Source organism: Lolium perenne, chromosome 2, assembly GCF_019359855.2.
Source record: "Lolium perenne isolate Kyuss_39 chromosome 2, Kyuss_2.0, whole genome shotgun sequence".
In the NCBI taxonomy this organism is placed as follows: Eukaryota; Viridiplantae; Streptophyta; class Magnoliopsida; order Poales; family Poaceae; genus Lolium; species Lolium perenne.
This window is the reverse complement of record NC_067245.2, coordinates 23,893,656-23,963,263: the sequence shown is the minus strand read 5'-3', so window position 1 is coordinate 23,963,263 and position 69,608 is coordinate 23,893,656. Positions and strand designations below refer to the sequence as shown.

The 69,608-nt window shown below is 46.3% G+C and overlaps 6 protein-coding genes and 1 long non-coding RNA gene across 17 annotated transcripts in view; 6 read left to right on the top strand and 1 right to left on the bottom strand.

Annotated features, from left to right (window-relative positions):
* LOC127331486 (mediator of RNA polymerase II transcription subunit 33A) overlaps positions 1-8,333 on the top strand; it is a 9,418-nt gene extending 1,085 nt beyond the window's left edge. Inside the window, exons 3-12 of the mRNA XM_051357665.2 lie at positions 1-26; positions 686-1,002; positions 2,905-2,996; positions 3,088-3,415; positions 3,644-3,851; positions 4,078-4,192; positions 4,739-4,906; positions 5,709-6,384; positions 6,490-6,696; positions 6,860-8,333. The exon at positions 1-26 is cut by the window's left edge and continues 319 nt beyond it. Coding sequence (XP_051213625.1) covers positions 1-26; positions 686-1,002; positions 2,905-2,996; positions 3,088-3,415; positions 3,644-3,851; positions 4,078-4,192; positions 4,739-4,906; positions 5,709-6,384; positions 6,490-6,696; positions 6,860-7,956 — 3,234 coding nt within the window. The 3' untranslated portion in view covers positions 7,957-8,333. The remainder of the gene's footprint in view (positions 27-685; positions 1,003-2,904; positions 2,997-3,087; positions 3,416-3,643; positions 3,852-4,077; positions 4,193-4,738; positions 4,907-5,708; positions 6,385-6,489; positions 6,697-6,859) is intronic.
* A 6,776-nt stretch (positions 8,334-15,109) lies between these two features.
* LOC139835419 (uncharacterized) lies at positions 15,110-16,117 on the bottom strand. Its single transcript, XM_071825271.1, has one exon. The coding sequence runs from the start codon at positions 16,115-16,117 to the stop codon at positions 15,110-15,112; it is 1,008 nt and encodes a 335-aa protein (XP_071681372.1).
* A 9,064-nt stretch (positions 16,118-25,181) lies between these two features.
* LOC127331484 (uncharacterized) lies at positions 25,182-32,894 on the top strand. Its single transcript, XM_051357664.2, has 20 exons — positions 25,182-25,315; positions 25,418-25,530; positions 25,975-26,050; positions 26,140-26,282; positions 26,458-26,544; positions 26,851-26,934; positions 27,182-27,389; positions 27,856-27,941; positions 28,349-28,580; positions 28,672-28,792; positions 29,322-29,461; positions 29,789-29,897; positions 30,471-30,513; positions 30,619-30,778; positions 30,922-30,992; positions 31,086-31,179; positions 31,350-31,562; positions 31,641-31,847; positions 32,025-32,372; positions 32,458-32,894. Exons 1-20 carry the CDS (start codon positions 25,298-25,300, stop codon positions 32,581-32,583), a joined length of 2,679 nt encoding a protein of 892 aa, XP_051213624.1. The 5' UTR covers positions 25,182-25,297; the 3' UTR covers positions 32,584-32,894.
* Positions 32,895-39,323: 6,429 nt separating this feature from the next.
* On the top strand, positions 39,324-44,525 carry LOC127331483 (probable galacturonosyltransferase 7). 2 transcript variants are annotated; one of them, XM_051357662.1, is made up of 9 exons: positions 39,324-39,734; positions 39,923-39,954; positions 40,045-40,140; positions 40,515-40,605; positions 41,174-41,235; positions 41,637-41,929; positions 42,425-42,782; positions 42,867-43,409; positions 43,688-44,525. In XM_051357662.1, the coding sequence occupies exons 1-9, from the start codon at positions 39,623-39,625 to the stop codon at positions 43,967-43,969; spliced, it is 1,869 nt and encodes a 622-aa protein (XP_051213622.1). In that variant the 5' UTR covers positions 39,324-39,622; the 3' UTR covers positions 43,970-44,525. The 2 variants fall into 2 exon arrangements, with proteins under 2 accessions (XP_051213622.1, XP_051213621.1); XM_051357661.2 differs by having other exon boundaries at positions 43,685-44,525.
* Positions 44,526-46,542: 2,017 nt separating this feature from the next.
* Positions 46,543-48,316, top strand: LOC127331482 (putative UDP-rhamnose:rhamnosyltransferase 1). Its single transcript, XM_051357660.2, has 2 exons — positions 46,543-47,063; positions 47,134-48,316. Exons 1-2 carry the CDS (start codon positions 46,641-46,643, stop codon positions 48,145-48,147), a joined length of 1,437 nt encoding a protein of 478 aa, XP_051213620.1. The 5' UTR covers positions 46,543-46,640; the 3' UTR covers positions 48,148-48,316.
* A 10,096-nt stretch (positions 48,317-58,412) lies between these two features.
* LOC127329802 (uncharacterized) lies at positions 58,413-60,021 on the top strand. The gene is made up of 3 exons (XM_051356238.2): positions 58,413-58,675; positions 58,801-58,882; positions 58,998-60,021. Exons 1-3 carry the CDS (start codon positions 58,655-58,657, stop codon positions 59,798-59,800), a joined length of 906 nt encoding a protein of 301 aa, XP_051212198.1. The 5' UTR covers positions 58,413-58,654; the 3' UTR covers positions 59,801-60,021.
* Positions 60,022-61,714: 1,693 nt separating this feature from the next.
* Positions 61,715-69,025, top strand: LOC127331481 (uncharacterized). 10 transcript variants are annotated; one of them, XR_007869776.2, is made up of 8 exons: positions 61,715-62,278; positions 62,377-62,584; positions 63,694-64,117; positions 64,208-64,414; positions 66,295-66,845; positions 67,032-67,762; positions 67,852-68,485; positions 68,598-69,025. It is a non-coding gene; the product is annotated as an uncharacterized lncRNA (long non-coding RNA). The 10 variants fall into 10 exon arrangements; XR_007869778.2 differs by having other exon boundaries at positions 61,715-62,584; positions 63,694-63,801; positions 64,006-64,117; XR_007869779.2 differs by having other exon boundaries at positions 61,715-62,584; positions 67,852-67,974; positions 68,070-68,485.
* The last annotated feature ends 583 nt before the right edge of the window (positions 69,026-69,608 follow it).

Below are 69,608 nucleotides of genomic sequence, written 5' to 3'. Positions count from 1 at the left end.
TTTTTGCGCTTGATATGCCTTAACATGTACGTCTTCCAACAATCTTTTACACTAGTTTATGGACTATGGAGTTTATGATATAATGGACATATTTATTGCATTACTACTGTTGCTAATCCTTTACATTCAGGGTAAGATTCATGTTGCAAAATAAGCCTAACAGTTTCAAATGCAAGAGAGTTTCAAGTTGGTGCCAAGTATGGTCTGCCTTATTAGCATGACAACTTTGTAGATACAACTTTGTAGATAGTTATATCCATGGGCTATCAGTTTTGCCTGCAGCCAATCATCGTATTTTGTAACCTGTTTCCTTGTTCGGTTGCCATGCCAGGATAATTTATTCTTACTACAATCAAATGTAAAGGTAGGGAGTAGGCACAAGTATTATAATTAACAAAAGTGATGATGCCAAGTTAAAGCTGCATTTCTGTAGGCTGACTTCTTTTCCACCTTTTCACTGATAGTGACTACTCTAATGGTAACTTACTGCTCCATTAGCTGCTGTTTATAATTTATAAATAAACTTGCTACATTAACTTTTAAGAATGCAAGTATTTTCCTACATCTAAATTTGCATCACCTTGCCTAACAACTCTTAAAGAATAAATTTCCACCAATTATTCCTTGGGTGAATGAACATTACAAATGCCAAATGTGTGCTAATTAGACAATTTTTCTAGGTTAGGCCTGACAAATTCAGCGCTCTGAGCCAGAGGTTGACACTGATCGAAGCTCGCAAAATTGCACTCGAGAGACTATTGCCTACTAGACATAAAATTGATGATTTGTTGATGTATATTCGAAGAGTTAGCAATGTAGATTATCAGCCAAACAACAAGCGACTGGTGGATGTTCTTGGCAACATGAGATCCCGTGGTTCCATGCTGAGCCAGCTTACAGGAGCTGGGAGAGCTGCCTGTTGGATTATATATGATATTTACTTGGAGAACGCAATTGATGGGAAGCATCTAAGTGCTATATCTGCTATCGTGATTATAAAAGGTACGCCCACATGATAGGTTTGTATTCACTCAAATTGCTGTACCTTTTCCCCCTTATTAGTGTCTGCAAAGTTTCTTTACCTATCTGTGATGTGGTCTTGGTTTTCTAACACGGATGAAGGTGACCATTGTAACCAATAACAACAACATCAAAGCCTTTTTCCCAAGCAAGTTGGGGTAGGCTAGATATGAAACCCAACGAAAACATAAGGAGACCAAAACAAGGACAGGGAAAAAAAGCAAGCAAAGTAAGATCCCAGCACATGGATCGGTGATTTCATGCGGTCCTATTTAGAGCTAAATCTTTAGGGACATTCCAATCCCTGAAGTCTCTTTTTACCACCTCTGCCCATGTCAACTTTGGTTGTCCTCTGCCCCTCCTTGTATTTCCATACTCCTTAGAATTTCAGTGCTTCTGGAGGACTTCGTTGGATATGACCAAACCACCTTAGTCGGTGTTGGACTAGCTTCTTGTCGACCGGTGCCACCCCTAGCCTATCCCGTGTTACCTCGTTCCTAATCCGGTCCTTTCTTGTATGGCTACACATCCTCCGTAGCATGCGCATCTCCACAACACTCATCTGTTGAATGTGTTGTATTTTAGTGGGCCAACATTCTGCTATGTATAGCATCGCCGGTCTGATTACCGTCCTATAGAACTTACCTTTTACCTTTTGTGGAGCCTTCTTGTCACATAGGATACTAGATGCTTGCCGACATTTCATCCATCCTGCCTTGATCCCGTGGCAAACATCCTCATCGATATCACCATTGCTTTGCAGCATTGACCCCAAGTATTGGAAGGTGTCCCTCTTAGGCACTATTTGTCCTTCTAAACTATCATCTCCGTCTTCGCACCTAACACCACTAAATTCGCATTGCGAGTACTCTGTCTTGGTCCTACTAATTCTGAACCCCTTTGATTCCAATACTTACGCCAACCCTGGTCTCATTCACTAGCACCATATCCATGGTTTTTAAGGCGTCGCTTAGTCGCCGCCTAGGCGTCAGAGCGCCCGGCAACGTCAAGGTGTCGTCCTCCCCTTAGATTTTCGTCTAAGGCGTCCGATTTGGTGTTTTGAGGCGTCCAGGTCATCGCCAAGGCGGAGAAGGCGTCGCTCTGGTCGAATTTCGACGCCATGGACAAGGTCGAGTGGGAAAAGCAGGCGAGCGGAAACACAGAAATTAGGCGGGATGGTAGAGAAATTGGGGGCCAAAGAGAAGGAAAATATAGGGGAAAGAGAGGGGAGAACAGACCAGTCACAGAATCGAATCGATTGAGAGAGAGAGAGGAGCTCTCTCCTCAGGCGGCCAGCTCCTCCTACGCCAGATCTCGTCTCAAGTGCCCAAGCACAACAGGGAGGCGGCTGCTTCGTCGGGGACGATAGGGGCAGGTGGAAACTGGGAGGGGTCGCCGCCTGTTGGGTCACCGCCGCCGGCTGGCTGCAGGGGAGGCGGCTGCAGGCTGGTTGCAATGTTGCATCGTGGGGTTAGGCACATCTGGGCTGGGCCTTATCCTAAACTGTGTTGCTGGGTTAGGCACAACTGGGCTGGGCTGGGCCGCTCCTATAGATGGCAGTCTATGATTAAGGTGTCCCCTCGCTTCGCGCTTTGAGCGCCTAGGTGTTGAGGCCCCCCCCTCCCCCCAGTGCCTTAAACCTTCTCGACACCTTGAAAACCATGACCACATCATCAGCAAAGACCATACACCAAGGAATATCTCCTTGTATATCCTTCGTCACCTCATCCATCACTGAGGAAAACATGTATGGGCTCAAGGCTGACCCTTTGATGTAATACTAATGCTGTCAATTTGTAATCGTAATGTTTAGATCTTTCTTTCAGTTTTCTTATGTGTCAGCATGGGTTTTCATTGATTAGTAGCATGCTTTTCTTAAACCAGAAATGACCAAGACAGCCCAAGCAATTAATGAGGCAAGTTGGCAGGAAACTTTTAAAGCTCTTTGGATTGCTGCCCTTCGTCTTGTACAGCGGGTGATAAACCTTTACTTGATGTTTTATCGTTGGTGAAATCATAGTTACTCACTCTTATTGTGGCGTCCTCACACACTAATGTTGTTACTAGGCTAGAGAACCTCTTGAAGGTCCAATTCCTCATCTAGACGCGAGATTATGCATGCTATTAGCTCTTATTCCACTAGCAATTGCTGCAATTCTCAAAGAAGAAACTGATGCACATGGATCTGAAGGAAATAAAAATCTTCCACGAAGACTAGGACTTGTATCTTCTCTCCAGGATTTGGTTCAATATTCAGGACTCCTTGTAGCACCTTCATCGGTGGTAAATGCAGCGAATGCGGCAGCTTCAAAAGCGGCAATATTTAGGGCCAGTTGTAATGCTGCTGGTGGCAACCCTAGCATGATTGGCCAGGGTGACTCTTCAACGAAAGCTGGTACGGCTATGTTTTCATTATAATGTACGTGCAATTTGGTCAGTTTGTGAACTAAACTGGCTGTTGGCTGCTTATGGGGTCCTGTTGATAGACATTTTTTTTCATTCAGTTACTAGCTGCTCTTTTTGTTTAATATTTTTCATCTTCGCACTATTATGGGAAAAATACACTTATCTTCTATCTCTCGTTTCTTAGCTTTTAACCGTTTCCCCCCTATGGTTTTTTCAGTTGGAAACATGCTACATCTTATAGTTGAAGCCTGTATTTCGAGGAATTTGATTGACACAACTGCTTACTTGTGGCCTGGTTATATTGTACTATCGGGGCATTTGAAGGATACAGTTTTACCCCAGGAATCCCCTTGGTTGAACTTTATGCAAGGAGCTCCACTATCTGACCCACTTAAGACTGCTCTCATTTCTACTCCTGCTTCCAGGTATATGGTGCTATATATGCAATCAAAATAGAAATTTTACAGGCTACACATGAATCCAATATTTTGCCCTTTCACCCATTGATATAAGTTGCTGCCTACCGGGGTTCTCCAATTTTTTGAAGTTGGTCTCTTGGTTCATTGTACTTCTCAGATTACCCCTGTATCCCCTCTTCTTACTGGTGTACCGTGTTTGTTCCTTCATTCCGAGTTCTGTTTTTGTCTACAGTGTCGCAGAACTGGATAAATTGTACCACATAGCATTGAATGGTTCAGAACAGGAAAAGTCAGCTGCAGCTAAAATTCTGTGTGGCGCATCACTTGTTCGTGGCTGGAATATTCAGGTACCTTACTATATTCATCTGATATAAAGAGCTTCCAAAATGTTCAAATTGCTGTGACAAATTATAAGTTAGTAACTGTCTGAAACTCCTCAATTTTCTGTTGATAAATTTATTGATTTTTTGGTGAGTTGATCTTCATAACAATATATAATATCAATTTGAATTGTCCACATTTTCAAATCAACTATTTTATGCTGATTCACATAAATGCAGTTATGGTACAATTAAACAAATATCACAAAAAATGGTCCCAAAATTGATGGTTCTAGGAAATATTTATTACCACAGGCGCACTTGCAAAAATTAGTAGAATTTTCTTTGCTGCATGACAAAAGCAAGGCCAGACTACATTTCAGAAAACACAAACACCTTTTTGTTTTCTGTGTAGAAATATTCACAGATGCACATTTTCTAAAATCTTACATCCTTCAAGTTTTCTTAGATTGTTGCAGCTACTCTTATGTGCTAACCAAAACGGAACTGAAAAGTCTATCTGGCAACTTTTCCCTAGAAGAATGTTATTTATATTCTACATGCTTTCTGCAGGAACATGTTGTCCGCATGGTAGTCAAGTTACTGTCGCCTCCTTTGCCCTCAGATTCCTCAACACGAGGGAGCATGAGCCACTACCTTAGTCAGATGTCTACGCTTAATGCAATCTTACTCTGTGTCTCATATGTGGATGCTGTCCACATTCTTTCTTTGTATGGAATGGTAAGCAGTGCATTTTCCGGTTGACCATGTAATCTATTTTTAACAATCCATTGTTAATTAACATATGAAACTGATGGCAGACTTTGCATAATTTCTATTCAGAGTACACTGTAAAAACACATCATGTCTTTTTGTTTGTCTTGAAAGTAAAACAAAAGCGAGTTCATCACTAGTCAGAAGCGCAATTTGCTGCTGCCAAGGGAAACTGGCATCTCCATTAGTCAAGGCCTAAAAGTGCATGGCACCAATGGTCAGAAAACTAGAAAAAAATTAATCAAAATTTCAGCATCACATCTATCCCTGATATAAAATAATCAAATTAGACATGCATTGCCCTTGGTGCATTGAACAGAATTGATGTCCAGGTACAGTCTTTTGGTTCTTGTTCTACAGTGTCAGTTTTAAAGTTAACACCTGATATTCCAATTTGTCCAACTTTAAGGAACTCCTGTAGTTATGTCCCCCAGTGATAAAGTCATGTTCTTCATCATTTTCTTGGCATATCTGTTACTAATGCTTGATGGATGAACTAGCTCCGTAGGTCACAAGTTGCACTGCATATATTTGTGTCTCTGGCTTAGTTTCTTCATGTATCTTATTATGGCCACCCTATAAGCTAACTAGGTTTTGATATTGGTATGCTACTTGCGATCAGAACAATGATAACTGCATCACGCAGATGATTACTTCCACTTTTCATGTCCACCAGAATAATCTTGTCTAATGGTTGTGTTGTTTGTTAGTTCAGAATATAAGAAAAACCTTTTGTTTATTAACTGAAGAAGAACCTTTTGTCCTACAGGTTCCAGATGTTGCTGCAGCTCTAATGCCACTTTGTGAAGCTTTTGGGTCAATGCCACCCCCAGCTAACCACAGGTCTACCATTTTTGATGAAACGTCGGTTTACTCGGTCTTCTCTTGTGCGTTTCTTTGTCTTCTCCGATTATGGAAATTTTACAGACCTCCTCAAGAGCATTGTCTTGCTGGCCGTGGAGGCTCGATAAGATTGGAACTTACTCTGGACTATTTGTTGTTAATGCACAATAACCACAATGAGCTCCCAAATTCATCTGCTAGTAGTACTTACTCTAGCAGCAGTGTGGGCTCATTTGAAGAGGTTTCAACCCAACCAATTTATATTGATTCCTTCCCCAAGTTAAGGGCTTGGTACTTGCAGAATCAAGCTTGTATAGCCTCTACCCTTTCTGGTGTTTGCAACAAAAATCCTGTCCATCAAGTTGCAAACAAAATTTTGAGTATGATTTGCCGAAAAATGAACAAAAGCGGGATAGTATCTAGTAATCTTTCATCCACCTCTAGTAGCAGTGTCAGTGGTTCCTCACTAAGTACATCGGATGATTCTTACCAAAGGCCCACAGTTTCAGCATGGGAATTTCTAGAAGCAGTTCCTTTTGTTCTTGAAGCTGTTCTTACAGCATGTTCTCATGGGAGGATTTCCAGCAGAGACATGACTACAAGTGAGGAACCTCCTCCTTTTCATTTTAACGTATTGCATGGATTTCCAAGTCCTATTGGGATATTTCTTGATCTCATTCATGTGTTAATGTGCCGACATATTGCAGGTCTGAGGGATCTGGTGGATTTCTTGCCGGCTTCTCTTGCTGCAATTGTTAGCTACTTCACAGCAGAAATTACACGAGGGATATGGAAAGCTGTTCCTATGAATGGAACTGAATGGCCCAGCCCTGGTGCTGCTCTTCACTCCATTGAAGATGAAGTGAAGGAAATTCTTGCATCTGCTGGTGTTCAGATTCACAGCTGCTATCCACGTAAGACCTGCTTCCTGTTCTTATGCATAACTTTGTTGCATTGGCTCATACTATAACTGTTGATAGCCTTCAGGCTTCCAGCATCATCATTGCACAATGTTATTATATCTTTTGTCTTTATTTGTCTATGTGTTTGTAGAAAATTTACATTATACTCTTACAGGTGGTGTGCCACCAATGCTTCCTTTACCGATGGCTGCACTTGTCAGCTTGACTATTACGTTTAAGCTGGATAGGAGTCTTGAATACATTCATGGGATCATTGGCCAGGCTCTGGAGAACTGTGCAGGGGGCAGTTCCTGGCCAAGCATGCCCATCATCGGGGCCTTGTGGGCTCAGAAAGTGCGCAGATGGCATGATTTCATCGTCCTGTCATGTATGCGTTCTCCGTTTGGCAGAGACAAAGATGCAGTTGCGCAGCTCATCCAAAGTTGCTTCACATCCTTTCTGCACGCATCCTCATCCAGCGGGTCTGATATTACTGCAAGCCGTGGAGTTGGAGCTTTAATGGGAGAGTCCATCACAGGCCAAGGTCTTCAGCTTCCCATGGCCCCTGGGTTCATCTACCTGAGAACTTGTCGAACTTTCCACGATACCTACTTTGTGAGTGAGACGATACTTAAGCAAGTCATTGATTGTTCCCACAAACTTGCAAGTGGATGGTCTTCCAATGGGCCTCCGCATTTAAAATCAGGCCGAACGCCGCTATCTGGTGCTGCATCCATGGCGTATCAGGTTGCTATGCTCGGTGCAGGACTCCTCTGTATTGCTGGGGGGCCTTTCGCGGTCCAGGTGCTATATGAAGAGACATTGCCGACACTGCTGTTATCAGCTCGGGAACAGATTATGGAAAACGTTGGACCAGTGTCCAGCACACTCCAAGGTTATACCATGGCCAACATGCTCTTTTTCTGTGGTAGTCTACTTTGGGGTTCAGAGAGAACTTCTTCCATTCTGAAACTGTCATTCCTCTCAAGGAGACCAAGAGTGGTGGGCACCCACATGGATTTCATTGCTGGCGTGTTGGATGGGCACATCCTGCTGGGCTGCGAGCCAGGTACATGGAAGGCGTATGTATCATGCTTTGTATTTCTGCTGGTGAAGTTTGTCCCGTCATGGCTGCTGGACATAAAGCTAGACACACTGAAGAAGATTGCCGCTGGGCTACGAAGTTGGCATGAGCATGATCTTGCCATATCTCTACTTGAGCGAGCAGGACCACAGACGATCTCCATTGTAGTCGAGACCTTGCTGCAATGATCTCGCCTTCTGAACGTTTTGCCCCCACCTAACATATATGACTTGTTGTACTTCGAATCTAAATTCCAGTCGATAGCCGTCTGAGTTCATATGTGGATTAGTATGAGGTCATCTCGTTTGGTTTGCATGGCCTCTTTCCTAGATCCCTTGACTATGGTTTGCAAGTCCAAACTCCCAGAGTCTACGGGATGTATCCTGGGTAAAGTACCGCAGCTCTAACTTGTAATCCACAATGTAGTAATAACATGGGGCTTCTATGTCTACAGTTAATTTGGCCCAAGCAAGCGAACTTGGTAGGTCGGCTATGGTCTATGGATGCACTGAATATTTGGAATATCATTGTTTCCCCTTTGTTCAAAAGCACATTTATGATTTTAGCCATTTTTAAAGGTTTTGACACTATTAATGCACAGTTTGTATGAAAATGCCAGTACTGTTCTGCATAAAATATTGTAAAAAAAGCAATGTCACTGATATCATGGGAGCAATAGTCTGCGAAATTATACAACACGTTTTGGTATGCATCTTTTGGTATGCCATCTATTTTCCTAGAAAATTCACGTGCTAGGCCATTCGCCTGATAATGCTCGAAGGTAACACGTACAAACTCTATCAGCTGGCTTGCACGGAACACGATCCAGTAGATGCATCATGCTTTTTTTTGATCCACGACGGTGTCAGTACAATTTCCAGAAAGGCCCCTAACACAAAAAACCTGAGAGATCTTCTCTTATACAGACTGTATCATTTTACTCTCTCCTTTCATAATTCTTATCGTAATTTTGGTTCAAACGACTAGGATTACGGAAGGGCAGACAGTACCAGGACTTGTTGAACTCTACCGTGCCGTGTTTCGTCATGTCAACAAATGGGTCCCGTCACGACCAAGTGGAAGCCAAGAAAAAAAGGGGCACGCCTATACATCGCCCATTAGCGTGCGTTTATACGCATCGCCTGGAGGCGCCCGCGGGTGGACCGGCCCATTAATTTACTCGTTCGCCTTTCTCAGTTTTCCAACATGATTTAGCGTGTATCCTAGTGGTTAGGGCATCTCCAACGGGACGACCCAAACCGCGCCGCGGCGTCCGGATGGGTCCAACTGGACAAAAACACGGCCCAGCGCGTGGACCCATCCCTAAAACGGATGGCCGCGGCGTCCGGGATGACCCAAACCCGGCCTAAATCTGGGGCGAGTTTGCGTGGCCGCGGACGCCGATGGCTGGCCGCTCGCGTCCGCCCCTTGTCCGCCTATGGCCCGCATGTCATAGAAATAGATTTTTTTTTCATTAAAACGAACCCATTACATTTTTTTAGCCTACTACTTCTATCCTAATACGTACGGGGCCGGCGGCCTCGCCGACGACTCCTCGCCGGCTCGCCGTCGGGGCTGTGGATTTCACTCGACGCCGGCGGCCTGTACGCGTGAGGATTTCACTCCAGCTTACAAGCTGGGTGGCGCGGCGGAGGCCTTCATCCTCCTGCTTCCCGCCCGCGCGCTTCGGGCGCGCTCGCGCTCCGCCTCCTGCGGCGGCACCATCCGCTTCCCGCATAGCTCCAGCTCCTGCAGGGCGGCGCGTTCCACAATGGTGCGCGCTTCCAGGCGAACGCGGCCGGCGGCCTGGGCCTCGTGGTTCTCGTTCCGCCGGCGCATGCGTTTTTGTCGGCCGCGCTCCACCGACGCAGCAGCCTCCCGGGCGCGCCGCTCGGGCGAGGGCATCTGGATGAGGTGGCGGGCTGCTCGCATAGCGAGCAGCTCGTTCTTCTGGCCGAGGAGGTCGCCGAATCGGCGGCGGCCGGCCCGACAGGTGGCCTCGTGCTCCTTCGTCACGCGCGTGAGGTCGGCGAGACGCTCCTCGATGGCGGCGTTGATGTTCGCCAGCGCGAGGTCCTCCTCGTCGACGTGCTCCTCCTCCGCGGCATCGTACCAGCCGTCTGCGGTCTCGTGCCAGCCGTCCGCGGCCGCCTCCACCATCTCCGCGCCCCCTCCCTTCTTCGCCGCCGCCTCAGCAGCGACGCGGAGCGCCTCGTCATCGGCGACCCACCGCGAGTCCGCGCGCTCCTCCTCCTCCGTCCGCGGGAACCTGGCCCGGGCGGCGAGGGAGAGCTTGGCCCACGTGGCCTGCAGGGTGCGCGGCATGGCGATGGAGAGGGCGCCGGAGAAGGTGGAGGGGGAGAGGACGGCGGAGCGGGTGTGATGCGGTATGTGAGACCGCCGCCGTCTTTTATAGCCGGCGGCCTGGCGGGAAACTTGGGCGCGAGCGCGCGCCAATGGCCTTTTCGCGCGCGCGGGAACCTTGGCGCGCGTTCCACCGCCCACCATTGTTGTCCCGTCGAGGCGTCTTCTTGGGTCACCGCGTTGGGTGCAGCGTGCGATCCAAACGGACATGCGGACGCGGGCCGCTGTCCGCGTGTCCGCTCGGCCACCCAAACAACCCAAAATGGACGGCCCAACGCGTCCGTTTGGGTCGCCCGGTTGGAGATGCCCTTACACCTTTGCTTGAGTATGGAAAAGACATGGGTTGAAACCACGGTCTGCACACAATCTGCATCATTTTTTTAAGCTGAACAAATTTAAATTTAAACAGATTTCGAATCGGAGCAAAAATTCAAGTTCCGAATCTGAGAAAAAATATATTTTGAACAAATTTTGAATCTAAGCAAAATTTGATTTTAAACAAAATTTGAATCTGAGCAAAAATTAATTTGAACAAAATTCGAATCTGAGCAAAAATAATTTTGAACAAATATCGAAGATGAGCAAAAATTGCTCAAAATTGAAATTCGCTCGAATTTGAAATTTGCTCGCGTTTAAAATTTGCTCGAATTTGAGATTAGAAAAACCAAAAAGAAAAGAAGGAAAACAGAAAAGAACCATAAAATAAACCGTGTGTGCGGTCCGAACCAAGGCGATTTTTTTTTAAATAATACACTTTTTAATATTAATTCCAGGAATAATAGCCGTTTTCAGCAAATTTCAGAAATAATACACCGTCGGGGTGGTGGAACCCGAAATTACGAAATCGGGTTTGAGGAACCCGAATACACAAAATCGGGGTTGGGGAACCCGAAAATAAGATTCTTCTGCGCCTTCTGCGCCGTGATGGAAAAAGAAAAATAGAAAAAGTAGTAATCGGGGTGGTTGAACCCGATTTCTGAAAATCGGGCATGTTGAACCCGATACCTAATAATCGGGCAATTTGAACCCGACTTCAATAAATCGGGTTTATTGAACCCGATTTTCTGCCCAGCACGAAATTTTCCCGCCTTTTTGCGTTCGCACCGCCGTGTTTCCCTCCCGCCTTTGCCGCCACCCTTCCCGCCACTTCTTCCCGCCACTCCTTCCCGCCATCATCTCCCGCCACTATCTCCCGCTAAATTTTCCCGCCACACTGTCGAATTTTTGCCTATAAAAGCAGGCATCGCTACTCTGGATTGCACAAGTTCTTGTATCTCTATTTTATCCCGTTTGCTCACCCTTAGCCATCATGAGTGTGCCTTGCTCTGACCAGGACTTTAGGCCGGCGAAGGCGAAGGCTGCAAGTTTGCCCCGGGTGTGGATCAAGGAGCGGTGTTGGTGCGGCCGTCTTGCAAAGGTTATGCAGGTGGAGGATTTCTCCGACCAGTTCGGCATGAAATTTTTCATGTGTGCGAGCTATGAGCATGATCCACCCCGTAGTTCAGCTTCGTCGTCCACCAGGCCGCCGGTATGTTTGGACATAATTTTATGTTGGCATTAATTTATTTATGAATGTGATTTAATGTTATTGTTTGTGCTGCAGTCTCCCCCGCCCCTATGCAAATGGTTTCACTGGATAGACACGGAGCAGCCGGATTGGGCGCGTCAGGAGGTTGAGGAGAAACACCGGCGTGCGTGGGTAACGTTCTTTGAGGAGGAGCGTTGGGAAAAGGTTCGTGCTAATGAAAAAGCAGAGCGGGAGAGGCGGTCTGAGAAACTTAGGGCGGAACAAGCTCGTAATCGCGAGGTGAATCAGAAGAGGATGGATGATGAGGCTGCACGTAGGTTTGCAGAGGAAGAGGTGCGCAGGGAGGCTCGTGAAGCGGAGAGAAAGAGACTAAGGGAAAGAGCTGCTGAGGCGCAAGCGGCAGAAGAACGCGGCGACAAGTCTGGAAAATGGCCACGGTGGACGCAGGGAAAGTAGAGTTATGTGTCGTAAATTCAGTTTTAGTTTGTCGTTGTATCTTAAATTCAGTTTTAGTTTGTCGTTGTATCTTAAATTCCGTTGTAGTGCTAAGCCGTATTTTAATTTCAGCTGCAATGTATCTTAATTTCAGTTGTAGTATTAATGTGAAATGAATTTGCCCCGAAAATGTTGTGTCAGAAATTTGGGCTCAATTGTTTGCCGTCACTTTTTCCCGCCCAATTTGTCCCGCTCAATGTTCCCGCCATTTATTCCCGCCAAAATCTGCCGCCAATCTTTCGCGCCCATTTTTTCCCGCTCACATCTTCCCGCCGAAAGTCATCCCTTGTAGCCTATAAATACCCCCACCGTTTTCTTGTCTTTCAGTGTAGCCTCTCAACAAGATGGATCCCCCTTATAAGAATCCCCCCATCTTTTCAATGAATTCATGGCCGAATATCTTCTAGATAGTGCTCGCTATGTGATGAGGGAGAGTAAGATAGAGACATTCGAGGAGTTCATCAGTAGCGACGCCTTGCTCCGTAAGGTCGGTAGGAAATTTGAGACTTGGTCTTATGGATATCCAGTGAAGAAGATGCCTGCTCGTAGCCCACGGGAAATAAGGTGTGAGCTTATCAGGTTGAATGAGAAGTGGAAGTCACTAACATGGAAGAATGAAGAAGATAGGGAAAGGGATTTAAAATATCCCGAACGATGGGCGGCTGAGAGTGAAGCCGACGATGATATCTTCGAGCCTAGCACCAAGGGAAAGAAAGCTGCATCGTCGAAGGGCAAGAGTGGCAAGTCCTCAAAGGGCAAGAGTGCTGCACCGCCAGTCGTCGATTCAGACGACGACTTCGAGCCTACCACCAAGGCCATGAAAGCTGCATCGTCGAAGGGCAAGGGAAAGGGTGTGCTGCGTTCTTAGTGTTTTAGTTATCAGTAATCATGGATCTTGTAGTATGTTGTAGCAATGGTGTACCATTTAATATGTTAGCAGAGAGTTATGTTGTAGTAGTAAGTTGTATCTTAATTATCGCTTGAAGTTCAATATGAAATGTTTGTTAAATAGAAATAGTAGTCATACATGGCGCATACAAATAGTAGTCATACATGGTGCATACAAATAGTAGTCATACATGGTGCATACAAATAGTACTCATACATGGTGCATACAAATAGTACTCATCTCACTGACCACGGCCCCTCCCTCCACCTCGCCTCGGTGGCGGTCGAGCCTGAAAAGGTGACGACGAGTACATACGAACAGGTGGCTGGCGATGTCGGGGAGGAAGCATGTACCCCTGCTCGTCTTGGTATCTTTGCGTGGGATCTGGAGGTGGAGTTTGCTGTTGACTTGAAATCCAGTCTTGATAGCTCTGCTGTGTTTCGTCCTGATCGTGAGCACTGGACCAGAAGGATCGTGATCCGGACCCCGTCGACATATGTCCCTCACCTTTGATTACATAAAAAAACCGTTAGTCGATCATGAGGAAATTCACACATGGTGCACAATTAATATGGATAGTGATGAATTGCGTACCCTCTGGCTCATCCATACGGGGACGCCACCCGAAGTTAGGCATGGGAAATTGCTGCTCCATGCCGAAACCGGCACGCTGCCAATACTCGTAAGTAGGCTCCTGCTGCTGCTGGTTTTGCCACCCGTAACCTCCGGCTGGTTAGGAGATGGTGGCCTCGGGCTCAGCGGTACCTCCATACGTGGGCGCGGGGCGTGCCGCGGCTGATGCACCTGCAAAGAGGGACGAGGTGGCCGCTGTGCTGCTCGGTACTCGGCAACATCCGAAGATCGCGTGCATGTGATAGTCGCGTAGATACGACGTAGTTTGTCCTGAAGACGCTGTGCAAAGGAGGCGTGGTGCTCATACCGTCCAAGAAGTGGGCCGGAGGAGAGCGAGCGTGCATACTGGGCGGCGTCATCTTGCAGCTCCGCCGTCAACACGGCCTACAATTGTGAGCTCAAATTAGTTATGTGTTGGCCAAATGTAGAAAAAATATATTTGACTTACTGCGTGATGCCGAGTGCCTGAAGTGGAGTGACGATGGTAGGTGTCCCACATTGTCGAGGGATCCCTCTGAACTGGGTCACACGCCTGGCTCAGCCGAAGTCGTGTCCTAGGAATGTATGCCCGCAAGTAGTGCTCAAATTCCTGAAGATCAAATGCCTCCATGGTGGCCCATGAAACTGCCGGCGCATTGGCCCAACCGGTGATGTATGGAGCGAGGAGTTGCAACCATCCAGCAGCAGTCTTATTCGCTCCTTTTCTGTTGTACCTCTGTTCGTCCGCAATGATCTTGGGTCAGGGATATACCGTCTTTCATTTGGTATCACCGTAGTAAAATTTCCCACAACTCTGTATCCGACCATCTCGCCGGTCCAGGTGTGCAGCACAGCCTCTTTCGCGTAATATGGAGAGACGAAAGAGATTGAGTCCAGCCCTAGTTGTCTGGTAGCTGCCAGCACATGGGAGCATGGAAGGTGAAGCAACCTCGGTTTGTTGCATGTGCAGGCACACGATGGCCATTCTTCATTTCCAATTCTGACCTCATGTGTTCTCACCGCATTCACACAACCAAACTTGTCGGTTGGTAAGCGCACCTCAAACCTCCTTTCCTGATTACCGATGGCCAGAACAGTGTGTGACATACCCTTCTTCATCTTGACATCCATATATTCCATAAGGGCCTTACAGTAAGGAGTGTTTGGATTTTCAAGCATATGGCTCAAAACCAACTCCCGTCTCTCTTTGAAATAATTCATAGTGCCATATAAAATACCCTCCACAAGGGCTGTCAGCGGCAATGCCCTATTTCCCCTAAGCACGAAGTTGTATGACTCAGCTAGGTTGGTAGTCATCACACCATACCTAGCTCCATGTGTGTCATGCAGCAAAGACCACCTTTCTAATGGCTCGTGCTCTATCCACTCTGCAATTTTTTTAATCCGTCGTCCAGGCCTCCTTCTAGTATTGGGTGGGTCAAATCCAGGCAGGTCACATAGCCCAATAGGATCTGGCTCGGGGCCTCTTTGGAACACTGTGTACCACGTGCCACAGTGCTGCATGAGCTGCTACTAATGCAGCTCGGGCGGCTAACCTGTGCCGCACATGGTCCTTAGTGAACTCATCCAGCTTGCCGCGGAGAAAAGTGTACTTGCATTCTTGATTCTGCTTGCACAACTTCTTGAACAGATTCATAAGACCCTTGCTCCTAAACTGCGAGAAGAAATTGGCCCCCAGGTGGCGCATGCACCACCTACTCTGCATATCCTGCCATGGCGTCTCTTCATCAGGTCCGGCTTCTACCGTAGTCTTGATAGCCGCAAGTATACCTGCATGCCTGTCATGTAGCACGCACACATTTTCGCGATCTTTCACTATCGATTTTTTTAACTGCCTGAAGAACCATAACCAGCTAGCAGTGTTCTCGCTCTCAACAAATGCAAATGCGAGAGGCACACATCGATTGTTGCCATCCACTCCAATTGCTGTCAGAATCTGTCCCTTGTACCTCCCAGTTAGAAAAGTTCCATCTACACACATCACCGGACGACAGTGCATGAAAGCCTCGATGCATATGCTGAATGCGAAAAACACCCTGTGCAGAACCCTGACATTAGGGAACTCTGGTATCACAAAGTCTTGTATGTCCACATGGGTGCCCGGATTCCGGTCCTTCAATGTCTGCAGGAGACGGACGACACCGTCATAAGCATCATAGAAGGTCCCGAATCTGTTCTCCGATCTTGTCTGTTTAGCCCTCCATGCCTTGCCATATTCAATTACATACTTATATTGAAGGTGAACTCTTTTCTGGATGGCTTTAACCCCCATTGCTGTATTCTCTACAATCTCCTTGTAGAACAGGCGAGCAATAAGAGTGGATGTAAGGTTTCGGTGATCCTTCAACATACTCTTAAGGACACATGTGTGCGGCACGAAATCGCTCACCACCCATGTTGTGTCATACTTGGACAGTACCCATGCACCCTTGATGGACATCTAGCATCGGCTGCAGACCACCGTCAAGAATTTCGACTTGAAACGGTGGTTCTGAATACCCTTTGCGTGTTCATTGCCCACCGAGTGATTGCTTCCTCGCAGATGTCTCTTGTCAGCATATCTAGCACCAACCGAGATGGTGTTCATGCTGTACTCCCGAGCAGAATCGTGCCGATCATCGACTATCATTGCCTCCGACAAATCATGGTTCCAAGAAGAGGGGATCGGATCCGCCTCTTCGTTATCATCTGAAGTATCGGATCCACCGGATTCATCTGAGTCAACCTCATTGTCCACTCCATCCTCGTCTTCCTCGTCCATCATGTTACGCATCTGTTCTTCTTCTTCGTCCACGCTTTCAAGCTCAACGATATCGTCATGACCACCTGCTGCATGGCTACTCGCCCGGATTGGAAAGCTGCTGCCGCCGGCATCGAACTTTCATTGCTCGGCACTGGATGGAACGCACCCTCGCCTTCTTGGAAATTCACCACCTTCGCCTCGGGAAGCATGAAGGCGATGGGGTGAGTTCCCTGCGCCGCACGCTTCCAACCAAGTGCACCCACCGAGAGGTCCGCTCAATCGGCTTCAACCGCCGGAAAATCTGGCATCGGAGCTGCTCCACAAAGCATGCACACCAACGGTGTATGCTTCGGGATTAAGCCCGAAATTCACGGTCAACCACTCCTTCAACTGACTAACTCGCCATGTTTTTGGGTTTGTCAGATGCAACTCCTCGTACTGAAACTCGCTCAGATCAGCTCCCATCGGAGTTGTTCGGACCGTGCCATGTCCGAAGTAAACAACGAATTTTAATCTATCTGACATATCTGCTCACCTATAAAAATTACATACTCGTCAAAAAAATCTAGCACCTACACTCTAAAATAAATAAAAATCTAGCACCTGCAGTCCTAAATAAATACTATCTACCGGTACATATTTCAGTAACTAATGTGCGCAGCTAACGAACGCAACATGCATTATGAGTACACCATCTAATACCAGGAATTAGGGTTTACCCTTGAAGCGTGCCAAACACCTCCGTCAATGACTCGGCTCCTCCACCACGCAGCAGCTGCACCACCACGCAGCAGCAGCAGCAACAACAACACCACCACCAGCTCCTCCACCACCACCACCACCAACAGCACCTCCACCAAAACGCCTCAAAAACTAACCCATGTATAGATCAGGTGATTCTACAACTTTTGGTGGTCAAACTACAACAAATGGCTGGAAAAATGGCTCAGAAATGAGACATTTAGCTGCTGGACTGAGAGCAAATGAGAGAGACCTGAGATGAACTGAGTGAGCTGTGCTGGAGGAGGAAGAAGAGCTGGGCGAGCTGCACCGTGCGTCGGCCGGGATTTATTGCCCTGCAATTTCGGGCGCAGGTTCCCCGAATCGCCCGCTTCGGGACGGCCCTCCCCGACTCGGCCTGCTCCTGGCCAGGAGACAGCCCGACAGCGGCAGCTGTTGACTGCCAAAACCCACCGGCGGGCAGCGGCCTGTCAACACGGTAGAGCCGGGAAGAGCCTAGAGCTGCGGCTGGCTGAGACCCCTCCGAGCGACGGCCCGCAATGCTCTTCTGGTCACACGCGGCGATGCGAAGTGCAAGGGCGTGCCACCTGACCTATACCTGGTCAGGAAGGTGATGGGGATGCCTCGCTTAGTTTCCTGCATGGCATACACGTAAACATGAAATACGAGCCCCGATCGGCTCTCAGGTTATCCTGTGAATCGGCTCAAAGAGCCGATCCACCCATGATTCGTACGGGGTGCACGAATATATGGTGATCCTGCTTGATCAAGATAAAGCTAATGAGATCTACGACGATTTAGGGTTTTCACCGCATAATCGGATCATCCTACTCCAGGTTGGGCCTCGCGGCCACGCACGGTGATCGTAAGCCGATCCTAAACAAGGCCTAAAAACCAACATGAAGTTGATCCTCGGAACATCCTGTTTAGGACTTGTGAACGCCACCCTACATGCCGCTGGATCCTCCCCCCTTTGTAAGGCCTAACTATTGCAGATATTAAACTAATCCTTGCAGAACAAGGAGCAATCGTAACGGATCAGATCTACTAAATAATGATCAAGCGGGGTGCCGCCCCCACACCTGAGATAGATGTGAGGGCGGTTAGATATGCAAGGGTTGCACTACGTAAGCATGTTATACGAAGAACAATGCTAACCCTAACACATCTATGATAACTACGTTGCTCGCCATCAAAGACGCTTCAGTACGAGCAACGCATGAACAACGTGGGGCTTGTGCTGCCTAGATCGCAAGATGCGATCTAGGCAGCATGTCGCTTCCCTGATAGAAACCCTCGAGACGAAGGAGTTGGCGATGCGCCGAGATTGGTTTGTTTGGGTTGAACGTGAGTTGTTGTTTATTCCATAAACCCTAGATACATATTTATAGTCCAGGGGACTTTCTAATCGTGGGAATATCCCATCGTGCACGATACAAACTCTAACTTTTGATCTAAGATATAATCTACTATAACTAAAGATACACGGGCAATCTAGCCCAAATTCTCCGTGCAAGGCCGCTTCAAAGATCTTCCACGTGTAATCTTCCAAGCCCATCTCTCCTACGGCCCACCTTCGGATTTGACCAAAATCTGGTGATAACACATGCCCCCCGGGTTTTGGAAATGACATTTCCAAAATCATTATGCTTTTCCTTCGAAGGGTCATGTCGTGGCAGAGCAGAGCCATTTGCAGCCTCCGTCATCATTACGCCCGGTCCTCTCAGCTTCTCCGCAAAATTTGACAGCTCTGACATCACCCCTTCTAAACCGTAATGGCAGTAATTCCCACCAGGTTTCTCATTATTTAACCGTGCCGATCGATTAGTTATCTTTATCCCCTTCCTCTGTTCCAGTCATCGGCACCCCAAAAAACCCTTCTGCGCACCATGTCCTCCTCTTCCTCCGCCTCGTCGGGACTTTCCTTTGAGTCCTCTTCTTCTCCCGAGCCGATGCCAGCACCAAGCCCACAAGAGGTCCACGCGGCCAACATCCGCCGCGCCATTGCGGCCGGGGAGGAGTCAGACCATGACTTCTCCATCTGGTCCGAGGATGATCAGTCCTCGACGGACGGGGAGAGCGACCTCCGCTTCCTCGCCAACGGGGAATCGGAGGAGAAGAGCGATGACGATCACTTCTCCTGGGATGACTTCACCTCCTCCGAGGTGGAGGCGGAGGAAGAGGAGGAGGAGGACGACGACGACAGCCCCTCCGACGAGCCGTCGGCCAAGCGCCACCGCCCACGGCCAGGGAACCTCGGTGACTATGATAGCGATGACGACGACGACGACGTGGAGGACGAGGACAATGAAGGTCCTGTCGGCGGCCGCTACAGCAGCGACGACGAGCCCGCCGGGAGCAGCGCCGACAGCGCTGATGATGATGACGACGAGGGCAGTGACGGCCGGTAGAATAGGATCTCTAGAATAGGATCAGCAGCAGTAGATGGGGCAATGTATCCCCTTAGTACTCCCTTTTGAGAGCAATCAGCTCTTCTATGTAAGAAATCTGGTTTATCAATGAAGAAATTTCCCAATTTGATTTTGCCAATTTCTCTTACGCCAATTTAGCCGATTCCCTTTTATACTGACCCCGCCAATCGTCACTTAGCCGATGCCTAACGAGCCGATGACAACGCACCAGTCTCTCAATGTCTCATGCTTCATCCCTTTGACGTTGGAGCAATCGTGAATTTGATCAATGCCCGAAGGCTGACGTTAACTTATCAATCCTTCACGATCCATTTTTCTTCCAACTGACGACTTTGAGCCCCAAAACCATTGCTGAAACGACTCGATGCTGAAATTGATACCTCTGGGATTCTACGCCATCGATTTGCCCCCGAGCCTCTATCAAAGCGAGCATATTAGTGGACTAACCAAATGTGTCGCCATCGGTTCCCAAGTCATGATACGTAACCAGCCGATTTCAGCAAAATCGGCTCTCCGAGCAGAGCCTTCAGGCGGGCTGCCCCCGAGCGTTCAGATCGGCTCCTTTCCTGCACTGACCGTCGATGTCGATGTGAACTTTGAGCATATAACCAGCCGGTCTGGCTTCGCTTCTTAGTTCTGAAGTCGATGCCCTTGCATCGGCTGAAATTTTTTTTTTATTTGGCCGATTTTTCTTAATCGGCCCCAATGTTTCACTGCAACGCATGTTTGCACATGTTTATCTGCACATGTTCATCTGACTACATGCCCCCTGAGCCGAATCTGCCGAATGACTGCAGATATCGGCTTTTATGGTTAGTCAGGGCACTGCACTTGCACGTCGGCTTCGCAAAGATTCATGCTGACTCTCATCTACCGTCGTGGCCGCTGCCCAGTGGATCATTGCTGAATACAAGCAGAATATGTGCAGAGGATAATTTTGGCCGATTGCTAGAATCGGCCTCCACATTGCTCGTTCGATGAAAGTTTTGTAATGCCCCTCCATAAGTTTTTTGGGGCCGATCACAAGGATCAGCCTCGCCCAGTTTGCTCATTGGGTCAATCTTGCTACTCGGTCAGGCTGGATAAAACCAACCCAACCTCTGACTTGATGCGCCTGCTGTCGTCCACCTTGAGTGCATCGTATAATCGTGGAACACTAAGCTCCGTCGGCAAGACGAGCACCATGTTTGTGCCAGCCGATGTTTCATCATCGGCTTTCTTTTGTTTGGGACGCCACTCCATTCTCCGTGGACGACCCTCTTCATCCAGGGCTCGCTGAACCTTTGCAGCCAGATCAGGCCGTGCCTTCCTTAGCGTATGCAGGTATAACCTTTCAGCTTCCTCCAGGCCGCGCAACCGCTGAACCCTGCGTTTTTGTGAACGGCTGAGTCCGTCAGGCACCACCTTGGACGGTGGTACTGTTTTCTTCTTCCGGTCCCTCGTTTCGGAATCCTCAAGATCTGCCCACCGAGGGGACTCAAAGCACGCTTGCTTTGTGGCGGGAGAGGCCCTAAGCGCTCGAACACGGACACATTGGCTGCCTCCTTCTTCTTCTTGTTGCATTACGGGCAATTGCCGATTGTGGGCAATCGGCTCATTCCTGAATCCCAGCGATGTCCGAAGAAAGGGCAGTCCGATGTCTGGCGTTGTCATCTTGCTCCCTTGACGTGTCCGTGGCACGGCGCTCGTGCTCCTCCTCATCGCGATCCTGCCGACGATGTCTTACGGCTTCTCTAGCCGCACGATCTCCTTCATCATCATAGTTGGACCGTCGGCGTTGGTCGTATCGACTCACATATTTGTTGAGGAGGTGATCGAGAGAGAGGTCGTTGATATCTTATATTCTTCACCTCTCCCTCTCGTGACGTAGCGCTTGCCATCATGATGGAGCCGATCGCGTGGAGCGGCTTCCTCTGTGTCCTTGCTATGAGAGCAGCTGCCCTCATCTCCATCTTTGCCGCAGTGGTTCCCAGGTCCTACCATGTTGATGCTGAACGAGGGACCTGGTGGCAACCCTCGTAGGTGACTTCCACCATGTTAACGGCGGGGAAGGGTTGGGTGTCGACCTTCATGGCGTACCGGTTGAAAATTAGGCGCCCCTTCTCTATCGCCGCTTGGATGTGCCGACGCCACACCTGCGGTCGTTGGTGGCATGGGAGAGCGAGTTGTGGAATTTGCGGTATGGCTTTCCGTTCAGCTCTTGCGCCGTGGGGAACTTGAGACCTTCGGGAATCGTCAAGCTGTTTCTCCTTGAGCAGGAGGTCGAAGATTTGTTCAGTCTTGGTCACGTCAAAATCAAATCCCCTCGGCGGCCCTGGTGGCTTTACCCATTTGCGGGATACGGGGTTCCTCCCGAGTCCACTCAGCCATCGCTACTTCTTGGTCTCCCGCAGAACTTCGTCTTCCTCTCGCATCGACCAGGACTATCGCACGCTTGAACTTGTCTTGGTACAGGTCCGGTGGCGCTGTTCATATGCCGATAGTTTCGAACCATGTGCGCCCCGAGGGATAATCTGCTTGGGAGGCCATGTCCTTGAGCCGTGTTGCAAGGCCAGCTACCGCCAACTCGATCGCTTCCTTTTCGGTTATACGAACCGAATAACATCGGTTCCTAAGATTCTGAAGCGCTGGATGTACTCTATCACCGTTTCTCCGCGCTTCGACGTAGTTGTGCTAGATCGGCAATGCTAGACTCGGAAGCTTCGAATGGTATTGCATATGGAACTGTTCTTCCAATTGCTTCCAAGACCGGATGGAGTTTCCGGCAAAGAGGTGTACCATCCAAAAGCCGATCCCGTGAGGGACTGTGAAAAGAGCCTCACGCGTAGCTGATCCGACACCAAGCCGGTCCTAGTTGCGCCAAATATCGGCCGACGTGCTCGATGGAGCTGGAGCCATCCGATCCACTGAATTTGGAGAAGTCGGGGAGCCGATATTTAGGTGGCAGCGGGATCATCTCGTACTCGTCGAGTACGGCTTGGAATAGCCGATTGCCCTTCTCTTCGGCACCATGCCGAACTGGTCTCTCGCATGGTACTGATCCGATCCACCTTGTCTGGCTGCGGGAGTTGCACTACGAAGATTCGCCGGAGTGGCGTACTTAGCCAGCCATGTTTGCTTTTCCAGCTACGAGCCAACCGCAGGAGCTGGGCTCGGGAGTTTCGTCGGGGTGGCGCACTTAGTTAGCCACGTACGCTTCTCAAGCTCGTTGCGACGTTCCTCCCGTTTGCGCCGGAGTCCCCGACGTTGTGGCCTGGTTTGAGAGTGGCCGGTTGCCACAATCGCACATACGTACACGCGTATCCTTGAGGGATCTCCTTAGGCGCCTCGACCAAGAACCAGTAGTCACTAGGGTCACCACCGATCTTGTAGACGACGAATGCCGGTGTGGCCGGCACTTTCAGTGGTGCCGCCAACGCATATGGCAGCGGTGGACGGACTGGAGTGGCAACTCTCCCCGATGCGTCCCGAGAGCTGGTCCCGACGGCACCGGTGGCTCATGATCTCCCGGATCACGCGCAGAGCGAGACGCTCCAACACGTTGACCAAGTTTTCGAGTGGCGGTGTAGCGAGTGAGCCACCAAGTAGTTGATCTCCCGCCGCAGGGCCCCGGTGCGTTCCTCCGACGGGGCGAGAGATCTATCCCATCGAGTGCACCTTGCGGTGAGAATCCCTTCCATCCGATGCCATGGGAACGGGTTCTGCGAAAAGAGCCGATGAGGTCGGCTTCGAGGGTGACCTTGATCTCGTCATATCTCTTCTTGAGCTCGTCAGCAGCCTTCTCGTAGGTGATCGGCGTGCCATCCGCCATCTCGGATGTAGATGGCGATGTGGTTGATGTAGATGATGGTCCCACCGGCGTGCGTAATGTGTTGATCGCCAAAACCCACCGGCGGGCGGCGGCTGTCAACACGGTAGAGCCGGGAAGAGCCTAGAGCCGCGGCTGGCCGAGACCCTCCGAGCGACGGCCCGCAATGCTCTTACGGTCACACGCGGCGATGCGAAGTGCAAGGGCGTGCCACGACCTATACCCGGTCGTGAAGGTGATGGGGATGCCTCGCTTAGTTTCCTGCATGGCATACACGTAAACATGAAATACGAGCCCCGATCGGCTCTCAGGTTATCCTGTGAATCGGCTCAAAGAGCCGATCCACCCATGATTCGTACGGGGTGCACGAATATATGGTGATCCTGCTTGATCAAGATAAAGCTAATGAGATCTACGACGATTTAGGGTTTTCACCGCATAATCGGATCATCCTACTCCAGGTTGGGCCTCGCGGCCACGCACGGTGATCGTAAGCCGATCCTAAACAAGGCCTAAAAACCAACATGAAGTTGATCCTCGGAACATCCTGTTTAGGACTTGCGAACGCCACCCTACATGCCGCTGGATCCTCCCCCCCTTTGTAAGGCCTAACTATTGCAGATATTAAACTAATCCTTGCAGAACAAGGAGCAATCGTAACGGATCAGATCTACTAAATAATGATCAAGCGGGGTGCCGCCCCCACACCTGAGATAGATGTGAGGGCGGCTAGATATGCAAGGGTTGCACTACGTAAGCATGTTATACGAAGAACAATGCTAACCCTAACACATCTATGATAACTACGTTGCTCGCCATCAAAGACGCTTCAGTACGAGCAACGCATGAACAACGTGGGGCTTGTGCTGCCTAGATCGCAAGATGCGATCTAGGCAGCATGTCGCTTCCCTGATAGAAACCCTCGAGACGAAGGAGTTGGCGATGCGCCGAGATTGGTTTGTTTGGGTTGAACGTGAGTTGTTGTTTATTCCATAAACCCTAGATACATATTTATAGTCCAGGGGACTTTCTAATCGTGGGAATATCCCATCGTGCACGATACAAACTCTAACTTTTGATCTAAGATATAATCTACTATAACTAAAGATACACGGGCAATCTAGCCCAAATTCTCCGTGCAAGGCCGCTTCAAAGATCTTCCACGTGTAATCTTCCAAGCCCATCTCTCCTACGGCCCACCTTCGGATTTGACCAAAATCTGGTGATAACAGCAGCGCGTGGCCGACAAAAGCGCCTCGGGCGCGCTGAGCCTGACAAAGCTGAATCGGGCGTGCTGAGCCCGAAAATGGCCTTGTCCGCGTGGCCGGCAGGAGATTCCCTGCACTTCGGGTTCGCTGACCCCGATTTTCAAATTTCGGGTTCACGGGCCCCGACGGTGTATTATTTCTGAAAATTGCTAAAAACGGCTATTATTTCTGGAATTAATATTAAAAAGTGTATTATTTAAAAAAAATTCGCCCGAACCAAGTGCGTCCGGGGGGTGCGAGTGCGATGCGTCGAATAACTGGGCCAGGCCCATAACTGACCACCGTGCGTGCGGAGGTTTGTACGCATCGCTAATAAGCGATGAATAGGAATTTGCCAGTAAAAAGCGGGGCCTTAGGCCCCCATGGCAAATAAAAATCCAGAGCTTTCCTTGGCCCAGCCCTAGCCGGGCGAACTAATGGGCTGCACGCAGCCAGATCAGTAAAGCGAAAAAAAATTCGAGTTGGCGGGAACTCAGATAAAATGAGCGCCGCAAACAATCCTCAAAACATCCCCCGCCGCCACCACCACCACCAGCCGACCGTTCCGTTCCATTCCCCTCCTTGGCCTCCTCCGCCGCGGGCGAGGTCAAGCCACCGGAATCTTCCTCGCGGGCTCCAGTAACCAACAATGGAGGCGGCTCTGAAGGTACTCCCCTCCTCGCCCGCCCCCAAACCTTAGCGCCGCCTAAACCCTAACCCCCCGCCGGCCGCTAATCTCCGGGTGTTTTTTTTTTGTTTCTAATCGCAGCGGTACTTCGGGTACACCGGATTCCGGCCGTACCAGCGGGAGATCATACAGAAGGTCCTGGACGGGCGGGACTGCCTGGTCGTCATGGCCACCGGCAGCGGCAAGTCGATGTGGTAAGAAGTAAAATAATCCCCACGCGCGCTCGCTCGCTCGCTCGCTCGATCCGTTTTAGTTCGGTTCTGTGAAGAGATGCCGTCGTGGTATGCTGTGGATGATGATGGATTGATGGGGGCTAGCTGGCTGCTGCCTAGTATTCATCTTGTGTGGATGCCGGATCTGCAGATTGGGCACTGTAGTGACTGAATCTAATCTGGGAAGATGCTGCATCTAGTGGATATAAGCGAGCTGTATTGTACCCATGGCGGTGTTTGGCATTGCGTTCGTGCAATTTATTTGGTTGGGATTCTATTACACATTGCTTTTGGCTCTCTGATGTGTAGTACTGGTTTGGGGAGAAAATGTAGTCATTTTGGTGGTAAACTCTAAACTGTGCGTCGGTGTGTTCCTCTTATGTATATTGAACCATAATGTTCTCACAGAATTTCTTTCCATTGCAGCTATCAAATCCCTCCACTCGTTGCAAAGAAGACGACTGTTGTCGTAAGCCCTCTTCTGTCACTGATGCAAGACCAGGTACAATTCTAAGATACAGCATAACATTTTTAGTGCTTTGCTCATTACGGATTTGCTTTAATAAGAAAGGTTTCATTTACTGGAAACAGGTCATGAGTTTACAACAACGTGGTGTGAAATCTGACTACCTTGGCAGCACCCAAATGAATAGCTCTGTTAGCAGTGAGGCTGAAAAAGGCCTGTATGATGTTCTGTACATGACCCCTGAGAAAGCTATCTCACTTCCTTCAAGGTGTGAAATCCTGTCATATAAAATCAGATTATGGGCGTTTGCAGTACTTATGAAACTATAGTTGCCAATCATTTGGCTGGAATAGGAAGTCAGACATATGAAACTACAAATTACTGTCGTGTTTGGTAATACATGGGCTGGTCCGCTGATTTACCGCTCTCAAGCTTCTTTCCAGGTTTTGGAGTAACTTGCATTCTTCCGGAATCTGCTTGTTGGCCATCGATGAAGCACATTGCATATCTGAATGGGGTCATGATTTCAGGTCATTTGTTCATCTATTATGTGAAACATTTCTTCATTAAAAGAGCTAGTAAATATATGTACATTTTTATTTTGGATATGACATATGCATGTAGTTCTAAAATCCTGTGTGTACTGATGAAAAATGTAAAATCTGCGAGTTTGTATGTATCGCCCATTAATTCTCGCTTCATTGCTTCAATCTTAAACTCCACAATCATTTTTTGTGATCAGTTAGTCTTAGTTATGACAAATAGGCTCTTTTCTTGTTTTTCATTTTTCTCTGTTCTTTTTGTTGAATGGTTTTAATTCTCTCTGTTGTACACAGGCCGGAGTACAAGCAGCTACATTCATTGCGTGACCACCTTGTGGGTGTTCCCTTTGTTGCCTTGACTGCAACAGCCACAGAAAGGCATGAAAGTTTCACTATCAGTTCTTTACCTGTTTATCCTGCTTTTGATATCGAATGATAATGTCTTTTCTCTGCCTGTTGTACGTACCTACTTGCATATTATTACCATAATTGTTACTTGTTAGTTTGTTACCATAAATTTGTTCGTTCACTTGTGATGACTGCTTGTTTTATGTTTTCTACGGTGTCTAAATCCTTCTTCTCTCTGTACCAAATCAATGATAACTTTCAATTTGATTTTTTTTAGGGTACGTGGAGATATTGCCACTTCCTTGAACCTGTGTAATCCTCATGTTGCAATTGGATCATTTGATCGTCCAAACCTTTTCTACGGTGTGAAATCATGCAACCGATCTATGTCCTTTATCAGCGAACTTGTGAAAGATGTCTCGAAGACATGTACTGTGGGTGGCTCAACAATAATTTACTGTACCACCATCCGGGACACTGAACAGGTTTGTAATTACCAGCATGTTTGTAATTACCAGCATTATCTTACTCTGATAATCTCAGTAAACCGGTACACAAGGACCTTTTTTTTGCTCCTTGGAAGCTATTTAAAAAAAAATCTTCATGTACACATTTAGGTCACGCTGAATCACTATGAATTTATTTTGGAGAAGCATAGTAAAACTTGAAATTGGTCTGAGATACTTTTCTGTTGATCCTTTTTAGTATCAGACATTCCCTTTTGCTGATTGATGTTATAGCTTTTGGAGACTTCAAATTCCAGTTAGGTGCACACGTTGAGATTCTATAGAACAGAAAATTATAAGTTTCTATAAGTTTTTTCTGGACTAATATGAGAATCCCAGGCCTCCAGTTTTGATATTGTAGAAGCTGCTTTTAACATATACCATGTGCCTGTTAGATTACTTTGGTATTGATGTATTAACGTATTAAATGCAACTTTTCTGTCAGGTACATGAAGCAATGATTACTGCTGGAATCAAATCTAACATTTACCATGGTAAAATGGGTGGCAAAGCTAGAGAGGAATCCCATAGGTCTGTCATTTATGCCCGTGTTAGCTTTTTTGTTTGGATGTTCATTATCGCTTCTTTGCTTCTCAATTTGTTCTGGACAACCCAAATTCCTTACAATAGGTTGAATTGATCAATGCTCAGTGTACCATTTGAGCCCATTTTGAACATTTTATTTATTTGGCAATTTTACATCTTATGATTCACAAAAACTCAGGAGAGCTGTGATTTGGTCTGAAACTACGCAAATTTGCCAACATATTGTTATGTTAGTAATGCTATAGATCATGCAAGTAATTAAACGAGAAAACAAATTACACAGATACAGGGAATATAAGGTTGGCCTATCATGGTGTTTTCATGCAGTTTTTTTTACAAATGATGGCTTGACAACATAGTGATTGATGATGAATTATGGTTCTCCGTTACAGATCGTTTGTTAGAGATGAAGTACTTGTGATGGTGGCAACCATTGCATTTGGGATGGGAATAGATAAGCCAGATGTTAGATGTGTAATACACTACGGATGCCCTAAGAGCCTAGAATCATACTACCAGGAAAGTGGGCGTTGTGGAAGAGATGGACTGCCTTCATTCTGCTGGCTATATTATCAAAGAAGTGATTTTGCAAAAGCTGACTTCTATTGTTCCGAAGTAACAAATGTAAGTGATAAACGTACATATCTGCAGTTTGGCTCTTGTACCGTTTACCTGTTTCATTACCCTACGGTTTATAGTTTTGACTCATCAACAGGCAACACAAAGGAATGCCATCATGGATTCCTTCATGGCAGCACAGAAATATTGCCTCCTTGGTACATGCCGCAGAAAGTGCCTGTTGCAGTACTTTGGTGAAGAGCATGCAGCTGACTGTGGTACGTTTATATTTTACATTTGTCTCATCTGTAAATATTAACCATTTGCAAAGAGGGGCAGAATCGAAGTTCCTTTTTGTGTAGTCACTACTCTATTCTGAACCCTTATTGAAGGCTAGAAACTACTGTACACATATTGAATACATGCCCAAATCATCCTTATTATTCCCAAAGCAAAACATCTTCAACTAGAAACAATCACAGGCCCAAGCCACTGCAAACCCTAGAAAGCTCCCTCCACACAAAGTACTAATAGTACCTGTCAGCTGTTACCATTCTCAGTCCTCCACCTATTACAGAGCGGCTGCCGCCATCATCATTTTCTTATCTTCAAATACTCTGCATGTTTTCTTCTTGTGAACAAATATATACTAGATGTATCCCTGTACCTTGTTTAGCGGAAATATTGTATTGCTATACCTATACCACGATTCTTCGCAGTAGACACATGCTACATCAAGTTATATTTTAACTGACAGAATTAGCATACTGTGACACATTGATTTATGACATCTTCATTAATCCTCAGGTAACTGCGATAATTGCACAACAACGACAAAGACTGAGAGGGATTTGTCAAAAGAATCTTTCTTGTTGCTGTCCTGCATCAAGTCTTGTGGAGGACGCTGGGGCCTTAATATGCCAGTTGATGTTCTCCGTGGATCACGAGTAGGTTTTTCCATCATTGATGTTTGCGATGTTCCATAGTTTGGCGCATCATTAGCTATTGGCTATTTTCATTTGATTGGAGTAGATTAATCTATGTGCTGACAGTTGGGAGCAACCACAGGTGGCATGGCCACTGCTAGTAAATTGTTTTAAGGGATTTGCGACATATCTTTGCTGAACAGTTTTTGCGTGCGTATTGTTGCACATGCTTGTGAAGTGTTGCACCTAATCTGCAACCATCAGTATTTTATTTATTAACGACCTTGGACACTTTCACAGTTTTTAGAAGAAAGATGCTGTATAACAAGTGCTTTCTCATTTTTGTAGGTCAAAAAGCTAGTTGAGAAGAATTATGATAAACTTCCAATGCATGCACGTGGAAAAGACTATCCGCCAAACTGGTGGAAAGCACTTGGTGGTCTGCTTATGGCACATGGTACCATTATGAATACTATATACTCAACCAGTTTTCACTTGTTGGCTAAAGCATGGCATCCCTATAAAAACTACTTGTTCCGTTGGCGAACTTTATCTCGTACATGTTTTTCTTCATCTTCGAGAAAACATAATAAGACTGCACCTTGTTGTATTGATAGATCTGAGAGAATGTTATTTACAATCTCGTAGCTGTGTTCCCTAGTAAACAGAGCAACCATTATTTTCTTGTTTTTTTTTTTTCCAAGAGAAGAGTATTTTGAAAAGCTTCTTACAATATCATAGTTTTGATTGGCCCTAAGTTCCACTGGAGAAAACCCATGAAACTTCTTCAGAGATGCCGCAGTTTTGCGATGTTTGACCACATTGCCAAATGAAATTTGATTTCTCATGGGGTTATTATCATGTTGTAACATCTCAGCTAGACATATTACACTTCAAGTGGTAGATATTGTTACTCTGTTATTAGATACACTGAGCAAACCATTCATCAGGTGCCAGAACAAAGCATCTCCGGCATTATTTTTATTGCTTCTCTTATTTATTTCCTTTTTTCCTTTTTATATCTTTGCAGGTTACTTGAAGGAGACTACAAGTGATGGGTTTAGATTGGTCAGGTGCTTGCGTATTTTTTTTCTCTAGTTTATGGTAGTGCTGCTCCGGATTCTTTTTCTCTTGTACTTCAAGAAATATCCATAGTAACACTTCATCTCTACCTTCAGTGTTAGTCCAAAAGGGGCCAAGTTTCTCTCCGATGGTGGAACACCACTTTTGTTGCAGCCAACTGCAGAGATGATTGAGCAAGAGGAGCTTGGTAGTTCACAGCATAAAGAAGGGGGCTTAAATCCTCTGACCACTGTAGACTCTGAAAAGATATCCGAGGTAGCTTCATGGGATTTATTCATTAGATGACATGTTTGACCTTGTGCAATTCTCGTTCAGACCTTGTTATTTTGTTCCTTTGTATACTCGATTTGAGTTCTTTTTGTGTTGTTGTTTTCTTGTCGCTTAAACATTTCTTTCAGGAGGAACTGAAACTCTACCACATGCTCTTGAACGTCAGGACGAAACTTGCTCGGGATATTGGAACTGCTCCGTGAGTTAAATGTTCATGAAAGTTCTTAGGCTCTAGTCTGTTTAGGTACTGGAGCGACCATTGGATTGAACCTCTCTAATCCCTTTGCTTCAGATATGCTATATGCGGTGATCAGACCCTAAGACACTTTGCAAGGATTAGGCCTTCTACTGGAGCTAGACTGGCTAATATTGATGGTGTTAACCAGGTATCACTTAGAATGATACTTATTAGATGCCATGTCATGACAAAAATATTATGCATTTCTGCAGTGTCCAATTAAAAATACAATAAATTTCTCAAAAATAATTAAAATACAATAAATTGCTATCATTTTTTTTTCTTGTACTCACATAACATCTGACCTGTTGTTTCCAGCACTTCATCTCGCGTTACAGTGGCACTTTTGTCCAACATATCACTCAATTTTCAAAAGAGTTGAACCTTTCATTAGATGATTCATCAGGAGTAGAGGAAACGGTGTCTGTTTCTAAACCTGTAAACAACAATGTTCCAATGAAATTGGGTGATGCCAGATTTACTGCATGGGAACTGTGGCAGAATAGGGAGTACTCGTTCAAGAAAATTGCGGTGAGTTAGTTTTGGTTTTCAAAGTTCTGCACTGACCTTAAGTGGCAGTTTACATCCTGACATGGTAGTGTATTGTAGCATTTCCGCAGAGCAGTGCCGATAAAGGAGCAAACAGTTATTCAATATATACTTGATGCTGCTCGGGACGGATGTGAGATGAACTGGAGTAGGTTCTGCGAGGAGACAGGATTAACACTTGAGATAGCTTCACAGATCCGTCTTGCCATTGCAAAGGTTGGATCACGCGACAAGCTGAAGCCAATAAAAGATGAGCTTCCAGAAAATGTAATTCTTCTTGCATTTATTGCTATGCTCCGTTTCTGTTTGCGGTTATATGTGGATTATTGCTTCAGCAGACGTAGGAGCCACTTCTGCTGCTATCCACTGCGCTGAAGTATATGTTCATCCAAACCATTTGGAAATGACTGATCTGCGTGGCAAAACGCTACATGTCAATTGCAGGTAACATACGAAATGATCAAGATATTCTTCACAATTGACGAACTTGGAGTGTCAGAGAAAGCTTTTGGTGGCATTCCTACTGATGGGGCCAGATCAGCCGAGTCGCCCAAATCCAGTTCCCACGAGAGTGAAGCTGTCGAGAACAGTAATCAAGGAGACAGTGTCATCAAGGCAGACGCCTGTGATTCAAGCCCTTCAAGGAAGAGGTCCCGTACTGATGGCACACCAGTCTCTGATGACAAACAAGTAAAGAAACTGCAAAAGATGGACGAGCAAGTGACTGAGTCTACTGCCCCAGCTGTTGCCACCGAAGAAGCTATACTTGAACTGGCCGAGAGCCGTGGCGGGGTGAGTCATTCTCTCCGACCTTTTCTTTTACTGGAACCCTATGTTGTTCCTTATGCAGTTGTGCTGAGCATCTCGAACGTTGCAGGTTTCGTTGGAGGATGCCGTCAAGCACTTCAGCGGGTCGAAACGAGAATCTGTCGTTGAGATGTTGGAGAGCCTGCAGTGCAACTTTGCGGTGTACATGAAAAATGACTGCTACCTGGTTTTGTGACGAGCTGAAGGCAAAGAAGGATGACGCCATCTAGTTCACTTGTTCGTTGCGTGGGTGTTAGTTATGGTCTTTTGGACTTGGAACCCACCCTGACGGTGCTTTGCAACCCGATTCCCATATTTTGAGTATATTGCATACTATTATGCTTATGGGATGCTCGTTGCTTGTAAATATACGTGGGTACTTGCTTCTGAGTTGTGACTCACTCAAGGAAGCGAGTTTAGCTGTCTCAGTATCTGGGTTCAAGTCCTTGTAGACTCGAATGTTAGTTCCCATTTATTAATGTCTTTTCCTCTAGAGTTCTTTTTTCACTACAATTATCTGATTCCTTTTTCAATGATGTTTTGTGACGATTCGTTACTGGTGCATACATTTTGAAAATTTTCTATAGAAAAGGATAAGAAGCTTGGGGTGCTAAGCATGTAAAGAAAAGCTCTGGAGCTGAAGAGAAAGGAAAAGCAATTCCAATAGTTAAAGTTTAGGAAGTGGATTTCCAGGCTGATGAGGAACTACTGGTGATGTGTTTGGGAAGAACTAACCCATGAAAATGTACCTCGCAAGTAAAAGAAGTATCCACATGATGTTTCTTAGACAATTTCTCATCAGCTGTAAGGATTAATGATTAATGAGGTATCAATATATGACTGGGTCACATTGAGAGGTGCACGCATCAAAATCAATGTAAAGCAATGGTCAGATGAGAATTTGGCAGCAGTGAAACTTGACACACTGTGGGTGAGAGCTAAGAGAGTTCCAAAAACACTGGACTACTTGGGAATATGTGAGGTAGGATCTAATCTGGGCTAGGTGATTGAGGTTGATATGGACACCTTTAGAAAGAATGTAAGCATCAAGATTTTGGTTGGGTAGTGAATCATAAAAACAAACTTTCCATGCCCAAGCTTACTACAAAGAAGCTAATGATCTACTTCATCTACTTCCAGGTAGAGCAGGGAGAAAAGAGACAAATGAATGAAGAGAGTGAGGAAATAGACAAAGAAACCTACATTCAAGCAAGTAAGCAAACTAGGAAAGCACTGGAAGCAAGTGAAGAAGAGATGAAAAAGCAAAATGACAATGGGAAAAGCAGAATTGCCCTAACAAAGAAGAGGATGAGCATATGAGCATGCTGAGGGGAAGAAAAAAAGGATTAGAGGAGGACAATGTGGAGGAACCTGAAGACAATGGGAGGGGCCTTGACTTAGACATGAAAGATCAAACTGAAGAATTAGAAGCAAATGACATAGTTGATTTATCTGGAGATGAGGGAGATAGAAATGCGGAATCTGATTCATCCTTAAGCATCAACACCAAAATCAACAATGTCCAAACTGGAAAGTCACCCAATCATAGCAAGAAGAAACATAAAGGGGCGGGGATCCCGGAAGAAATAGAAGAAGCCAATGAAAACAGGTTCAGTAACAGGCTAGCTTCCATGAGTGATATACCAATCATGGGCAGGGCAATAATTAGAGCTATGGTGAAGAATCTTCAGCCATTAGAAGGTACATCTGTACCCACTTTGGCTAGTACATATGATTATTGCATTTTAGATATTGCTAGTAGGGTGGGGATTGAACTTGGTACCTCACTGGACATGATTGATAATAATTTATCTTTATTGAGAGGGCAAGAGCAGGCTAGAGTTAATATTTTCATCAACAGTGAAAAGAACAATGACTGTCAAGAGAGTTCATTAGATGTGGACAACCAGCCAGATGGTGTTGACCAAGCTCTAATGGTTATTCTCAAAATGGCAAAATAGGATTGTGAGAATTTGACAGATAAAATGATTGTGCCAAATTTACTAGGGAAAAGAAAGGTTGGGGGAATGGGTATGACTCTGCAGGAAGTGCATTGTAAAACCTCTATTAAAACTATTGTAAGGTGTAGGAAAGAGGGAGAAAATGGAAACACAAAATGATTAGTGGTTTTACTTGGAATAGTAGAGGGACATAAGAGGAAAGCAAGAAAAGTTACGTTAGACAAAGTAATCAAATATTTTAAATTAAATTTTGTTGGCATACAGGAAACAGTGAGACATGATTATCCAACTAATTTTCTTAAGGAAATAAGTGGAGGATATGTGGAGGGATTCTTTTGGGAGTTAATAAAGGGACTTATGATAGTGTGGATAAACAAATGGGAGTATATTTTGTTAGATTTCTTACTGCTAGCAAAGAAGACAATTTCACCTAGAATTTAGTGGTGGTGTATGGAGATGCTCAGCAAGATGGAAAAGCCAACTTATTTAATAGAACTGGTGAATGTCACCAGGAGCTCTACATATCCAATACTGATATCAAGAGATTTTAACATGACTAGAAAAGAAAGTGATAAAAATAAACCGGGGGTATAACAGATGGAGTCCTTTGTTCAATGCTGTCATGAAGTTTACTTGGTGTAACAATCATGAAAATCCTACTTATGAGCTATTAGATAGGGTTTTGGTGTCACCATCATAGAAAGACAAAATCCCACTAGTGTGTGCATCAACTCTACCTAGTGAACTATCTCATCACACACCTATTTTGACCAAAACAGGAGATAGATCTAGAGTTCCACCAATTTTCAGATTTAAAAATTGCTAGTTCTTGAGATCTGACTTGAAAAATGTGGTAAGTAGGGTATGGAATAAAACATATTTTGGCACTACCAGAAAAAGGGCTAACCTAAAAAACTACCAGTGGCGCACCACTTTTTTGGTGTAGCACTGGCCCACCACTATGAGATGCTCCACTGCTAGCAAAATTACCAATGGCGCACTAGTATCAGTGGCCACTACTAAATTTAGGACTGAATTATAGATAGATCTAAGGTTATAGTGGCTCACCCCATATATGCACCATTGCTACTTAAATAGAAATGGCGTACCTATATGTAGTGCACCACCTTACCGCAAATTGCAATAGCGCACTCCATGTGGTGCACCACTGTGCTACTATCCAAAGTACAACCGACCACCGCCTGGCCCCACCACGCGCATGCCATCACACCACACACCACACACCACGCAGATGCACCGCATCCACCCACCCACCGCATCCTCCCCTGCTCCCCCACCCACCGCACCCATCCACTTCCTCTCCTCTTCTCTGATCCACTTTCTCTCTCCTCCTCCCCTACACGCCGATGCAGAGACTCTGCTCCACGAGGCAGCAATTGCCGACCCCAACGCCCTGCTCCATCTCTTGCACGCGGAACCTGGAGATGACGATGACAACGGGGTCAATGTGCGATGGAGGTAGTCACGCGCCATGTCCAGGTCCACGACAATGGCGGCGGTCGGGGTCTTGTCTGAGAGGTCGGTCTTGAGCCTCTTGGCTTGGCCACTATGGGCAACGCCGACGGTAGGTGGCCGTTGGCCGGCGAGGTGCTCGATGCAGCGTGGGACGTGGTGGTCCTGGAGAACCTTGACGACATGCAAGGTCACTTCGACGCGAGAGAAGGCCTCGGTCTGGGTGGTCGGGCGCGCGACGAGCAGATGCTGCCGACCCTGACCCTGACACCCTGCATCTCAATGCGGCACACCTCGCGAGCTACTCCACCTACCCCAACACCCTGGCCTCGTCGTCCTCCGCCCCATGCAGCTCCGCCCTGACCTCGTTGCGCGTCCTCTTCCTCTATCTCGCGCCACCGCCATCGTATCCTTCAGAACCAACTAAGAATAACTATTAAAGAGGAAGAAATCAAGTGGATATAGAGGGCAAAGGAAAAAAGAGCTGCTTGAGGGGGATAATAACACTAGATATTATCACTTAGAAGCAAATGGGAGGAGAAGGAATACTTTGATTATTAGTTTAAACTAGGACGAGGGTGTGATAGAAGGACATGAAAATCTCAAGAGATACATTAGTGACTTCTATAAAAAACTCTTTGGCAAACAAGATGCAACTATTTTTCATTTTAGTGATGTTGGAATAGGAAGTCTTAGTGTTGAAGACTGTGAACTTATGAGGAAGGATTTCACTATGGAGGAGCTAAACAATGCGGTGTTTGAAATGGCAGTAAACAAAGTAGCTGACCTAGATGGGTTCAATGTAGAATTTATCAAAAAACTGGGATCTAGTTAAACATGAGCCCTTTGGCTTGTTGACAGATTTCCAGGAAGGAGAACTAGACATTGGTAGATTATACTATTGAGTGATAATTTTAGTGCCAAAATTAAAGGGAAAGATGCAGATAGAATTCAAAAGTATAGGCCCATCTATCTGTTGAATGTATCTTTCAAAATCATAACAAACGTTTTAGTTAACAGACTCATCCAAGTAATCTGGAAAGTCATTATGCTAAACCAAACAACTTTCATTAAGGATAGATATATAATGGAAGGGGTGAATGACCTTCATGAGGCGTTAAATGACATACACGTAAATAAAAAAAATTGGAGTCCTTTTCAAGATTGAATTTGAAAAACCTTTTGATAAAGTCAAATGGACTTTCTTATATCAATCAATGGAAGCCAAAGGATTTCCAACTCAATGGATGGATCTGATTATGAAAATAGTAACTAGTGGTAAGGTGGGGATTAATGTGAATGGATAAATTGGTTCTTATTTTCAACACGTCAAGGTTTAAGGCAGGGGATCCCCTTTCCCCACTCCTCTTTGATATTGCTGTTGATATTTTAGTAGTTTTCATTAAAAGGACACATGGTGAAGGTTTGTTGACTGGGCTAGCTACATACCCGACAAAGGGAGAGGTGTCAATTCTGCAATATGCAGATGGCACTATCCTCCTTGAGGATGATCTAGAACAAGCTAGAAACCTAAAAATTATCATATGTTTGTTTGAACAAATGCCAGAGTGATATTTATTGCCTAGGAGAGGCTTCATAGAGAGAGAGGGAGAGAGATTTTTAGAGAATATTTACTTGTACATCTAGATTACTTCCTATGAAATACTTAGGGGTGCCTGTTAACAAGAAAGACTGAAAATTTTAGATTGGGACCCCACTGAAGGGAAAATGAGGAATAAATTGGGACCATGGCAAGGGAAAATGATGGTGATGGCGGAGGGGGAGTTACTTTGATCAACTCTTCAGTAACTAGTGTTCCTCTTTACATGCTCTTCTTTTATAGAATACCACGCGGGGTGAAAGAAAAGATGGATAGAATCAGGAATAGCTTCATTTGGGATGAAAGTGAGGATAAGAAAAATACCACTTGGTGAATTGGCAAACGGTGTGTATGCCCAAGGATCAAGGGGTTTAGGGGTCTTAGACCTAGAAAAAATGATTATTGCTTTGCTATCCAAATGGTTATGGAAATTGTTCAATGAAGATGGAATATGAAAAAAAAATTCTTAGGACGAAATATATCCAAAAGCAAAACATATGCCAGGTAGTGGCAAAAAATGGGGACTCCCATTTCTGGCAGGGGTTAATGGAGATTAAACATCTCTTCTGGAATTGGTGCCGGGTGCAGGTAGGTGATGGATTGAGGACAAGCTCTTGGGAGGATCACTGGATATGCGCTTCTTACCTAGCCAAAATCTTTGGATATGCGCTTCTTACCTAGCCAAAATCTTTCCTAGGATTTTCACTGTCTCTATGAACATAAATGTGATGGTTCAGGAGGTTTTTGATAAAGGCGTGAATGGACTTAGATTCAGAAGAGCGATGGTGGGAGAGCTCATAAAATAATGGGGGGAATTGAAATTTTTCCTAGAGGAAGTAAGTTTGAGAAACGAACCTGACAGATTAATTTGGAAATTAACAAGCTCAGGCTCATTCTTAGTTAAATCTTTCTACCTAGCAATGCAATTCAGTGAAGTTGTCCCTTACAAATTCATGTGGAAAGTTAAGATACCTCTCGGAATAAAAACTTTCTTGTGGTTAATGCTAAAATGAAGTATTTGGACAAGTGATGTTCTTATACATAGGGGAGGAAAATGTGAGAAATAATGCATTTTCTGTGGTTGCAATGAGACAATTAAACACCTCTTCTTTAGATGCCCTCTGGCTAGATACATTTGGAATGTGGTTGGCTGTACCTTTGGTTTCAATTTCCATTTTTATTCGGCTGAACATTGTATCTCCAATTGGTTAAAGGGGTTTGGGGGGGAAAGGGGGAACTCTTGCTGTAGGGGTAGCTGCTGTGATATGGAGCATCTGGAAAACGAAGATCTTGGCATGTTTTGAGGGGAAATGACCCGATGAGCCCTATATAGTGATTCTCAAAATTTGCTATTATATTAATTGCTGGAGTCTTTTGCAGGTGAAGGAGGACGTTAAGGACCAGCTGGATTTCTGCACTAAGCTACTGGAGAAGGTTGCGAAAGAAGTGTTTGGAGCAAGAAGAAGATGGATGCCATGGATACCAAGGCCGATGATGTGAAGGGGGGGGGGAGGGGGATGAAAAGGCAGCAACAAAAACTCTTATATGGTGTTGGGTTTCGGAGGACGAGGAAGTGGTTGGCTGCTGTTAGGCATTTGTTTCTCTTTTATCCCGTTTTCATCAGTAGTGTTTTGCTGAACCTTTAAAATAAAAGTATGCGGGAAAACCTAGTACTTATCAGGACGTGATCAGGTGTGGATTTGCTGTTGCGTTATGCTGTTTCGTTTAATGAAATCGGGGATATAATCCCTTTTTATCTAAAATAAATAAAAAAAGATGAGAAGCTTGGCTGTTTTTTCTTGTTTCTGAAAGGTTAAAGCTAAGCTATTTTTTTAAGCTTAAAGCTTGGCTGTAGGTTTTTAATTTGAGAACAGCAAAGCTTAGCTGGTGGAGAATGGTAAGTTGCCGGGAAAGAGTCAGCGCCCAGGAGCGAGGACACACGAGGCCCATGTGGCGCATGTGACGGCCCACCGACGCCACTCACACTTCATCAGTTCCTCATCTCCGGCTCGCTCCGCTCCCCCCACGCGGCCGATCAAATCCGACCCCGCAACCGCGCCGTCGAGCGAGCCCCAAGCCTTCTCCTCCACCGTCCCCGGCTGCCTGCGCCGCCCGCGCCCCCTCGCCCCGCCCCGCCTCGACTGCCCAGTGCCAGCGATGATCAGCAGAGGCGGCGCCGGGAACCGGAGTCGGAGGAGCCGATGAAGCCGACGCCGTCGCAGAGGCGGCGGGGCCCGCGCGCGGCGCTGCTGGCGCTCGTCCTCTGCTCCCTGCTCGTGCCCCTCGCCTTCATCTTCGACCGCGCCCCCTCCGGTACGTCGTCCCTGCTTGCCAACCCCCTCCGCCTCCCCCCCGCTGACGCTCCGGTTAGGGGTTCGGCGAATGCGGCGCTTCCGGTGGATCTGGGCGCCTCGTTTCGTCCGATTCCCTCTGCGGTGTTTCTGAATTTTACTAACCGCCTCCTCCCGCTTCTTCTCTGATTGGTTCGCGCGCGGATGCAGGCTACGTGACCACGGACGAGCGGCGCCGACAGGTGTGGTACAACTGTTTTTGTTTTCGCATTTATTTCAGTTGGACCGGGGCGGGTGAGTGACTGGTGCTGATTTTTTTGTTTGGATTTTAGGAGGTATTCGTGCCTTCGTTCGTTCACGTGGAGCCGAGTAAAGGAGGAGGCGGTGGTGGTGCTGTCGATCCAGTCCCTGTCCATGGAGTGATACAGGTTTGTTGCGCTGTGCTCCTACCCTTTTAGCAATGATGTCCATCGTTTTGTAGTTTTGTACGGTTCTGTGATGGCGACCTCGTATTGGGGTTTCGTGATGTCTAGTCGCGATCACTTAAATGATGATATGGTGCTACTGGACGTTAAGCATTTTCACCTAAATGGAGTGGCCGATCTTGAATGGGCAGCCTTTTTTCGCTGTAGCGTGTTAGCTTTATGTATATACTATTTTCTGCTTGTCACAGCTCAGCACTAGGTTAGGGGGATATACCTGATTTACAACCAATTTCATGTTTATGAAGCATGAAAGATATGAATTCCATGTCATAGAGCAGTTCAAGAATTGTCAGTCACACTTATTTCTCTTTTCTCAGGAGAAGAAGATTTCCAATGGCAGCACTGGAGTGTTGCGGCAGCATGAGCAAACTGGTCGCAACTCTTCGGGTGTTAGTGCTAAACCAAAAGGTACAACATCGTTAAAGATCAAAACCGCCACCTAGTTGATTTCAGTATTTTGGCCAGGCTTTGAGATGAGAGTGGAATTGTTTCTGATGCTAGAAAATCTTTCGTGGAATGTAAGTATGAGCTATTCAATTGCGCAGAAATCTGGTATATACCTGTTTGCAAAAACTGGTGCCTGTGGGCTACTTGGGGCAAGTAGCACTATAGTAGTATCACGAAAATATCATGCGGCTTGATTTAAGCTATCACTCTTAGGTCTTTCGCTCTCTGATGTGCCTTAAGATGTGCATGTGCTATTTTTTTCTTAGGTCTCTTCCGCTTGCTTCCCTCAAATTTCCTAATTTACTCTATGGACTAGAAGCCATTTGTTTAACCAAAATATCTTCAAAGGAACCACTGCTGATGTTTCCCAAACAACTTCCCTTTATTCGGTTAAGCTCTTTATAGGCATTTTTTGCGGGAAAGCTACCTATAGGTTGCAGCCCTTCTGTATTAGTCTTTGGTTCTTTATTGTTGAGTTGTTTGTTTAGTTTATCTTTACACCTGACTCAGTAGTTGACAATCTATGCAGTTCCTCCTGTACCAAGAACTGAACCACCGAAGGCTGTGAACGAATCAACTCAAAGAACAAGTGTATGCCTTCTGTATCTGAAGTTGTATTTTATTTTTAAATTTTGCTTATGTTCAGATATGTTAACTCAGTCATAAATTCTGGGGTTCTACTCTAGTACAGCAAGTATAGATTTCTAGATACTAGATTGTCAGCTCAATCACATACAGGATCTTAAGTACACAATCCAATATTTTCAATTGATTGCCTCTGTTTTAGTTGGAATGATGTAATAATGTACTTAGGTAAGCTAACCTTAGGACAATTTTTTTGCGAGATTCTTGAGATAATACTAAATGTAATGCTGTTAAGTATCTTCTATAGCATAGTACTTGATGTTCCCAGTCACTGTTTGTATCTCCCCCCTGACCTTTGCATCAACTATAGTCTAGCGTATGCTATAATGCACATGCATTGCTTTCAGGAAGTTAGCAATGCTAGAAAGAGACGAGGTGCAAAAGCGGATGAAGTGGAAAATGCAAAGGCTTGTCAGCTTGAATTTGGGAGCTACTGCCTCTGGTCTACAGAACACAAAGTAATTATGAAGGATTCGGTAGTGAAAAGGCTAAAAGACCAACTATTTGTGGCCCGCTCATACTATCCAAGCATTGCCAAGCTTCAAGGACAGGAGGTACTTACTCAGGAAATGAAACAAAATATACAAGACCATGAGAGGGTTCTTAGTGCATCTGCTGTTGACGCTGATCTACCATCCTTGTAAGAATTGTATTTTCATGATTAAGCTTTCTGGTATTTTCTTAGTTCATTGCATGTTGATGTTGAACCCCTGTTTATGATGACTAGGTTATGGGTACAATCAAACTGAACGAAATCCCCCTGTTTGAAAATAAACTGTGTATTTGACTGTCCAGATTTGAGCTTTGACCCTAAATATTGTATACACTATTTTGTTAATATTTAAAAGATCACATCAGAAGGAAGTGCTTTTTAAATACGAATCTAATTGTTTCTATCTTGTGTAACATGAACCACATGTTATTTGACTCATTGCTTGTCAAACATAAATTTGACCAGTCCAAACTCGCCTTCTGTTTTGAAATGAAGTACCTTTTGGTGCCTCTTAGCGGAGATGGGTTTGAATATTGTAGCGTTTTGTGCATTTATATTTAAAAATAAATGCATAGTTCGACATTCGTCAATATGGAAGTTACTAATTTGATAATTCAAATGACAACTGTGCTATTATTTCAGTATCAACAAGAAGATAGAACAGATGGATCACACAATAGCGAGAGCGAAATCTTGCACTGTGGAATGTCACAATGTTGTCAGAAAGCTTCGGCAGATACTTGATATGACTGATGATGAAGCTCATTTTCATATGAAGCAGAGTGCATTCCTCTACAATCTTGGTGCTCAGACCTTGCCTAAAACTCACCACTGTTTTTCTATGAGGTTGACATTGGAATATTTCAAATCCCCTTCATTGGATTCAGATGTTTCTCTGGCTCGCAAGTTTAAGACCCCAAACCATAGGCACTATGTTATACTATCTAAGAATGTCCTTGCAGCTTCTGTTGTCATCAACTCAACAGTTATCAGTTCTAAGGTATGTGGTGATATTTACAATGGTTAGTAATGCTGTTATCTTCTGATATGGGTATTGCTGATGTTCTTATTGGTCTTCCTGTAGGAGCCAGGAAACAACGTTTTTCATATCCTAACTGATGCTCAAAACTTTTATGGCATGAAATACTGGTTTGCCAGAAATTCATACAAAAAGGCAGCTATCCATGTTGTAAACTATGAAGAAATGATTTTAGAAAAGCTACCAAAGTTCAGTCCGCGAGAGCTATATTTGTCTGAGGAGTTCCGTGTTTTCATCAGGAGCACTGAGCGGCCCACTGAGAAGACAAGAATGGAATACTTGTCTTTGTTTAGTCATTCTCATTTCTTTATTCCAGAAATATTCAAGGATCTAAAGAAGGTGGTTGTATTGGATGATGATGTGGTTATTCAAGGTGATCTGTCCTTCTTGTGGAATCTTGATATGGGGGACAAGGTAAATGGTGCTGTTGAATTTTGTGGTGTAAGACTGGGTCAAGTGAGAAGTCTCCTGGGTAAGACAAATTATGATCCTAAATCTTGTGCTTGGATGTCTGGCGTGAATGTGATTAACCTGGATAAATGGAGGAAGCATAAAGTGACAGAGAATTACCTCATGCTCCTTAAACAGGTTTGTATAATTCTCTTTTTAATTTCATGCTACAGTCTATAAAAATGAGTTCGCACAGAGGATGGTCTGGAAGCATTTGATCTGTGCATGTGTGTGACATACAGGTTATTATAATTTACTTGCATGAAATAGGTTGTATGCTGTTTTTTTTACACTGAGTTTAGCTATCTTTGTATTAATTCCAGTCTCATCCTGAATAATAATTTATTCTTTGTTGTATGATGCTTTATATGGTTATGACACTGCACATATTTATTCCAATTCTTGTTGTGTAGCAGGTCAAGAACAATGATGAGGTATCTCTGCGAGAATCTGCCTTTTCTTTAAGCTTGTTGTCTTTTCAACATCTCATCTATCCCCTTGACAAGAAGCTGACTCTGTCTGGACTTGGATATGATTATGGAATCGACCCGGAGGTTGCACGGAGTTCTGCATCGTTGCACTACAATGGCAATATGAAACCTTGGCTTGAGTTAGGCATACCGGACTACAAAAAGTACTGGAGGAGGTTTCTCACCCGAGAAGACCGATTCATGGATGAGTGCAATGTAAATCCGTAGCACACTTGAGTTCGAAATCAGAACAGTCAACAACAGACCATGGCATCCAGTGGCCTCCTAGATTCTGTCTGTGCTGAGTGGATGCTTGTAGCCCCCGTGAGCTGTACTGTGCACTAGCATAAGGGACACATGCAGCTGTTGAACATGAGAAGAGGTGCAGCCATTGGCTGCCAGTGTTGACAGGATTGAGCAGACGCAGCACCATCTGTTCATGGCATTGAACATGATTGATTGACGATTTTGGCATTCTGGGATTTATGTTGCAGTTAAGGATAATGTGAACGTGTCAGCCTTATTGTGCAGATTGTTCGGTAATCTCTTCGATGCAAGATTCATTTCCCATTTTTTCTCTTCTGCCAATAAGGGCACACACATGCAGTCTCATTTTTTGGCGTTTGGTCATAGCGCAGTGATTAGTTTTGGTATTATGCTGATCGAATGGAAAGATTGCTGTCCAAACCTATGGACAGCTCTGTGGATAGCCTGTATATTCTGTTATAGTTCCTCTCTGGAATGCCATATTTTTTTGACAAGTGCACGCTGCATTTTTCTTCTTTGCTACTCCATGGGGGCCTTGTGCGTCTGAGTTGGTCCGTGTTATTCTTCTGTTCATACTTGGCATACTACTATTTTGTGCACTAGAAATGTTGACATGTTTAGTATATCCAACGGTCATGCTATTATAATTTTGGCAACACTGACAAGTGTATATGGTGTCGCGGGGCCACTGCACTGTCGCAGTGAGAGATTCTATTTTACTATACTGTAATTAATCGTGTCATGTAGAAATAACACATATAGCCACAAATATTGTGCTTTTGAATGGCAAAATAAACATGCCCACTAAATTTCAAGCTAGGTTGCCTAGCCGATCATTTATGATGGATCCACATTATTTCCTAGTACACAAAATTGTGAGTATATTTCCTCGGCACAAAGGGTTTGGTGGTTTGTTGCCATTGTTTTTCTTTCTTTTGTTTTTTTCCCTTTTGGCTATGTGTATCCGTAATTTCTTGACTTGATTTTGTCTTGGTGTAATTGTTATCTTTTTTATATCGATATCAATATACCTTTTGGCTATGTGTATCATCAATGTCTCTGACTTGATTTTAATGTTATGTTGGTGCGGAGACTGGCATAAGTAATATCTTTTTTTTTTGAACTCTGGCATAAGTAATATCTTTACTATATTACTTTGTAAAAAAAAAATCTACTTGACGTGTGATCGTTTTCAGACGGGCAGCTGTACACTAATGTTAAAGAAAAGGGAAATGCTGAGCGTCCCCGGGGATCAAATTTCATCCGTCCGATTGGGATGAGAAAACCGTTCGATCTGGTACAACCGGTCAAACGTGCGTTGCTTTTCTTTTCCATCTATGTGGACCCAAATGAGGTCGCTTTCGTCTCTCTCTTCTCATGCTGGCTCGGAAAAGAATCCTCACCATTCTTTCGCCTTCACGCACTCTTGCAGAAAAAGATGTCGGTGTAGCTCTGGCCGACATGGCCTCGCATCACCGCCTTGCTCCATGTGCACCGGCGGCTAGCAGTCAGAGTAGTGCTGCCCGCCTATTGAAGCGTCGGCGACCAACCTTCGCAGCCGCTCCATGTAGCAGCTCCGTCCACCCGTCGTAGCATCGGCGGCCGCCGACCTTCAGAGCAGCACCGCCCGCCCGTCGTAGCAGCGCCGCCCACCCACTGTAGCATCTCTATCCGCCCATCGTAGCATCAGCGGCCGACCTTCAGAACAGCGCCACCCGCCCGTCGTAGCAGCACCGCCCGCCAATTGTAGCACCAGCGGTCGACCTTCGCAGCAACTGTGGCAGGAGTTTGTAGCACCGACCACCGCCGTCGGTAGCAGCGCCCACAACCGGTCGTAGCAGCGCCGCAGCCAGACGTAGCAGTGCCACCACCGGCTGTAGCAGCGGTCACTAGCTGTTGCAGCGGTGCCTACCGCCGGTTGCAGCGGAGGCCACCACCGTCGCTAGTACCAACGACCCGGTGTCGGTAGCAGCGCCCGCCGTCGTCGGTAGCATCCGACTCAACATGGTCGCTCGTCACGGCAGCGCTGTCCGGCCCTTTGCAGCATCCGACTCTGGGTCCGCCACATGGCTGTCGATCTTCACAGCACCGTCGCTCACGACCGACAGCCGCACGCATCGAACCACCTCCGTGCTCGTGAGCTCACAGGACATGAAAAAGAGGGTAGAGAGATGGTTGAAGGAAGGCAAGGTGTAGGGAGGTGGTGCCCGCAACAAGCGGAGGCGGGGCAGCGCGGCGGCGCGCATCGCGGTGTGGGCGGACGGCAGCAGCGTGTTGCGGATTCTCTCACTTGGAGGCGACGGCGACGAGGCATTGGGGATTTTTCAGGAAGAAACGAGAAGAAAGGGAAAGAGAAGCAGCACATGGGTAGGACCCGCATTTGTTTTTGTACGTGTCGCACGGGGGACCCGGAGGATCGAAAGAAAGACGAGATCCCCACGGAGCATTTTCCTAAAGAAAAGCACAAGGCGGAGCAAGAAGCACGCGCGTGGAAGTAAAATAAACGTCGACACTGCCCCACACATGTGAGCTTGCCCGCATTAGCTTACAAATTTGGCCCAGCCATGCAGTGCAGTGCACATGGGCACCCCTTGCCCACTACACACCGTCTCGTCGAGCTCCGGATTCCGCCATGGATGCCCGGTCATCATCCTCGCCGCTGCGCATCGTGATCTTCCCTTGGCCCGCTTTCGGCCACCTGCTGCCGTACCTAGAGCTCGCCGAGCGGCTGGCGTCGCGGGGCCACCGCGTCTCCTACGTCTCCACGTCGCGCAACCTCGCCCGCCTCCCGCCGCTGCACCCTGCCACGGCACCGCGCGTCGACCTCGTGGCCCTCCCGCTCCCGCGCGTCGTCCAAGGCCTGCCTGACGGCGCCGAGTCCAGTTATGATCTCCCCGACGAGAAGCGGGAGTTCCACTTTCAGACCTTCGACAGCCTCGCCCAGCCCTTCGCGGAGTTCCTGGCTGCCGCCTGCGCCGACGAGGCCACGCGGCCTCACTGGATCGTCTTCGACGCATTCCACCACTTGGCCGCCGCCGTCGCCCTTGATCACAAGGTTCCATCAAATCCGGTCAATTTGCACGCTCCCATTTATATAGTATATCTCATCTTCTCAGAATTAGCAGGTGCCATCCGTGGTCAATATGTCATCCGCTGCCATGCTCGCCACCATGCCCCATACGCCGCCGGAGCACCCAGAGGCCGATCCGGCCGCTGCCGCTGTTTTTGAACAGGCGGCCGCGGCCGCGCGAGCTGTGCCCCGTTACGAGCGGGAGGGGATGGCACCGTTTGTCACCGGCCACGGCGCGTCGTCGTCTGGTATCTCTAGGGCCCAGCGCTGCCTGTTGACACAGGAGAGATGCACGCTAATGGCCACGCGGAGCTGCGTTGAGTGGGAGCCCGAGTCCTTCCCGCTGCTGGCGACGCTCCTCGGCAAGCCGGTGGTGCCCCTCGGCCTTCTGCCGCCGTCACCCGACGGAGCCCGGCGTAGCGCCGGCAACAACGGATCAGAATCAGAGTCAGAGCACGCCACCGTGCGGTGGCTGGACGCGCAGCCTCTGGGCTCGGTGCTGTACGTGGCCATGGGGAGCGAGGTGCGGCTGCGTGTGGAGCAGGTGCACGAGCTGGCCCTCGGCCTCGAGCTCTCGGGGATACGCTTCCTCTGGGCCCTCAGGAAGCCCAGCGGCGCCGTCGACGCGGACGTGCTTCCTCCCGGTTTCCAAGAGCGCACCCGGGGCCAAGGGCTAGTGAACATGGGGTGGGTTCCTCAGATGAGCATACTGGCGCACGCCGCCGTCGGAGGGTTCCTCACGCACTGCGGCCGGAACTCGCTGATCGAAGGGCTCCTGTTCGGCCACCCTCTCGTCATGCTGCCCATCTTCGCCGACCAAGGGCCCAACGCGCGGCAGATGGAGGCGAAGAAGGTTGGGTTGCAGGTGGCGAGGGACGAGAACGACGGTTCGTTCGACCGCCATGGCGTCGCGAGCGCAGTTCGGGGCGTCATGGTCCAGGGAGAAGCCAGGATGGGCTTCGTAGCTGGCGCAACGAAGATGCACGAGGTTGTAGCTGACAAGGAGCTACATGATAGGTACATCGACGAATTTGTACAGCAGCTCCGATCAATTCATGAATACTCGTAAGGAGAAATCGTGTGTTTCATCCATGTCTGCTTTACTAGCATAATGTGGATGATTATTTCTTCAATGTTTCTAAGACTAGGCGCTGCGAGGGCATCATGTGTACTACGTTGAGTGTGTTTGAAAAATATTTCTTACCGGGAATAGGACCTATCACAAGAATTTTTTTTTATCGGGACGATAGCTCTGAAAGAGAGATTTTCTATCTTTTCTTTATGTGTTGAAAACATTACGATTCAATAGCCACCGCACATGTTATGCTAATAGAATATTACCCACACTGAACATATCTTTAATTTATGGGACTTGCTAGCTAGATTAGAACAAAGTTCATGCTCAGTTAAGTTTTACACCGTTTAATTGCATTGTGATTCATGCACATGAATTGCAAGTGGGGTTGCAACTAGACTGCAAATGAGGTTGCAACTAAGATAATTTCAGTTGCAAGCGATGTTGCAACTAAAAGAAATGCTCAAACTGTTAAATTTGCTTTGTGATTTGTGTGCTACTCATGAGTTGTAACTGAGATTAACGAAGTTAATTCTAAGTCAAATGAGAAATAGTCCTTAATGTTTCTATGTTATAAATGACGTTTGAAAATGAGTAACGGTACACCTACAAATGATTTCCTACAGAGTGAGACTAATTGCAGCCCTAAATATAGTCCTTAATGTTTCATGGAAAGTGGGAGAGATCAACCACTAGTAGAAAACAAGGCTTTTGTTGGTCCCAGTTCAAACGGCTAGGACACCGAAAAGTTTTAGTTTTGGTTCGCAACAGGACCTTTAGTCTCTGTTGGAGACACCAACAGAGACTAAAGAGGTTGCGGCAGGCCTCGCTGGTGCGAGCCTCTTTTTGTCCCGGCTGGTGTCCTGAACCTGAACAATGACTACCCTTTAATCCCGGCTGGAGACACCAACCCGGATTAAAGGTTTTTTGGTTTTTTTTTTTTGGCTCCACCCCCACTTCACTGGATCGCTTTTTTTAGCTTTGTAAAATGCAAAAGAAAATGATCGAAAATTCAAAATTCAAAATCCTTTTAGATGTAGGTAGGTTAGATGATATAGTTATTATGAAAAATAATAAACATGAATTTTGACTTATTTTGCTAGAAAACAATATTTTTCGGTAAAATGGAAATATCTTTTGCATATGAACCAAAAAAAGTTTAACATATGAAAATATATCTACGTGAAAATTTACATCCAAATTCACCCAAGTTTACCTCGTTAGCCAATCTTTAGATTCTCAAACTGCCAAAGGGAAATATAAAAATTTCAGGTTTTAGGTTTTGCAAAAAAAGAAAAAATTTATATTGTTATTTATTTATTTAAGATTATTATTACATCGTTGCTTTTGTTTATTAAAGGAATTATTTGAAATTTAAAGAATAAAAAAGTGTGACATAGTAACCAACAGGTTAATAGGATTGATATGGTATAATGGTACTAATATCAATAACATGAACGCAAAGCACTTGGACAGAAGGAACTCAAAAGTTAAATATGCTAGTGCTGAAGCAGTTTGAGAAGGTGACGACCGGAAAATTTGACCACGAGTAAGTAATTTAACTAGAGATTAAATATAGTTATAGACTAAATAGGTCAAATAAATCAAATACTAGAAATTCTGAAAGAAAAAAAAACAGGTAAAAAAACTGAATAATTTTTTTTCCCGTGGAGCCCTTTAATTCCGGTTGATGTTACAGACCGGCACTAAAGGTCATCCGCCCCGGCACGCGCCTGCAGACCACGTATAGGGACCTTTTGTCCGGATTCGTAACGCAAGTCACTTTTTCCACTAGTGAACCAAGTGATTCGTTTCTCGTTTGTCCTTAGAATTCCCGTAGCAAATCAGTCTGTAGATGTAGTTTTATTGTTTGAACATTAACTGAAGTGTCATTTATGTAAATAAAATTAGTGATCATATGCCTTGATTTGTGTATTAGATATTAGTATTAAAGAAAATGTCCGTTGTAGCCAATAGTTTGTGTGTGATCAGATCAATGCACTGACTTAAAATGCATATTAATTAAACAGGTTAAGGCTGTTGTGTTTCCAGCGTTCTCAGCGTTTTGTGCGTTGCCGTTTGGGCCAGCGTTGGTGCGTGGGCCACCATTTGGGCCTGGCCCGCTGTTGCATGCTCGACACGTGGTGAGTTGGGTTTTCTCTATTCTTTCCGTGGGTGCATGCTGCCTGGGTGATTTTCCGTGGGGATTTGACCGAGCGCATTCACGATTTCTGGTGGTGCTCCTTCCATGGTTGCCGGTGGGTCTGCTATAGATTTTGGCCGCTCCTCTCTCTCCACTAGAGGATCTTGCCTCCTTCCGCGGCTCTGCTTTGGATTCTGGCTGGTCCTCTCTCTTCGCTTGGATCTTGCCTGTTGCTGCACTCAGCTGGTTCTTGTTTCTCTAGCGGGTTCTCTTCGCATGTTCATTCGGCTGGATGAGTTACCCGAGGTATGTTACGGCCACCCCTCCTCGAATCCCTCCGCTGGAGTGCAACCTTTTGCCTCCCTCACCAGCACCAGGCCCGATCACCTTCAGCCCGCCATGGACGGCGTCGTCCCGAGAGCACCGGCCGTGGAACGGTGGCAAGCAGGGATGGCGCAGGTTATGCGGCGGATCAACCCTCTATAGGGCGGCGGCTGCCAGCCGTCCTCTACTTCCACGCTACAGCCCGCTCTTTGGCTCTAGAGGGCCGGATGCGATGCTAATAGGGGACGGCGAGGTGGACCTCGGCTCGGGTCAGGTGTGAAAGTGCATGGAGCCCCCATGTATGGTTTTGGTAATTAATGATAATCCCTATGAACTAATGTTTACATTGAGTTATATTTGTAGGAGTTATCCATAGGCAATGCTTGAACCATATGTTGGCTTCAAGGTTGCAATAAGAAGAAATTGATGAAGAATATTAAGTGTCAAATATGTTTTGAAGATGAAGATGAAGTGAGCCCTCAAAGTTAACTTCAAGACATCAACATGATGAAGAATGAAGAAATGAAGTGCAAGTTCAAGATGAGCCACACTACAAGAAAAGTTGCCATGGACGACGAAGTTGAAGTCGCGCCGTGGTTGCTGGTGCACCATGGCCGACGATTTTGGGTCTCTCCGTGGTGCATGTTAAAACTTTTTTTTTCTCGTTTTTGAGGCCACCTAGCCCGACGAAAGCATCCAAAACGTCTCCTATGGTGGCCCGGGACGTGGTGCATCGCGAATTCTCGGGTTCGCCGGCCGAGTCAACGCAAATCCGCACCGTCCAGGGATGTAGGGCCCAGATGGCAGCCTCTCTAGCATTGTTTTTTTTCTCGATCACGCCATCTCGTTCAACGCTCTCCGATCGAGCCGTTTACGATGCAGGATCATGGGTCCCGCATGTCATCCTCTATGAACCAAAATTCTTTCTATTCTTGGATTTTTTGACCCCCTGATTTTTGGCTACTTCCTTTTTCTTTTGATCCCGTGCCGCCTTGGAAACGTTGAGACCGCCGCTGCTAAATGGGACCCGCATATCATCCTCTATGTGCAATCAACTTTCTTTTCTTGGAGTTTTTTTTGGCACCTCATATTTGATCACTTGCCTTTTTCTTTTGGTCCCGTGCCGCCTCTCAAACGGTGATACCGCTGCTGCTAAATGGGACCCGCATGTCATCCTCTATGTGCAATCAACTTTCTTTTCTTGGAGTTTTTTTGGCACCTCATATTTTGTTACTTGCCTTTTTCTTTCGATCCCGTGCTGACATAGGCAAGAAAGAAGGATCGTATCGTCTCGAAGTTCCCATCCGTCGAGGTCGTCAACGGTTGATTCCGACTTTTCGGATTCGTCATCACCGTTCGAGACAGGCGACGAAGGAATTTCGTCACCACGCTTCATCGAATCTGCGGCAAGCGAGAAGCTCGTCAAAATCTTCGGCGACATGTCCTTCGTGTCGTCTGCGGACTCCAATATAAGCAGCGACTCTGACAGCATCGATAGCTTCGGCTTCCTCGACAGATCCATTATTGTTGGAGAGGTCTTCCCCGATCTACATGACGGTGTCACCAACCCCGACCAAGGTCAAAGTTCAAAATATCATCAGATCTATGCAATTGGAGATACAAGCCGTCTACAGGAGGAGACATCAGAGAACTTCGACAACGCAGGAAACCCATATGTCGACCCCACTGATCTTACGCGAGGCTTGGGAACCAAATACGCCGGGCCTGGAATGCGAGAGATGGTGCAATTTCCGCAAGCAGTATGGGACAGAGTTGCGAGAGCCATTGACGGTACAGATCCAATGACTGTAACCGCGACAGCCCAAGAGTTACAAGCATATCAATATAGGCTCGCCCGTGCCAGACGGCAACTTGAAAAACAGAAAATCGAGTTGGACAAGAGACAAGCTACGGCTTCTGCGTCAAGTAGGCGAAGAGCTGAGTTGAGCCGACAATCAGGAACTTCGGGAAGCAGTCATAGAGAAGCTCGAAACAGGGCAAGATCTCGATTGCAAAATATACCTGAGGCTGAAAGAGAGAATCTAGTTCAAAACCTCGACATATCTTTATGTCAATAAACACAAGGGGAAATATTATTCCCAAAACACCGGAAGCTGGATACATGGCTACACAAGCTTCCATCTTGGCGTCCAGACCACCTCCTGGAGACCCAAGGGAACCATTGTATAACATGGCCATGGCAGGAGTTGGAGTGATGGGAACAGCGTTTGCAAGCACGCCTCCCGAAGGATTAGCAAGGCAAAATAGTCCACGACCTACTGCAGCGGTGCAAGATCCCGCAAGAACGAGTGGGGCAAGAGATGCAGCAACTCAAGCAAGAGTGGATAGAGCACGACAAGAAAGAAGGGAACGTCGGCACTCACCAGAAGTTGATGAAGAGGATTTGTGCGGGCTCCCGTGCTTTACGAGACGAGTCCGCAAAACTCGAGTTCCATCAGGGTTTAAGCTACCCGATAATTACAAAAAATTCGACGGTCTGCAAGATCCTGAGGATTGGTTAGTTGATTATCTCGAGACGGTGAAGCTGATGGGTGAAACTAGAGCAACAGCCATGCAGAGCATTCAAGTACACTTGAGTGGAGCCGCACGATCATGGATAAAGAAGCTGCCTACTGGGTCTGTCGACAGCTGAGAAAGTTTTGAGAACATATTCGTGAAGAATTTCCGATCCACATGCAAGAAACTGCATCGCTGAAGCAGTTGAGGGCATGCAGACAGAAATACGACGAGTCAATGAGAACGTATATCCAGAGATGGAATATTATCAAAAACTCGGCGGAGAATATATCTGACGAGCGAGCTATAGATGAATTTGTTGCTGGTATTCGAAGGAGAGACTTTGTCGAGGATCTAGGAAGGACTAACCCAAAAACAACATCAGCCTCTTATGGAGATAGCAAATCGGTGGACAGATGGAGAAGATATTGTTCACAACAAGCGGCACAGGTCGCCAGAGGAAGATCACAGTTGAAATTTTCAAAATAGGCGACGATTTCCTCGTCAGTTCTCAAATTATGACGCTCCTGGCTAGATATCGGCTGGATTTCGAGGAAACAGTGGAGGAAACAATCGAGATGATCATCAAAGAAGTGGCGAGCAGCGTAGCGATTACAAGGACGACTTCCATCCTAATAGACAAAATAGTGGACCAAGGTTTCAGAGGCCGCACATCTCACCCGAGGACCTCTTAAACGGACCGTGCCAAATGCACTTTTACCTCGATAACAATGGAAAGAGGCAGTCAGGGCATTTGCAGAAGGACTGTCAAACTTTTCAAGCAATGCAGAGATTTGCAGGACATGCTAATACAAAGGCAACAACCAGAAACCCTCAGGGGCCGAGAAGTGAGATCCACCTTCTACCTCCACCCGCAATTACAGATGCAAATCGACATCAGTTACAAATAGCGGCAGCTCCAAACCCACCTCCATATATCGACACGAATGGCGCGGTTTTGATGATTCAGAAAGCCAGGCCATCTAATAGAGCTCAGAAAGCAATTTCGCGACAAGTGTTCATGGCAGAAAAGATGCCTCCACCAACAATTGAGTACCTAAATTGGTCGGGGCAGGACATTGGCTTCACCATAGCAGACCACCCGCAGCAAGTTCCTCGACCAGGGCAATCAACATTAATTTTGCCAGCGGTGATCGCAGGATTCGACGTTTTACGAGTATTCATAGATGGAGGCAGTAGTCTAAATCTTATGTACGCGGATACATTGAGGAAAATGAACATATCCTTGGCAAATCTGAAGCCAACTGACACACGCTTCCATGGGATTACACCGGACAAGCTGAGTTATCTGCTAGGGAAAATCAATCTCGACGTTCAATTTGGAACCCGAGAGAATTACAGGATCGAAAGGCTGGAGTTTCAGGTTGTCGATTTCCCGTCATAGTACCACGCTTTGTTGGGGCGACCAGCTTACGCCAGGTTCATGGCAGTACCACATTACACATACTTATTGTGGAGGTTCCCTGGACCCAAGGGACCGATTACAGTAAAAGGCAGTTTTGCGCTAGCTGATAAGTGCGACAAGGATTTTCATCGACTATCGAAAACATTCGGGATGCAAGTAGAGTATATGGAATCAAGGTTAACAACTGGCTATGATGTGTTGCATACTCCGCTTCATATTCGGCCCTCCTCTGCCGCTTTCCCGCCCTCCTCTCTCTCATGTACGTCTGCTTCTCCTTCCAGAATGCGCGCGTGGCCGCGACGTCTCCGGGATGGTCTCTGCGCCACTGTGCCATGAACTGCTCGTCCGCCTCGGTGGTATCAATCCGCCGCTGGCCATCTCTGAACCGTCGTGCTTCACCCTCAGAGCGAAGTAGCGGCTCAGTAGAGAGACTCTGGGCTTCCGTCAGAGACCTGACCTCCGGGAAGTTCAATTCGTGGCGCGACCGGCCAAACCTCCAAGCCGCAAGGTCGTATGCGTGGGCAGCAGCCTCCTTCGTGTAGAAGGTTCCGAGCCACACACGCACACCACCGGTGGTGATTTCAGCCGCGAAATGGCCCGCAGCCCGCTGGCGAACGCCGGTGAAGCCCGTGTTGCTACGGCGACGAGGAGCCATCTCAACGGCAACTGAGCTCAGAGGATTCTGTGGTGCTTTTGGATGAGAGAGTTGATGAGGAGAGAAATGTTGCTGGTGATATTCGTGGAGAAGACATGGTTATATATAGGCCGACGAGGGCTGAAACGGCGGGAATACTTGGCGGGAGAGAATGGGCGCGAGAAGAATGGCGGGAAAAAAGGGCGGGAGGGAAGGAGCGGGAAAAATGGCAGGATTGGTCGGAGGGAAAAAATTGCAGGGAAGTTGTGCCGGCGGCTTGGCCGTCGGCCCACATAGTGGGAAGCTGTGCCGACGGCCTGGCCGTCGGTACAGATAGACGCCGTATGCTACCCGTTGACGCCGCTGTCGGTGGCCCTACCACCTTCTTATGTGCCGACGGCTAGGAGACGTGCCGTCGGCACAGACGAGGCGTGTGCCGACGGCGACCTTCGGCCCTGATGGTGTTGTGCCGACGGCCACGCTGTGCCGACGGCCACTTTCCTGGCCTAACGGCGTGGGGTTATGTGCCGACGGCGGCCGTTGGCACAGATTCTGGCCGTCAGCCCCTTGTCAGGTTCCCATAGTGGTAGGTCTCCTCCGCAGGTTCTACCTTAGTTGCCACTTTCGTGTGATGGTGGCTCCATCGCTACACTAACCATTCTAGCAAGGCTGACAGACAGGGAGTCGACTTGACGAGCACCCGTCAAATGACAAGCATGGATTTTTTTTTTTTACTGGGTGATATTTCGTGTTTAGCGCCGGTCCCCTCTAGAAAATTAACTTACCAGACTAAAAATCCCGAAACTGGTTCTCATTGGCAGAACTAACTTTTGCTATGTACGAAGTTTCTTTGTTTCACAATTACCAGCGGAGAGGATTGGTTCCAACTCGACACGTTTTGAAGGGCAAGCGAAGTAGCGAACTACTCCTACCACTAGGACAAGGTAGCTAGTGGGACATTTAACTGGATTTGCTTGATTTAATGCTCTAAATTTTTGATATCTGACTTTCGTTTGAAAATTTTGTCCGGTAACTGGGCGGTATATATTTCGTGGTAACTAGAAATGCCGGCCCTTTCCGGTTAATTTTCAATCGGGTAGCGAAAACCTGACTACGGCTAATTAGCAAGGGTTAATTAACAAGGGTTAATTAGACATATGCAACTGCAATTATTTCGTATTTGACAAATGTCTCTACAATTTTTTTTTTGAGAATTCGGCAGGTGAGCTGCTCGATAAGTAGATTTGGCGCGCACAGTTAATCAGGGAAACCGGGCCCAAAAACCATACAAAGCGACCCAGTTTATGAGGGAAACCGGGTGAGAAAAACCGGAAGGGGGAATCTAACACACACCCACACCGCCACTGCGTCGAGGACTCCAAAGGCGGCGCCTTCAAGAAGGTAGTGGCAGAAACTGTCGCCGTCGCCCGCTCCGAGGGAGCTCGGGTTTTCACCCGGAGACCAGAGGACACACACAACGGCAGGAGAATCCGCCTACGATGACGCCTTCAAGAAGGGGAACGACACCCAGTGGTGCCGCCGTCATCAGCACCGGCCAGACACAGTGCAAAGCTTTCGCCCGGCTTCCTCTCCGCCGCCGGGCCAAACAGCATGGAATGGAGCTTGACACCACCCGGCAAGAACCAGGCCAACCAGCCCAACGCCCCGAGAGCGGAGCTGGGAGGCGCCTATCGGGGCCCGCCGGGGCCCATCAGAGCCCACAGGAGCCCATCTGAGCCCGCAGTAGCCCAAAAGAGCCCGCGCGCGCAAGCGCCGACGGCGCACAAGGCAGCCACCGGGCAGCCGAACAGCGCCACGCCAGGCGAACATCGCGCCCACCCCAAGCCGTAGGGGGCCGCGCCATGGCCGGGCGGGGGGAGATGTGGACCGGACGGCGAGCTGCAGGGGAGCGGCGAAGGCCGAAGCCGACCCGCAGACCCGCCACCAGGGCCGGCGCGCAGGGCACCACGGCGAGGACGATGCGGGCGCGACGAGAGGAGGGCCCATCTGAGCCCGCAGGGCCCATCCGAGCCCGCAGAGCCCGCCGACAGAGCCCGCGCGAGCGCCGGCGGCACACTGTGCGCCGCCGTGCCCGGCGGAAACCGCGGCCACCCCAAGCGGCAGGGCCGCGCGCAGAGGCCGGACGACGAGCTGCCGAGCAGAAAGGCCGCGGCCGGCCAGCATCCCGCCGCCGCCGGGCCGGCGCGCAGAGGCGGCACCGCGTGGACGACGCAGACGCAACGAGGGGACGGCGGCGAGCAGGACGGCGGCGGGCCACGCACGGAGCCAGCGCGGACGACGGCGACCTCCGGGACCGGCATGGCGGCTTCCCTCCAAGACGGCCATGCGGGGGCCCGAGAGGCATAGATCCTCGCCGCCCCCGTCCTTGGCGGCGCACGGCTTAGCCGGCGGCGGCCTCGGGAGGCGACGAGGGGGCGGGCAGAGGAGGTGGGGAGGTGGCGGCGGGAGGCTAGGGTTTCCCTCCCCCGTCGCCTGGAGGGGGCGACAGGAGAGAGAGTTCTCTTTGGATTTTGCCTCCGCTCTGGCTGTGGGTGTCTCTACAATTTTCATCTTTCGAAATATGCCACTTCAGGGGCGTTTTTGAAAAGCCGAGAGTGGCGTTTTCGAAGAATCTTGAGAATTATAGCAAACACAGTCGTAGTTTGCTCCTGCCGCCCATGCGTTGCGGTTGTTGGCAATGATCCAATTGCTTTGCTACTACTTTTTTTTTACTAGTACTACATGCCAGCTGATCGATATCTACTATTAATGAGCAGCTGTCTTCGTTGACGATTGTTCGTATCCATGCACGCAGCCTACGTGATCAATTTAACATGAGGTTGGTCGATCGGTTGTTGCAGCTCATGCATTGCAGAGAGACATCTATACATATAGCTTCAAAACGGCAATTATCAAGTTCCATATACGTGACAAGAGTTCAGTGCGGCCGACATGCGTGTTTTTTAAGCAGGCCAAACTCTTCGCCAGTACAGAGAATAAGTCGAGAGAAGGTTCGTCTCGTGGCATTTCACAAAGTGCCAGCAGTGTCTGAGGCAACTACCATGTTTTATTGAGACTAATTTGTCCCATCTCATGCATGTTCTGCACTCTGAAGTCAGTGCTCTGATCATGGTAGAGAAGGTTGTTGTCTCGAATCATACAAAATATAACAGGTTAGGTTTTGATCATATTCATGTGATGGCAGATTCTTCCTCGATCGCCATATTCATTGTGTTTTTGTTTCTTTCTTGGAAAGCAATATACGGTGGGCATTGTCGAAAGAAATAATACACGGGGTGGGCAAATGTAGTACTCCTATTCGATTAAGCCAAGAAAAAAATGTAGAATTTGATTAGACAATTGCCATGGTAGCGAGCCCCCTATAAATATTCCCTCTCCCTTTTGCGGCAACTCTGCGCTTAATCGTTTGTTGGAGTTCGATCTCTCAGCTCCAGCCATGGCAGAGAAGGGAGAGAAGGTGAGTTGCCCTAATTCTCACGTACTTGCTTTCAATTTGCATGCATGCATAGTTGATTTGGCAGCTGTAGCCATATGTTGTGAGCTTTTTTGTTTAATTCTTCTGCCATGCATGTAACTAACCAGGTATCTACGTTGATCATTGAATCCAACCTGGAATGCGAGAAATGTTACAGGAAGATTCAGAAAGTTCTATGCAAACTCCAAGGTACGTACGTAGGATCAAACACTCAGTCGAGGTCAAATTAATCATGTAAACACGTAGATTTATCTTGTGTTTCGCTGATTAACGTCTAAAGTCTAAACTTCGACCAATCGATCAGAGAAGGAGAAGATCAGGACCATCAATTTCGAGACGAAGAATAACACGGTGACAATCTCCGGACCATTCGATCCGGTGAAGCTGTCGCGGAAGCTGAGATGCAAGGCCTGCGAGGCGATCAAGGACATCAAGATCGTACAAGAGAAGAAGCCTGAGCCAAAGAAGGACGAGAAGATCAAGCCTGAGCCAAAGAAGGAAGAGAAGAAGCCTGAGCCAAAGAAGGACTGCTGTAAGTGCTGCACGAAACCCGACGAGAAGAAGCCTGAGGAGAAGAAGCCGGAGGAGAAGAAACCGGAGAAGCCTAAGCCAAAGGAGGACCCCAAACCGGCGGCCGCACCGGCGCCATCGTCCACGACTGTGAACCTGCAGTTCACGCAGATCTGCAACCTGTGCTACCCGTGGCCGTGCAGCGACCCGAGCCACTGGGGCGGCATCCATCAGCACCCGCAGCCGCAGCCGCAGCCCCAGCCCAAGCAGCCGCCGCCGCAACCGCAGTGGCCGTGCGACCCGCCGACGATGCCGGCGCTCGGCCACCACCACCCGTGCCCGCCCTGGGCGCCGGCGACACCGAAGAGGCAGCCGTGCGGAGGCCCGTCGTACTGCGGGGGGTGCGGCTCGTGCGGCGGTGGATATAATGGATGGCCGCCGGCGATGCCGACGCCACTGCAGATGATGCAGCCGCCGCCGATGATGGGCTGCGGGGGGCCGGCATCGTCCTGCAGAGGGTGCAAAGGTTGCCGGATCGTGCAGGAGGGGAGGTTCATCTACGAGGAGTACCCGCCGAATTCGTGCACCGTCATGTGACTCTAAAACTGCATGACAACCGTGTGCATGCATTCATATGGTTGTTTGACCTCTCTGCATGTTATTTTTCTTGGCAATTATTAGTGCTTGATGTTCGATGTATCCTTTATGTTTTTTTACGTGTATCTTTTTTTTGTATAACAATTGTTTAGTTGCTCACCAAGTGTACCACATGATTTTTGACGTGTATCCTTTATGTTTACTTATGCACAGCACTCAATTTCAAGTCCATTTTTGTGGGAAAGAAGGTGTATCCACCATGTGCATTTTCCAGTATGAAAGTATATCTTGTTTGAACGGTTAATGTAGTTTCTTAGCAAGAAATACATATGTATTTGTTTTGAGAAATAAAGTATAGGAACACTAATGTTGGCTTTGGCTCGATTCAGCTCGAAACAATTAGTCAAAAAATCACCACCTACTCGACCAGTTACCAACTTGGCTCAATTGAGCTTGAACTCATAAGTTTAGCGAGTCAAGCAGAGCCGCCACTTGAACATAACCACCTTAAGAACACCCCTAGATATGGAAACAATAAAGCAAATATACTGTGTACTATGAGGCATGTAATGCATAGAGGGGAGACTATAAGCTGGCCCACATTGGCAACAGAAAAAAAGGACGAATATGACCTCAAACATACCCATTTTGTAAAGGCGCTCCTGAAATATTCGTTTTTAAGATCAAGTGGACAGCTAGACTTAATGAAGATGGAGACGGAGATGGTGCGGGGCTTGGCTTGGTTCGACTCACTATTTTTTACTATAAAATTGAGTGTAAAGTGGCATATAAATATAATTCCTAAATATCTTAATACTACGAACCATATAAGTTGTATTGAAAAAATCCAAAAAAGTTGTAAGAACTCAATGTTTCTTAAAAAATCCATTTGAACCAAAGAAACTCTCCGCGTTGACCCATAATGGACCATCTTACAAAAAAACTAATTTCCACTGTAAATATATGGGAAAAATGTAAACTTTTCCTTAAATAGTACGATTTCCATCATTCAAACAAATTACAAGAAGAAGCGTTCATAGTCTTTCTGGATTGTAGCATTCTCATAGAAATTCTTGAGGATTCTAGTCTCTGATTTGTTTTCTGTGTGAGCCTTATGCATCATAGGTTCGGAGTTGACAATTTCCTATATATTTCATTCACATGGCCCATTCTCTACAAAATATGCAAGTCCATTTGCATTTTTATCTATATCTTTCCACGTTTTTCTCACTAATCCAAAGTCTTCAACTTTCTTTTATTTAGGTACTCCCTCTGTTTGGGTTTAGGGCATGTACAATGGTCTTATCTTAGTCTTATCTTAGAAATGCCACATAAGATAATTGCTGAGTTGGACGAGAGAGAAAGAAAAAAAGATCTTTGCCTTCTCTTGGCTAAGAGATCATCTCTTAGCAAGATAAGACTAAAAAATAACCCATTGTATACCATGTTTTGTTGTCATATCAAAAGGCATAAGATAAGACCGTCTTATCAACCATTGTACATGCCCTTAGAGGGCCGGAGGGAAAGTTTGCTAATACCAAACATGAGCTGGCCTCGGGGACGTTAGGCATTCTATTAATTGCACCTACAGTCACTCGAGTTAAATAGGCTTTTTCCTTCCTTCTACTCTCTCTCTGTTTGCATCTAACCATAGAAACATGAGGTAATCCGCGAGATAATCTGCTCACCAATCCTTCGCGAGGAAAAGAAGGCATGCATTGGGCATTCCTATTTGCCACGGATCGCCCTCTTCCTCCTCCAGCAAAACGCTTCTCTGGCAATTAATTTAGGCACGGAAATTAAGGGCAGTTAAGACTCCGGACTTGTTTTTCCAAATCTCTACTACCTAAAAAAGACGAACGGGTTCCGTCGTCAACCCAATACGTGGTCCGTTCGTCCGACGCCCCAGTCTTCGTCCCATCGGTTTTTTGCCATCGCTAACCACCGGCTTATTTTACTCCCTCTCCGTCTCTTCCTTCCGTCCCACTGGTTTTTTTTCCTCCAGCATAACCTTCCCCTCACGGCGCCTTCGCTGATCTCTGATGAGAACCCCTCCCGCATCCGCTTTCCGCACCTTGCCCAAGCGCCGCCGCCGCATCACGCATCTTTGATCTGTTGCACCGCCGCCTTTGACGGAGGAGACGGTCATCAGCAATTTCGCATCAGCACATCGCCTACCAAGGGGCTGCCGCCGCCGCGCCGAACGCATCCTAAGATTTCTCCTCTGCTAAGATCATCTGTCCCACCACGCCTCGCCTCTCCCATCCCCGATCGGCGATCGCGCGGGACGGCGGACGCCATGAGAATTGAACAGTTGGATCGGAGTTCCTGTCGGACCTAAGGCCACACACATCGACGAGCTCTGGATCCTCGCGCACGGAGAGATTATCCGCCGCCAGCAAACCGCCGGCAGGCGCATCCTCGATCAACATGTGATTCGTCCACTGAGTTGGCTGGGGCCGGGCCTCTCTTTAATTGGTGATAAACTGATCATTCGTTTGGTTCGTTCTTTGGTTGGCTCCTCTGGTCCGGTGTTGGTGTTGACTTAAAACTTCTCCCTTTGCTGCGCTGGCCAGCGGCCATGTTCTTTCTATGTGAGAGTTCTTGTACTGGTGGGTTCCAAAGTTGGTGCCTCGCAAACGGAAAAGTAGGCACTACCTGAGAGGGTGCATTTGAATGAAGTTCCTCGCAAGGGAGATGCTAAATTGCTAATGGTGAGCAGCATTTGTTTGATCTGCTGCTCTAGGATAGGAGCTCTGAGCTGATCTACCCGATCTGATCTAGGTAAAAATCTTCAGTCCAATCACCTGCTGGTTTCAGTACATTAATTGTTTTACTTGAACATTTGTGAAATATAACAGGTCTTGCAATTTGCTCTGAAATACAATAAGTTGATTGATCCATGTATAACTTCTTTGTTACCATTCCTCGCAGATATGTGTAACTTTTAACTTGCTTGCCATACATTTCAGTGATTATGCAAGATTCCATTGGATGCCTACAACTAATCTAATACATTATATTTTTCTAATGAGACCTGTCATGTATTTTTCTAATGCCTACAACTAATCTAATACAGTCCAATCTAACATGAATCGACGTAAAGCATGTTCATCGCCTCTAATACAGTATATCTTTGAAAATATACACATTTAGAAAAAATTGGTATGTGCGAAGGCCAAGCAAGTTCACTTTAATTGGGACCAAACTCTGAAGATTGCATATATATAACTCCTTAGTGAGGACTGCCTATTAGTTAGGCATGTCTAAACCAGGTTCCGGTGAGAGTGAGTTTGCGACCTGCACTGATTTTTCTTGGCATCATTTTAACTTGTGAGTGGGGATGGTGCTTTAGTTCTTGGTGTTTTAGAGATAGCAAACTATCTGTATGGTACAATATTCTAGAATCTGGATATCATGGGAGAATGTGTAAGCAAAATATTAAGTGCGATTGGTATTGAAAATTAGCAGCCACGGGAGCAATCATATTCTGTGATTTACTATGGGCATCTCGACACTTGCTCTAATGCTACTTATTGATCTTATTATCTCCTCAAACAAAGTACATGAGCAAGGTCTAATTGCCATACTGCATTACCACTATCACGGCTTTTTAAGGCGGTAAGGCGTCCTAAACCGCTCTACCCCTGCTCTGACACCTAAGCGCCTAAAGCGGGCAAATTTCCTAGACTTGGCTAGGGTGCCTCATCTCCTAAGCATCCTAAGGAGGACGCCCTTCAAAACATGCTAATCCTAGAGATATATGATTCGAAGTGTTGGTATATTTTTCATTAGAGAGTCCTTTTCAATAATGTATTTCCATGGATTATGATCCAGTTATTCTGGTGGCTTGCATAATCAGGTTAACCACTATACATGTATTATCTCTGTAGGATTTCCATCAACGGGGCAAAATTAAATTTTTATTTTGGAGGAAAAATAGTTTCTCCTCGCGAACAGATGTGGATATTAATTGAATTTGGAGAACATGAAGGATTGAGGTAACATAGTTTTACAGAAGTTTATGCCACCTTCATCACAGAATGCTTCAGTGACCAATGTAGATATGTCGTTATCTGAATTATGTTTTCACCTATGCTCGTTAACTTGTATGTGACTTTGTTGGCAGCCCCCAACTATAATTCACTAAGTCCGCCACACAAATTTCAGTGGAATTTGTGCTGCTTGATTAACTCAATTTTCAGGGATTGTGATGGAGGCCTCTCGGGGAAGAGTATCTTAACCAACAACCCATCAGTAGGTTAACTTCATAGTCATTAAGGTTATTAGGGGAAGAGCCATATTCTTCTGCTGCAAGTAAGGGACTTCTCTGGGCGTCTAAGGAAATTTTAAATGTTCAGTCGATTGGTTGTTTACCTGAAACTGGAATGCTTTCCTATTTTGTAGTTGTTGGATCGTATGGCTCAGCCACGGTGGCGGATAATGGCGAGAAGTGTTTCGTACTCCCAAATATTGTGTGGTTGCTTCTAGCAATGGGCTTTAGTAACATTCAACTGATTCAGGATGAGCTTGTCCGGCATATATGAGCTGGGTATACAGTTGTAGATGACAAGTGCAAGTTATAAAATTAGGCATCACAAAACTTTTTAGCAGGTGAGATTAAATTGTCTACCTAGAGAATTTTATCTGATATTTATGTCATGTTAAATAGGAAGCTCAAATAAATTTATCTGTTATGTTATTATTTTGGAAGCCATGTCAACATGTTTTATTTTGAATGATATGTATTACTTAAAATCTTCTATGCATGCTAATCATCCTTTGTGTCAGTTTTTTTTTGAGTAGCATATCACGTGTACCACGTGATTCATTTTTTTATATCATAATGTTGTCCTTTTTCATTCCTAGGCAAAAGAGTTCATTGCTGAAATATAAACTCGGACGCAGTGCTTCTTTTTTAGTGGTCGGTGTTCATTCCTGAAGATATTATGAAGTTTGTGCAACTGAACATGCATGTACATCAACTTCAGCAACATAGAGAAAAATATAACTCATTTTTCTAGATAATATGGGATTTTAGTGGTGGAAATTTAAGGAATAGGAAAATGCACTCACCCCACGAAGAAATGATGCTAAACAAGATGTTCCTGGTTGAAGTAAAAACACACTAGCTTTAACCGGCAAGCGAGTGGATAGACAATCTGAGAGAGAGAGAGAGAGAGAGGAAGATATCTTTCACGTTAACAGAAAAAAAAGAACGCCATTTAAATTTTTGGTTCGATACAATATATTTTTCTCCTGTAGCAACGAACAGGCATTTAACTAGTTACCTAAAAAAGCTCTCCGGCCCTCTAAACCCAAACAGAGGGAGTATCTTGCAAAAATCATTAGTCTGTGCCATGTTATTAATGTGTTGTTTCTATGCATATGCTTTTATGATATCTTCATATGTCACGAATGGGAGAAGGATGGATTAAAAAAAACTTGAACAGAACGTCACATCACGTCACGTTGACGCAGGGTTGGCCTGGTCGAACCAATATGTTTTTTTAGAGAATGGGCCAGGCAGTATGTGCGATGGTCTAGGACCGAAGCTGAATAGGGCCGACACCTCATTTCATATAGCATTTTAGCTTGTAGTCTAGACCAACGAAGTCCAAGTCCAAACATTATTGGGCCTGTTTTTGGGGACTGCTATTTGCCGACCTGGTCGGCTCGTGCGGGGGCCGGCTCGTGCGGGGGCGCCGCACACCCAGCGACCAGGTCGGGTAGGCTGGGCCTCGGCCAATTAGCCTCAGGTACGGGTTTTTTTTTTCTGTTTCTTTTCTGTTACTAATATTTTATTTTTCATAATCTAAATTTTTTTAGAAAATAAAAATTCTAGGTTTTTTTTGAAATATGAACAGTTTTAAAACTCGAACAATTTTTAGATCTGAACAGTTTTAAAATTTGAATAATTCAAAAATCATAATTTGAATAGTTTTTAAAGCTGTATATTTTTATTGAACAAACCAAATTTCAAATTTGAGCATTTTTTCGATTTGAACAATTTTCAAATATGAACAATTTCCAAATTTGAACAATTTTCAGGTTTAAACAATTTTCATTTTTTTTAAAATTACAAAAATTTCAAATTTTAATTTTTTTTATCATTTGTTTGAATTTTAACGTTTTTTAAATCCTATAAGAAAAAATAGAAAAAAAAACAGAAATGAAAAAACATAACAGAAAAAATAACTCAAAAAAAGAAACGGCCAACTGGCCCAACACCTGAACTGGGCCGGCCCGTACGGCGCCGACCTGGTCGGTGTATAGGAAATCCCCCTGTTTTGTCCCTGGGGTTCTCAAATATCAGGCCCGGTCCAGTTAGTATGAACATATTTTTAGCTCATTATTAACTATATCAAAGCTGACCCTCTTTGCCCTAACCATAATGTTTTGGACACTGTTCATGGTACATTTCTATCCAATCAAAACTTGACACCATGTTCATCTACAGTGCCTCAATTTCCCTTTTTATTTGATTATTTTAGGCTGGTGACCGATTATTATTTGCCATGGATAAATCGTGCACAGTTAAAGCGGTGGAGACCTACCCATTCCTCTGGAAATATCCAGAGATCCACCGCCTCCTATCTCCCACCGCTTCCAAAAATAGAACGCCCAGACTCCAGACTACTCTCTTCCTCCCCATGGCCGCCGCCAACTTTTCCAACCGATTGCACCTCCCTTCCCCCCACTTATCTCCAGATATGGAGGAGTTGGGAGCGCTCCTCTCTTTCTCCGCTCCCCTGCACGTCCAGCCGCGTCATGGTGCAGCCCCAGATGGGAGGAACCGGCGTGGGGGCCATTGAGGCATCGACAACGCCAGTGTCGCGGTCGACGAGGTCTAGGCTTGGCGGGGTCGTCCGAGATCGGCGCTGGTGGACAGAAGTGAGAATTGGTGGCGGCCGCAGCGGTGGTGCTGAATTGCGCAGCGGGGAACTTTAAGACGGAGGAGTAGGGCGACGGCAAGGACGTCGTGCAGGAGGAGGATGTGGGGGAGAAGTGCACGGAGCTGTCTCCGAGGTGGCGACGATACATGGTGCGTTCCTCCATCTTTTGGCTGTTTCAATTTGGTTTTGATTTATTCCTGTAGAAAATGAACATTCCAAATACAGAATTTCATGGAGGGGACACTAGGCTGATTCCAATCCGTATTGATTCCTCATTGATCTTTTTAATTTTACATGACACAAATGATACTAAGTTGTTTCCTCAAAATTTGTAGGCAGTCGTAAGGATAGTCCGTGTGTATACGAGAACATCCACTTCTTTGTTGGGGAAAGGTCAGGGACACTTTTGTGGCTTACTTTTCAGCATATACTTTTGGTTACTCTGGGTTCAGAAAGAATTAAGAGGAAAAGCACTGTTTTATATTTGGAAAGGGAAGAGAACTATCTGCACATGTTGTTTTTCTCATCAAGAATGTATTCTGCATCAGTATGATGCCTGCTTTTCAGGATCCCTTGCACCTTCGATGTTAAGCAGGTATAATGATGCACTTATTTTAGAGTATAGGGAAGTATTAGTACTACTCCTGTACATATTAGAGCATAAGAAATCTCTGAATTGTATCTTCGAAAATATAGAACCAACAATACCCCACCACCTTTATTATGATTTATTTTTGCATTCATATTGTTCTTCAAACTATATAGAACCAACAATACCCCGCCACCTTTATTATGATTTATTTTTGCGTTCATAACTCAGACACGCTATTTTGACTACTTTCACCACCCATACAAGTTCCAAATTTACAGCTTCCATCAATGTTTGTTTCATTCCTTCATGCCATTGGTATATAGTAGCACAGTACATAAAGAAACGTATGAATTTTGCAGGTTTAGTAACATATCCAGTAGTTGCAGACAAATACTTGATTGGCCAGCTTCCTCACTATTTGAAGTATGTTCAGTGTCAAATCAACTATGGAATTACACAGATCACACGTTTCATGTATGCAGTGCAATTTCATAGAATCCAAATCCAAGTAGCATGGATGCCTTTTACCTGGATTTATGTGTCGTCTGCATTCTTGGTTTCAGAGAATCAAAATTAATAAGCTGAAGATACAAACATCATTGGTCTTATGATAAGCTTGCTTACTTCAAGAACAATCAGGCAAGGACTAAATAGATGCAGAGTTGCACTACCAGCACCAGCTGATGGTAAGAAAAAAAGATATTGCTCTACATTTATTCACATTTCTTCCACGGATTATTCTTTCAGATATAACACATTTCGTACTCATGTTGCTTTGTAGAAAGAGAACTTACTCACTATTGTTAGGTCAGCATGAAATTCGACTTACTGGACTACATACCACTGAAGTTTTCCCTTAAACAATATAGATTCTTTCAATTATTCTTTGTATAAAATAAATTCGTTGCTCTTCCTTTCTTTTATATCAGGGGAACACAATGGAAAGATACATTCTAGCCAACCGGATAGACCAGTTTAGGGAACATGTGAAGGAAAAAAGCTCAATCTATATAATTCTATAATATGTACTGAAAAAATACGAGGCAACAGACCACCACCCTTACTGGATTAAAATAACCTAGCTGACAAAAATTCACGAAGTCATTCTGAAGCCTGAAAACTTTCCATTGTTTGCATATGATGTGCAGCCTTTCGATGCCCTGCATACATGCATAGGCGACATTACCCTTCTGTCAGGTATTCAATGAGCAATTGTTTAAACTATGTATGCTAGACATTAGCCACTGTTCCTTTTCATTCATCTCGGTTTTTAGATTCCGGATTTAACACTAATTCAACCCCTCATTAGATGCTGTTGGACGGGTTACAATGCTGACACACATTATTCCGTCCAAGAAAAATCCAATGACACTCCATGGGGATGGCGTGCAAAAGCCTTTTATGCATTTGCTCTTTATAGAGCTTCATGTGAGCATACCATTGTTATACTCTGCCGGGCATCGGTAGCCTATACTGGAGTTTTTTTTTTTTTTTTTTTTTTTTTGTAATAAGGATAGTTGTACGTGGACTTAGCTGTGGTTTATCTTGGTAGGTATCTTATAATATGTGCTCTACACTGAAGTTGTTTGTAACGAATTATCATACAAAGTTGTTTGTAACGAATTATCATACATTTTGTCTACAACTGTAATATGTAGTGAGTTTATATTGTTTTACCATCCATGACTAAAAGTGTTGTAATATCCTACTATGCAGTGAGTTCACATTGTTTGGTTACCTACCACCGAATGTGTGGTTCAGGCTTAGCTAACTTTATGAATGATATCTATTTCAGGTTATGCAGTTCAAAGATAGATTAGTTTTGATTTTTGTGTTATATCTACGTTTGTGGATAGGCCGAAGGATAGACCAACTCTTGACTGTATGTAATGCACCTTTCCGTTGCCACTACTTAACAGTACTATGACGCATCTCTGGCAGTTAATGGTATCATCTGACGGGCGCGGCGTGCGCCGCGCAACACTTCCTAGTTGTCTTTAAAGGGGGAAATAAACGCATACATTTGAGATAGAGAGAGAGACAGAAAACATCATACATCTTAAATTGAAATCACGTCTGCTGTGTTTGGATGCGTGGAATTGGGCTCGGAATCACCAAATCTGGAATTTGTAAGCAGTTTCCACCGTTTGGATAGGCCTTAGAATCTGAGCCTGGAAACTGAGCCCAAATTCCACGGGCCGAATCTGTACGTGTAAACATCAAGCGAAACATTCCGAGGTCCGACCCTCGGAATCGCTCGGAAACTGCGTGCGTGCTCCTCGCGAACGAGCCAGAGCGGAAGCAGCGACGCAGTTCATCG

Bases quoted from the DNA above. Each gene is read 5' to 3' on its own strand.
- LOC139835419 (XM_071825271.1), bottom strand. From the start codon at position 16,117: ATGTCCATCAAGGGTGCATGGGTACTGTCCAAGTATGACACAACATGG.
- LOC127331484 (XM_051357664.2), top strand. The intron at 25,531-25,974 runs GTAAGAAGTAAA...TTTCCATTGCAG, and splicing joins GGCAGCGGCAAGTCGATGTG to CTATCAAATCCCTCCACTCG. The intron at 29,462-29,788 runs GTAGGTTTTTCC...TCATTTTTGTAG, and splicing joins ATGTTCTCCGTGGATCACGA to GTCAAAAAGCTAGTTGAGAA.
- LOC127331483 (XM_051357661.2), top strand. From the start codon at position 39,623: ATGAAGCCGACGCCGTCGCAGAGGCGGCGGGGCCCGCGCGCGGCGCTG. The intron at 40,141-40,514 runs GTTTGTTGCGCT...CTCTTTTCTCAG, and splicing joins CTGTCCATGGAGTGATACAG to GAGAAGAAGATTTCCAATGG. The intron at 40,606-41,173 runs GTACAACATCGT...CAATCTATGCAG, and splicing joins TGTTAGTGCTAAACCAAAAG to TTCCTCCTGTACCAAGAACT.
- LOC127331482 (XM_051357660.2), top strand. From the start codon at position 46,641: ATGGATGCCCGGTCATCATCCTCGCCGCTGCGCATCGTGATCTTCCCT. The intron at 47,064-47,133 runs GTTCCATCAAAT...CAGAATTAGCAG, and splicing joins CCGTCGCCCTTGATCACAAG to GTGCCATCCGTGGTCAATAT.
- LOC127329802 (XM_051356238.2), top strand. From the start codon at position 58,655: ATGGCAGAGAAGGGAGAGAAG. The intron at 58,676-58,800 runs GTGAGTTGCCCT...GTAACTAACCAG, and splicing joins TGGCAGAGAAGGGAGAGAAG to GTATCTACGTTGATCATTGA. The intron at 58,883-58,997 runs GTACGTACGTAG...CCAATCGATCAG, and splicing joins AGTTCTATGCAAACTCCAAG to AGAAGGAGAAGATCAGGACC.